The 72,089-nt window shown below is 37.0% G+C and overlaps 4 protein-coding genes, 2 long non-coding RNA genes, 2 other non-coding genes and 1 pseudogene across 10 annotated transcripts in view; 5 read left to right on the plus strand and 4 right to left on the minus strand.

Moving 5' to 3' along the window:
- LOC118492518 overlaps window positions 1-1,665 on the plus strand; it is a 2,327-nt gene extending 662 nt beyond the window's left edge. The window contains exons 2-4 of one of the 2 annotated variants that reach the window (XR_004894157.1): window positions 1-133; window positions 1,046-1,192; window positions 1,466-1,665. The exon at window positions 1-133 is cut by the window's left edge and continues 108 nt beyond it. This is a non-coding gene — a long non-coding RNA (uncharacterized LOC118492518). Of the gene's footprint in view, window positions 1,193-1,465 lie in introns of both variants that reach the window. The other variant, XR_004894156.1, reaches the window with a different exon arrangement.
- A 15,134-nt stretch (window positions 1,666-16,799) lies between these two features.
- Window positions 16,800-17,498, plus strand: LOC110938561. Its single transcript, XR_002591487.1, has 2 exons — window positions 16,800-16,871; window positions 17,354-17,498. It is a non-coding gene; the product is annotated as an uncharacterized LOC110938561 (long non-coding RNA).
- A 4,956-nt stretch (window positions 17,499-22,454) lies between these two features.
- Window positions 22,455-26,684, plus strand: LOC110939988 (actin-depolymerizing factor 1). The gene is made up of 3 exons (XM_022181551.2): window positions 22,455-22,608; window positions 26,001-26,266; window positions 26,349-26,684. Exons 1-3 carry the CDS (start codon window positions 22,606-22,608, stop codon window positions 26,497-26,499), a joined length of 420 nt encoding a protein of 139 aa, XP_022037243.1. The 5' UTR covers window positions 22,455-22,605; the 3' UTR covers window positions 26,500-26,684.
- A 1,890-nt stretch (window positions 26,685-28,574) lies between these two features.
- Window positions 28,575-31,654, plus strand: LOC110938562 (bidirectional sugar transporter NEC1). The gene is made up of 6 exons (XM_022180811.2): window positions 28,575-28,696; window positions 28,780-28,816; window positions 28,914-29,124; window positions 29,865-30,026; window positions 30,922-31,041; window positions 31,305-31,654. Exons 1-6 carry the CDS (start codon window positions 28,645-28,647, stop codon window positions 31,482-31,484), a joined length of 762 nt encoding a protein of 253 aa, XP_022036503.1. The 5' UTR covers window positions 28,575-28,644; the 3' UTR covers window positions 31,485-31,654.
- A 585-nt stretch (window positions 31,655-32,239) lies between these two features.
- Window positions 32,240-32,313, minus strand: TRNAV-AAC. The gene has a single exon. It is a non-coding gene; the product is annotated as a tRNA-Val (tRNA).
- A 266-nt stretch (window positions 32,314-32,579) lies between these two features.
- LOC110942682 lies at window positions 32,580-34,755 on the minus strand (annotated as a pseudogene).
- Window positions 34,756-53,553: 18,798 nt separating this feature from the next.
- LOC118492784 lies at window positions 53,554-53,660 on the plus strand. The gene has a single exon (XR_004894786.1). It is a non-coding gene; the product is annotated as a small nucleolar RNA R71 (small nucleolar RNA).
- A 14,065-nt stretch (window positions 53,661-67,725) lies between these two features.
- Window positions 67,726-71,474, minus strand: LOC118492519 (ACT domain-containing protein ACR9-like). Of its 2 annotated transcripts, none has more exons than XM_035990652.1 (6): window positions 71,045-71,474; window positions 70,146-70,364; window positions 69,942-70,047; window positions 69,160-69,511; window positions 68,788-69,072; window positions 67,726-68,118 (listed from the first exon to the last, which is right to left on the minus strand). In XM_035990652.1, the coding sequence occupies exons 3-6, from the start codon at window positions 70,013-70,015 to the stop codon at window positions 67,972-67,974; spliced, it is 858 nt and encodes a 285-aa protein (XP_035846545.1). In that variant the 5' UTR covers window positions 70,016-70,047; window positions 70,146-70,364; window positions 71,045-71,474; the 3' UTR covers window positions 67,726-67,971. The 2 variants fall into 2 exon arrangements, with proteins under 2 accessions (XP_035846545.1, XP_035846546.1); XM_035990653.1 differs by having other exon boundaries at window positions 69,936-70,047.
- A 78-nt stretch (window positions 71,475-71,552) lies between these two features.
- LOC118492520 (histone H4) overlaps window positions 71,553-72,089 on the minus strand; it is a 697-nt gene continuing 160 nt past the window's right edge. The window contains exon 1 of the mRNA XM_035990654.1: window positions 71,553-72,089. This exon is cut by the window's right edge and continues 160 nt beyond it. Coding sequence (XP_035846547.1) covers window positions 71,681-71,992 — 312 coding nt within the window. The 5' untranslated portion in view covers window positions 71,993-72,089 and the 3' untranslated portion in view covers window positions 71,553-71,680.

Below are 72,089 nucleotides of genomic sequence, written 5' to 3' on the forward strand. Positions count from 1 at the left end.
AGAAAAAAAGATGAATTATTGGCCTTTTTCTCACTTGGATGAGCTTGTTCAGGCTTCTTCAGTACGGTTATTTTGGGCTTCTTGTTGTTTCTGATAGATCTTGTAGTTCATGCCCTTATAGTGATCAAAGAAGGTATATGAAACCTAACTTAATATGCAGGACTCAAATTCTGAACCTTGAGGATGGTGTAACCTTAAAATTTTTAAGTGTCAGTCTGTATTTTGCATCAGTAGGTTAAAATTAGTTTGGAATTGGTCTATTAATTTTTATATTGAACCAGTTAAATTTTTAGGAAGTTGCTGAAAATTTTGGTTGGTTGCCGGCATGGCCAGCCCTGGGGTGGGCGGGGAGGACCACCGGCCAGGGCCCGATGTTTCGAGGGGCACGGTTTTTATGAAAAAACTTGATATGTATATGTAAAATATTTTTTTAATAAGGTACACTCATACAAACACCAACAAAGAACCACTTACAAATATATTCTTATGGTTTAGATTAGTTATTAACCCCTTTCGCATTAGGTTTAGACCTTTAGTGAGTCCAATACCCAATTTCGTTAAGGCCTAAGGGCACATTTTTTCGAGCTCGAACGGGTACACAAATTCTCAGGGCGGCCCTGGTTGCCGGCACTTGATCGTTTCTTTACATCATTTATTGACATAATGACATGGATAAGCTGGCTATTGATTGTTTAAGTATTTATTTATTATTTTAGTGTTCGTAGTATACCATATTTGTTTGTCCAGGTATTGGCTTCAATTTATGTTTTTAATCGTACAAGGTGACTTCAGATGCTAGTAGTTGAATGCTGATACACTTTTGAAGTTCATGTCTTATACAAAATGGAATAATGCCTAGGTGCTTTTTAATACTTAAGCAAGTGTGATGATTTGTTTGACACTAAAATTTCTCTTTTGAGTATTGGTGGAGTTCAAATTGCAAACCTCAGCAGCAGCTGAGCATGTGAAACTATACATTTGCAGAGAATTTCTTGAGGATTAAGTAATCTTATCTGATGCTAACAATTGAAGTTATATATTTTAGTTACTTGAAAGAACCCTCAATTAGTGTGGCGATGATACTGGAACTTCCATGAAAAAGGCTTAGTGAGTTACGCTTGGTTTCTATTGAGATCGCCGGATTTTTTTTCTAAAGGAAATAGAGTTATCATATTCAAAGTCACAATCTCAGGTAACTTGTTTAGTTTTGTACATACGTTATTCAACGTTGCTGAAATTAAGCAAGTACAGAACTAGGGGTGTAAACGAGCCAGGCTGAGCCCAACTAGGCTCGAGCTCGTCATGTTTTTTATAAAGCTCGAGCTCGGCTCGCGAGTAAAAGCCAAAGCTCGAGCTCGGCTTGGTCGAGCTATTTTGAGAACATCCAACGAGCTATTTTGTTTACGTCATTAGTCGTTTTTCATGTCAAAGTGCATGTATTTAAGTTCTTTAATTTTGTTCTCAGGTTGGAGAGGCAAAGTTGTATATGTGGATGCGGATATTGATGGAATACGTGCAGAGTGTTTGAGATATTGGGCATTGTTTGTTTTTAAGTGACTATTTTAGATGTTGAAGTATGTACGTCAAATAATATTTTTTGTTATTCTAAGATATTTGTAATATATTTGACATGACTATGAAATGAATTGTTTTTGTAGACGTGTATTTTGTTATGGAATTGATTTATATATTATTTTGATTCTCTAGGTAAAAATTCGACAAAAAAATATATTTTTTTAAACAATTAAAACCATGACACGTGATGCGTGTCATAAACGTGTGTCATAAAGACGTGTCATTAATGTGTGTCATAAACTCGTGTCATCAAGGTGTGTCATTAAGGTGTGTCATAAAAGGATGACACACAAGTGCATGTCATCTTCAATTAATGACATGGGCTTCCTTGACACTCTTTCGTGTGTCATATCTACCCTTTAATGACACGCAATGCGCGTCATTAAAGATGTTTTTTTTAGTAGTGTAAATAATAACAAGTTATATCTATAAGAACCATATTTATTGTACGGGTTGAATAAATGTGTTTTATATATCAAATATTAAAAAACTATATATCTTTAAAACCATGTGTATTACACGAGTTGAGTAAATAATGTAACGCCCTGCTTCTTCGTACTTTCCAAAATTAGAAGGTCTTACTTGTATTTCTATTTTTGGAAGTCTTGTGTTCTTGTAATCGTTTTTTCGTTGTAATCGTGGTAAAATCCGAGACTTGAATCATAAATAAAGTTCATATTTCTTTAAATTCGTGTTATACATACTTCATACGTGTTCATACGTTTAATTTCGTGAAACATTTGATACATATTCGTAATTCTTGGAAACTATGTGTTAATCTTGCAAATACGTGAAACTTACGAATGATACGTCTTTTGAATGCATATGATACTTGAATACAACGTTCATACGCTTAAACATACTTCATTATACTTGGTTTATGTTCATCATACTTGTTTTACCCTTATCCTATGCTTAAATGTCACATTATACCATTGAATCACCTTAAAACATCTAAAATAAACTTAAGGGACTAAAGATGTCAACAATTAAAACTTGAAAACTCGTCTAGAGGAGAGTCACGGGCCGCGACCCACCCCCCAAATACTTACGCAGGCCGCGAGCTAGTGTAATCCGAGAACAGGTCAGTTTGCTCCCTGTTTGGTCGATTTTTGGTGGGTTTTAATTGGTTTAAGGTGTGTTTCTTGCATTTAAACCTCACCAACCCAACCCTAATCCATCCCCTATATAAACCAAGCATCCTCCAAGCATTTTACACTTTCTAAACACTCTCCATTCTCTCTCAAACACTCAAAATCGTAGCTGAATTCAGGAACTTGTACAGATTCATACATTCTTACAAAAGTGAGCATAACTCACTCATTTCTTAACCTTTTTCACTTGATTCTTTTTCCCACTTGCTTAGAACAACCTTTTCCACAGGTTTTCCATGGAAAACCAAGGTCTGGAATGTCACCAAAAAGGCTCCAAAGTGGACTGAAGTTTCCGTTTTTGATTCATACTTTGTTAAACTTGAGTTATCTCATCTCAAACCTATGTCCCTGTGCTTATAACCACATCTATGGTTAGTTAGGCTTAAAAACAAGGTTGAGACATGTAAAATCAGAGGTGTAAACCTCACAAACTTTCTGTTTTGTTTAAGGGTTTAACCCACAAGTGATGTTTAAGCCTAAAGCTTGATGATTGTGTGATTTAGGATTAGCTTGAGCTATCCTACTTGAGAATCCACACATTGCTTGATGTTTTTCCATAGATTAGTTGTCTTATTTCCTTTCTTGTTATATGTTCATGACCCTCCTTAAATGTTCATAACATCAAGTGTAGTGGTGAACACCTAAAGGTACCTAAATGGAAGACTTGTTCTTTCTACCTCCTACATGACTTCTATGATACAAAAGAGGTTCCTAAATGGAGTATTCATCCTCTTACCTCATGCTTGAACTATTGGACTTATTGATATACATAATCTATATAATACTTACATATACTATCCAAATATTCGAACCTTTGATGATGAATTTGTGTTCATTCGTCAAAGTACTAGATTACATCATCTGAGACCTAATAACTTGTTATGATTCTAATGAGTAGTCTACTCATGAAAACATTCTAACCCTTGAGGTTTCATAGTGTCAAACAAGTATTATGTGTTAAAGATGATTACTTTCTTATGTTTATGTTCATACGTTTTTAAATTTTGAATCTTTACCCTACCATTATACTCCAATACTCATACGCCTATGTTTCTCCGTGTAGAAGGACTCGGTGTTCCATCCTAATCAACCAACAACTCTCGTAGATTTATCAAGTGGAAGCTTGCAAAACCGTGAGTATAATTGACCCATTTACCTTTAAAAACACTTTGGGTTGTTACATGTTATTATACAAACTTCACATTCACGCACTTAAAAACATACTTTATGATCTCAATCCGTTATACATGCTACTTGTTTACTTAGGTTCATGTTAGATTATACATGCTTTATGTCATTAACTTTGCTAAGCCCCCAACTTAACATATATAGCGATATAGGAGTAGCACGCCACCCGTCGGGGTCTTGTTAAGTCTTTATTCTAAAACGGTCTCGTTACGTTGCGGCGAGGGATGCTAAATACTAGTGGACACTTGGGTTTGACATATTATGATGCATGCTAGTTACCTTGTTTACAAATTGCCATGTGGATTTGAGAAAATGCTTTTATACTTATGTTATATTTATTCAAACCTTGTGTACTCGCCTTTGCTTTTGCATTGAACTTTATTTTAAACATGTTACAGGTTTAGGATGACGATGCTATGAAATGAAGTAGCAATGATGCCTAGATACACATTTAGACGTCTTAGGTTTAATATGTTGTGTCAATTTTGTTCATGTTATGTATTTTCATTGAACTTGTTGTTATTTGAATTATTATGTAATATGTAATGCTGACAATTTCAAGTTATTAGATGAAAATGGTTGATTTAAATATTGTCACAAATAGTGTTATGAAGTCTCTTGCAATCTCGTTTTCGTCTCACTCCGATGTTTCCGCCATCGGTTGGGGTGTGACAAATAAAATATTGTTTACCAAATAATAAAAAAGGTACATCTTTAAAACCCCCGTGTATTATATGGGTTGAATAAATATGATTTTATATATCAAATAATAAAAATTATATTTCAAAAAAAATTAACGGATATACTCAGTACGCGATATATATGGTGATTGCGGAGATTATTATTGAAAAGAAGATATAGTGGTCAAACATGTTATTCAATAAGCAAATAAGCAATCATTTGTGTGATAAAATGCACATTATATTTAAAAAATCCTAACAAATCTAATTTTATATATAAAGTAATATTGAAAGTTATATACAATTTGTTTAAAGATTATGCAATAAAATCGATATGATAATTTTTCTTAATGAAAATAAAAATAAATAATATATTAATACAAAGTTTAGTTTTGGTGATAAATAATTTGATTACTTAAAAATATCTTAAACTAACAATTTAAATTTAAGAATAATATTTTATTAATAAAATATAAATATTTTATTCGACATTTAAAATAGGATAAGATTTAATATTAATTTCCTAATTAATATTTTTGTACAAAAGCCACCAAATCAAGAACCCGAATCACTATTTCCAATATATCGTTCTTTTTTATTTAGAATATTTGTTATATCCATTTTAGGGTGATTTAGTCAATTGTTATACCTCGTGTACTCGTGCGGTAATTCTCGTGGATTAACTCTTCGCAACCTGTGAGTAATCTCTTCATTTTTCCCCTTTTCAATTTTACAATTTTTAGGGTGCATCATGTTATACTTTTTTATTTACTTAACATGCTATGATCAAGTGTTATTATGCGAACGTCTTATGTGTATTCTATTATTCTATATGCTATCTGAGGTCAAGTCTATTGCATGCTATTGTGTCTAGTGGATCCACGGCTGACTAGGTTCACCACGGCCATGGGTTGTACCTTAGTATCGCCAACAATATTAGATTCGCTCCTCGGAGCTTGAGCATAATGCACGCTATTATCAGGAGTATATATATTTTGGTTGTTTGTGTTGTTATTTGATTATGTGTTATAGTTTGGTAAATTTGGATATATGGATATGTTGACTATGTTGATGATATGAGACCATAACCTTGAGGTGCACGTTAAAAATATTTTGTTTAAAAATAAATATAAAGCCGTCTTCTATAAAAGGAGGAAATTATTCACCAACATATTTGTTGACCAAAAAAATATATTTTTCTAACGTGGTGCAGGTTTTCAAAGTCGATGAACAAGTGATGAGGACACGTAACATGAGCCTTAGGAAATTAAATTGAAATCTTATGCTATGTTTGTTTTTGAACAATGTATGAGTAATTTTGATTATTAAATGTTATGTGACAATTTAAATGGACATACTTTAAATATCATAATAATGATTAGTTGTCAAGAGCTATGGGCAATCATCATGCCCCGTACCATCCGTTGCGGGTCGGGGTGTGACATTATAGTCGCACTTCAAATATCAAATTTAGACAACTTAGTTTTACCTTTGTAATGTTATAATATAACAAATCTATACTCCATTCAAAGATAATTCAATTCTCGATTTACGATATAATTCATAAAAAATGATGGAATATATAAAAACGTGGGGATCTGTAACATCCGTAAAAAACGGATATCCAAATCCGACCCGTTTTAAATGTTCGGATCCTAATCCTACACGAAAGACGGGAATTTGTACGTTAATTCGGTTAAAATAAATAATTACAAGACTTAGTGATTAAACAAGTTAACAAAGTTAAGTTAATAATTAAAATAATAAAGTTGGATAAATAAAAGTTACTAAACTATATTCTAAATAATAAAAAAAATTAAATCATAAAAAGTTTTTCTTATAAGTAATAAAAATGGGGTCTTTGTTAACTAAAAAGGTTAACCTAGTTAATTGTTTAATGTAAAGAAGCTAACTAAGTTAGTTGAATTTAAAACAAGGTTAGTGAAGTCAATATTAACTAGGTTTGTGGAAATTAACAATTTTAATTAACAAGGTTAGTAAAGGTTTATGCTTGGAATTAATATGTCAACTAGGTTAGAATGTTTTTCAAAGAAAAGCACTAATTGGGTTAGAAAACTCAGTTAGTCTTGTCAAGGTCTGTTAAAAAGTAAAAAGGGGATAAAGCCCCTGGAACCGGCATGTGTGGGACTCGAACTCGGGACGCATAGGTTATCAAGTGAACACCTAACCACTCGGCCGGGCATGCCACATCCAATTATATATGGAAACTTATTAATTTTATACACTAATTGGAATTCAAATCAATTTTCCATTAACCGCCAAAACAAAATTTACAGCAACCTTCCTTATTTCTTTTCAACCATCTGTCAAAGATTGACAGCAGATTTTCGGAAACTTCTATAATTCGATCAATCAAAGATTTCCATTTCCTTCTTTGATTAAACCGTATTCATTCGGTTTCCTTAGGTCCGAATTATTTCCAAACCATCACCACCTTATTGACACCTATAAATACCCGAACCCCCTCACACCTCTTGTTCACATCTTCACTCGCAAACACTCTCTCACTCTCAGAGTCACCATTCTACCTTTCTCTTTCTCTCGCCGGAGATTACAAACCGATAACCCGCAGCCCCTTGTTCGACATTGTTTACCCTCAAACTCTCAACCTCCTTTTCTGTTCAGGCCACTGCCCCTTGCCGGAGCTCCACCAGAGTCGCCGGAGAACACCCACCACTGCCGGAACCGTCACTGAACTCGCCGGAACTTCGCCGGAGAAGACCCGGGTCGGTACTGATTCGTTTCTCCGATTCTGTCTTCCTTTTTTTCTCTTTTTTAAGTATCCTATTTAATATTATTACTATCATATAATGTTATTATTATTAGATAAAACAGATTATATATGTAATACAATTATGAGCATTTTTACAAAATATAAATTCAGCAATATTATCAGAATTATTATGTTAATCAGAATTATTAATATTATCAGAATTATTTTTTTTATAATAAATCAGAATCTTTATTAATATTTTCTTTAACTCAGAATTTTATTGTTGATATATAATAATTAATCAGTATCTTTTATTTATGACAGAAAAACTATTAAAATCAGAATTTTTATATATATTCCGAAGTTTATCAGATTTATTATTATTAACCTATTTTATCATTATCAGAAACAATTATTAATATTTTATTCTTATTAATATTCTGAAATAATATTATTGTTATTATTATTTTCAGAATTAATATCATTAATCAGAATTTTTATGATAATATTAATATTATTATTATCATTACTAAAACATTATCATTATCATTATTAGAAATATTAGTATTACTATTATTATCATATCAATCATTGTTATTATACTATCTTCAATATAATAAAATTTGTTATTACTATTATTAAGAAATTCAGTTATTACTATTGTTACCATTCTTATATTTTTGACTTTATTATTTTGTTGTCATTATCATTGTTATCACAAGTAACATTATTCTAAACGGTATTATTAATTCCCACTAGATTACCATTTTCATATTAATCATTTTACCAACATTAATTAACGAATTCCCAAACACAATAGGGTAATCTCTTGCAACTCTTGGATCAAATTCACTCTCGTATTCTTTACCAAGAAACGCAACGCACTCTAAGGTGAGTATACATGACCCATTTTCGTTTTACACTTTTGGGTGCAATATGTATTCTATATCAAACAACACAATCACATCAAACATTTATGCACACTCTATCCATACTCTATGTGATACATTTTAATCATGTTAGACATGTTATGCTACTGTAAACACTCATGACTATGTGTTCATTAACTTCGTACAAGCCTCCCCTAACAATGGTAGCGCTATAGGTTGAGAAACGCCCCTCCCGTTATATTAACGGGTATTGTTAGGTTAAACTATGTTAAAACCACCCATACTCTTTTGGGTTGGACACGTTAATTGCGTTAAACTTTGGTTTGGACACGTAGAGTAACATCGTTTCGAGTATACTGTCAATATGATATTGTATTTCACATTTGGATATGAGCAACATTTTAAACACGTATTATGCTATGTATGAAAACTTGTATACTCGCCAACATGCTTTTGTTGACTTTATTTTAATACATATTGCAGGTTGATTTATCAAGATACAAGAAAGCAAGCTAGGATGGCCTAGAAAATCATTTTAGAAATAAACTATTGTTTGAATTTATTTTTGAATGTTGAAACTTTGTGTTATCCTTTAGAATCTAATAAAATGATTTAAATTATATTGTCACATTTAGTGTTATGTTGTTTTGAGCAATTTGTTCGTCTCGTCCCGATGTTTCCGCCATCGGTTGGGGTGTGACAGATTGGTATCAGAGCCATAACTATAGGGAATTAGGTAGAATTGCTTTACTTTTCCCTAGTCTATAGTAGGAATACTCTGATACCAGATTGGTATCAGAGCCATAACTATAGGGAATTAGGTAGGATTGCCTTACTTTTGCCTAGCCTATAGTAGGAGTACTCTGATACCAGATTGGTATCAGAGCCATAACTATAGGGAATTAGGAATGTCTTGCCTAGTCTATAGTTTAAGAGCTTATTCACTATGTGTTGCTTAAAACAACTTCCTTTCTATATTCTTTGCTTCCCTCTACTTTCTTGGACTCTTAATATACATGCCTTTCCTAAGGCTAACACAATACACACTTGGAGGTTTTGAAGACATTCTTATAACACAATCGAAATGATTCATCAAGATAGGGGTGATTCCCACACTTGGTGATGATTTTCACTCAGCTATACTTTGATTTTTGCACGAAATCTACCCTCAAGTTAGGAGTGATATCCAAACCTTGATGGGAGTTTTCCATTTCATATTCTAGTGGACCCTTATCTTAGGATAAGTACCAACCATGTTAGGGTACGATGTTATCAAGTTAGAGATGATACTCGCATCTTGTTTAACTAGTCCCACTCCTCGATTTTCGCTCTCGCCAAAGTTTCGATTTCCCAATCTTTTAAGGACGTGTAGTAACTGGAAGGACAAATATCGTTAGTCGCTCCTCGATGAGAGTATTTGTCCATTAGGCCAAAGCACGTTTCCTTAATTCGAAAAGGACTTCGATTCACTTTGGAATTGTCGTATGTTACGTTCCGTGACAATCCATGTTTTACGTTAAATCTTTTGTAACATTTCGTATTTTCAAACTTTCCATTTTTGGAAAGTCTACTTGTACTTTCTACCTTTGTAAGTTGTACCTTTGTTGTACTTGATTCAAATTCCAAAATTGTACTCGAGACTTGAAATCATAATGAAATTGCATGATTTTATCCATATTTTGTGTTTGAATACTATGAATCATTGAAACTATGAAACTATGTTAAACACGTTGAAACTATGTTAAACACGTTGAAACTATGTTAAACACGTTGAAACTATGTTAAACACGTTGAAACTATGTTAAACACGTTGAAACTATGTTAAACACGTAAAAAAACAGAGGAATTCCATCTTAATTTCGACTCTTTAATTCATCGTTGCCAAGAGATTACCCTAAACCGTACAAAAATTGGGAATTTATACGCTAATTCGGTAAAAATATTGAAATTTGGGTTAAAAATGGTTATTTTATTATTTTATTATTATAAAATAACAATTTAAATTAAATAAATAGTTATTTTCTAAATTTTTATTGATTTTTAAGCATTTCCGTTAGCGAATCTAACCCCGTTGGTGAAAACCGGTTAAATAAGACTAACCAGGTTAACTTTACTAAAGGGCAGCACTAACTGAGTCAGAAAACTCAGTTAGTGGCTAACCCAGTTAGTTAAAACTAACTGTATCAAAAAAGGGGATTTAAATCCCAAGGTATGCGTGACCCAGGACTCGAACTCGCGTTCCCTCATACACTAACACACATGCGTGACCAACTGATCTACAGCACAACTTGTGAAATGGTTGGACCTGAATACTATATAAACACGCATTAATTGCGTGATTTAATTCAAATCAAAGAAACCGCCATGTCTGTTCATCATCTACAACCTTTCAGTTTATTTCCGGCTTGTGACCTTCCATTATCTCGTAACCGGCCACCCACACTACTATAAAATCACGTCCAACCTCACCCATTTTCCGTTCCTTTGCTCCCGTTTCTCGAACCCAAGCCGTGAATAAACCGAACCCGTTTCGTCTCGTCGCCGGAACGTCTTCATTCGCCGGAGAAGCTTGCACCGGACACAGCCGCTGACCACCTGCCACCACCTTCTCCGGTCACACCTGTTTCGTCCGATCCGGTAACGTTTACCGATCCGTTATCTTTCCGATTACTATTATTATTATTTTGATTATTACTGTTGTTATTATTATTATTATTATAAATAATATAATTCAGAATTTTATATTATATTAATATATAAATCAGGTTTATATTTGTTAATATCTGATTCCTAATAATAAAATAAAATCAGAAATATTTAACTATTTATTTATGAAATATTACATAAATCAGATTTATTTATTTTAAATCAGGATATTTTGTTTTTTTTAAATCAGAATTCTCATTTGATTTATTTATAAAAATCAGATATAATGTTTTAAAATCAGATTTATATTTTAATCAGAAAATATGATTTTCAGAAATTATTTATTTATTTATTCCAGAATTTATAAATCAGAATTATTATTTAATAATATTCAGAATTTATATTTTTAAATCAGAATTATTTTTCTGAAATAATATTAAATCAGAATTATTTATAAGATTATTTACATTCAGAATATTATTTTAAGCAGAATTTTTATTTCTGTTTTAATTTAAAATCAGAAATTTATAAAACAGATTTATTTGTTTAAAATAATCAGATTTATAATTATTATCTACTTATTAAAAACAGAATTATTTATAAAAAAAATCAGGTATATTATTAATTCAGAATTAATTATTTTCTGAATTATATAATTAAATATCAGAATTTTTATTTAATTTATTTTCAGATTTATTTATTTAATTTTATAAACTAGAAATTTTATAAATAGGTTGTTTATAAAATGTTGGATAATTATTTAGATTGTTAAATAATTATGCACCTATTTAAATTTCCTTTTGTTGTATTTTATTTATTTAAATACCTTGGGAATTTATATTGTTCATGCCTATTATTTTATTCATGTATCTAATTCTACAAATTCCCAAATAATTAAACCAATCCTCAATTTAATAGGGTAATCTTCTTGTGCGCGTTCTCTTGGAAATTCTTGATTTATTCTTATTCCAAAATACGCAACGCAACCAAAGGTGAGTATACTTGACCCATTTTCCATTTTACACTTTTGGGTGTAGTATGCATTTCCTATATCAAAAACACAATGATAAACACTTTCATTGCACAATCTATCCATACTATTGTGAAACTACTTGATCATTGATTATCTATGTTGTGCTGATGTTAACATCTATGGCTACATGTTCATTAACTTTGCAAGCCTCCCCTATCAATGGCAGCGCTGTAGGTTGTAACGCCCCTCCCGTATATACGGGTATTGTTAGGTTTAATCTATTAACTCTATTACCACCCTTTCGAGGGTTAGGCTATGTTAATTGCGTAACTATGGTTTGGACATGTGGATTTCATCGTTACGAGTATGACAGTTAATTGAATATCAGTTGTTCACATGGATTAGATTTGATAAACTATTAACTCTATTATGCTATATCAAACCTGTATACTCGCCAGCAATTATTTGTTGATTGTATTTTAAATGCATACTGCAGGTTGAGGATCCAAGAAAAACAAGAAAAGACTAGGATGGCTTAGAAACCCATCAACTATTTAAACTTCCAAATCTATGTTATGTATTTGAACTTTTCTATGTATTGTATGAAACTTATGATTATCAATGAAATAAACTTTAATTATTGTCACAATTAGTGTTATGATGTCTTTGAACAGTTTGTACGTCTCATCTCGATGTTTCCGCCATCGGTTGGGGTGTGACATCTTTTTTATGTCATCTCAATTTCTATGTGTTTTACATTGAGCGTTTCATTCATTTCAAGCTTGGAGACACGTTACACACTATCGTCGCAATCTAAAACAATTAATGATACTCTCTCATGAACAAACTAAAGTTATTACGCTTTCAACTTACATGTGAAAATTCATGATTATACTATGTGAAAACTATTTGAACCTTTGGTGTGCTATGTGAAACTATATGCCATGTGATGCATTAATGAGAACAATTTTCCTTAAACAAAACGTTACGATCTAGTCTCTATCTATTCTATCCTTCGAATCTTTAAAAGTCTTCTCTTTGATTCGAGGATGAAATCTCCTAAAGTAGGGGAGATTGTAACATCCGTCAAAAACGGATATCCAAATCCGGCCCGTTTTAAATGTTCGGATCCTAATCCTACACGAAAGACGGGAATTTGTACGTTAATTCGGTTAAAATAAATAATTACAAGACTTAGTGATTAAACAAGTTAACAAAGTTAAGTTAATAATTAAAATAATAAAGTTGGATAAATAAAAGTTACTAAACTATATTCTAAATAATAAAAAAAAATTAAATCATAAAAAGTTTTTCTTATAAGTAATAAAAATGGGGTCTTTGTTAACTAAAAAGGTTAACCTAGTTAATTGTTTAATGTAAAGAAGCTAACTAAGTTAGTTGAATTTAAAACAAGGTTAGTGAAGTCAATATTAACTAGGTTTGTGGAAATTAACAATTTTAATTAACAAGGTTAGTAAAGGTTTATGCTTGGAATTAATATGTCAACTAGGTTAGAATGTTTTTCAAAGAAAAGCACTAACTGGGTTAGAAAACTCAGTTAGTCTTGTCAAGGTCTGTTAAAAAGTAAAAAGGGGATAAAGCCCCTGGAACCGGCATGTGTGGGACTCGAACTCGGGACGCATAGGTTATCAAGTGAACACCTAACCACTCGACCGGGCATGCCACATCCAATTATATATGGAAACTTATTAATTTTATACACTAATTGGAATTCAAATCAATTTTCCATTAACCGCCAAAACAAAATTGACAGCAACCTTCCTTATTTCTTTTCAACCATTTGTCAAAGATTGACAGCAGAGTTTCGGAAACTTCTATAATTCGATCAATCAAAGATTTCCATTTCCTTCTTTGATTAAACCGTATTCATTCGGTTTCCTTAGGTCCGAATTATTTCCAAACCATCACCACCTTATTGACACCTATAAATACCCGAACCCCCTCACACCTCTTGTTCACATCTTCACTCGCAAACACTCTCTCACTCTCAGAGTCACCATTCTACCTTTCTCTTTCTCTCGCCGGAGATTACAAACCGATAACCCGCAGCCCCTTGTTCGACATTGTTTACCCTCAAACTCTCAACCTCCTTTTCTGTTCAGGCCACTGCCCCTTGCCGGAGCTCCACCAGAGTCGCCGGAGAACACCCACCACTGCCGGAACCGTCACTGAACTCGCCGGAACTTCGCCGGAGAAGACCCGGGTCGGTACTGATTCGTTTCTCCGATTCTGTCTTCCTTTTTTTTCTCTTTTTTTAAGTATCCTATTTAATATTATGACTATCATATAATGTTATTATTATTAGATAAAACAGATTATATATGTAATACAATTATGAGCATTTTTACAAAATATAAATTCAGCAATATTATCAGAATTATTATGTTAATCAGAATTATTAATATTATCAGAATTATTGTTTTTTATAATAAATCAGAATCTTTATTAATATTTTCTTTAAATCAGAATTTTATTGTTGATATATAATAATTAATCAGTATCTTTTATTTATGACAGAAAAACTATTAAAATCAGAATTTTTATATATATTCCGAAGTTTATCAGATTTATTATTATTAACCTATTTTATCATTATCAGAAACAATTATTAATATTTTATTCTTATTAATATTCTGAAATAATATTATTGTTATTATTATTTTCAGAATTAATATCATTAATCAGAATTTTTATGATAATATTAATATTATTATTATCATTACTAAAAACATTATCATTATCATTATTAGAAATATTAGTATTACTATTATTATCATATCAATCATTGTTATGTAACACCCCAAAAATGTTTAGTATTATAATAAGTGCAAATAAACAAAGAATTCAACTTAGTTAGTGAAAATGACAAAATGATAGTTATGTTAATGGGAAAAACCTAACTTAAACACTCTTTCAAAGTGGAGGGTTCAAAGTGTAAGTAGTGAAATAAAAGGGTTTAACTATTATGTAAAAAAAAAAAAAAAAAAAAAAACACCCATTACTGGGTTCTGGTCGATCGAACAAGAGAGCAGGAAAGGGGTGAAACCCTAACTTCAAGAAATCAAGAATTGAACTTGAATCAAAGGAGAAATCTAATGCATGAAGCCCTAAATGCGTGTAGCTAACCTCAATTTCTAAGGTGGTAAGTTAAATTTTCTGAAATCATGATTTGTAGAATGAGGGGTTCAACCCAATCTCGAAATTTTATGCCTAAATGTGAGAAATCTGAGTTAGGGTTACCTTCTAGGATAAGAATCATGTTGATTTTTAGGTTATTTGAAAGATTTTGGTAAAAACCCACTTGTAGTAGTAATGTTATGAAGATGATGATGCTAAATGTGTTGAATTGAGTATGGTTATGATATATGAAGTTAGATGTTGTAGATTATTATTATAAGGATTTGATTTAGGATGAAGGTTATGTGAAAATTTGTTGAATTTCATGATTTTGATATGAACTAATAAGATTATGCATAATATACTTGTACACTATGCCTTGTAGATGGTACGCACGCAATGTGTTCGATGAAATGCCTAAGTGAGTTTAGTTATGGTTTTTACATGAATACTTGTTAAGTCGATGTAACTTCTTTATGATAATGGCGTATGTGATTAGTAGACACCATAATGAACTATAAGGAATGTGAAAGTAATGTTTTTGAAAGCTAAAGTATGGGATTATGACATATAGGCACGAAGAAGGAAGAAGGCGCAAGTCACTCGAAGGCATAAGTATCTCAAGATCGCTGTAAGTTCTTTTGAACTTTATTTACTCTACTAGTAGATTTACGATGATATTGAATGATATTATTTGATAATACAATTCGTGCAATTTCTTTACGGATAAAGATTGGTTAGATGTAAGAGTTTATCTCGAAAAAGGTTTTAGAAGTTATGTTGTAATGGATGCGAAATAGCAAATCCCTTGGGATTTCGTTATGCTATCAAAGGGTATGATAAGCTATGCAAGTCGACAAGTTCTAGTTGAACAAGTCGAGTAAGAATAAGCTACTACCCGTTTTGAACGGGTGGTCATGAATGCTATGACAAATGCTTGAAGTTTAATCCGTTATACGGATGGAAAGGAAAGATTTATGTTGAAAGCAATTAACCCGATGTTACCGGGTCGTATGCGATAACCTTGAACCTCATTATGAGGGTATATGCCATTACCCATTTAATTGGGTAAATCGAATGCGTAAGAATAATGAAATCATATGAACGAATGAAGCTAATATGTTGTTACATTGAGTTAAATGAGAATTACGACTAATTGTTGAAGTCTTGTCATTGAATGTTGGTAAGTCCTCAACTTAGGCGACTCGGCGAAATGGAGCGAGCACAGGATCAAAATATGTCTTACCAAGCGCTTCCGCTAGCTTATGCTAATGTTTTGGGTCAAAATACTTTTTGTACAATTTTTTGGTAAAACGCCTTTAAGTACTTGATGTTTTAGTTTTAGTAGTATCATGTAGAATGATATTGTTTTGAATGTGGTTAAAACAGGGGCATACTCGTTTTACGGACGGGTCATGCCCAATTTTTGTAAAAATTTTAATTATGTATTCAAGTTGGTATTTTTGATGTCTATTAGATTACTCTAGTAAGTAATTTACCTTTTTGGGTTGTGAAAGATTCGTATATTTTAAAAGTTTATGGTTTCTAGCGTCTTTGGATGTCAATTCTTCTAGACGCAGAACCGGGTGTTTCAAGTTATTATACTATCTTCAATATAATAAAATTTGTTATTACTATTATTAAGAAATTCAGTTATTAATATTGTTACCATTCTTATATTTTTGACTTTATTATTTTGTTGTCATTATCATTGTTATCACAAGTAACATTATTCTAAACGGTATTATTAATTCCCACTAGATTACCATTTTCATATTAATCATTTTACCAACATTAATTAACGAATTCCCAAACACAATAGGGTAATCTCTTGCAACTCTTGGATCAAATTCACTCTCGTATTCTTTACCAAGAAACGCAACGCACTCTAAGGTGAGTATACATGACCCATTTTCGTTTTACACTTTTGGGTGCAATATGTATTCTATATCAAACAACACAATCACATCAAACATTTATGCACACTCTATCCATACTCTATGTGATACATTTTAATCATGTTAGACATGTTATGCTACTGTAAACACTCATGACTATGTGTTCATTAACTTCGTACAAGCCTCCCCTAACAATGGTAGCGCTATAGGTTGAGAAACGCCCATCCCGTTATATTAACGGGTATTGTTAGGTTAAACTATGTTAAAACCACCCATACTCTTTTGGGTTGGACACGTTAATTGCGTTAAACTTTGGTTTGGACACGTAGAGTAACATCGTTTCGAGTATACTGTCAATATGATATTGTATTTCACATTTGGATATGAGCAACATTTTAAACACGTATTATGCTATGTATGAAAACTTGTATACTCGCCAACATGCTTTTGTTGACTTTATTTTAATACATATTGCAGGTTGATTTATCAAGATACAAGAAAGCAAGCTAGGATGGCCTAGAAACTCATTTTAGAAATAAACTATTGTTTGAATTTATTTTTGGATGTTGAAACTTTGTGTTATCCTTTAGAATCTAATAAAATGATTTAAATTATATTGTCACATTTAGTGTTATGTTGTTTTGAGCAATTTGTTCGTCTCATCCCGATGTTTCCGCCATCGGTTGGGGTGTGACAGGATCGATCTCCAGTTTTTTGTACCGTAAACTCTCTTGAATGCAAATTTCAGACGAGTATTTTATGAATGAAATAAACCAAAAAGCATGAAGTTGCATAAAACTAACTAAAATTATTGTATCTTATAATTTGAATGTATCATAAAAACGGGATTCAACCTTATGTAATACACGTGTTTTAACATAATAATAAATAAATTCAAAAAACAAAGTAAAATATTATAATAAGTAAATAATACATCAAAGTTCATTTTAAAAGAGAAATTTTGACAACTGTATGTGTTAACATATGACATTATTCCATCTATAAATTAGCAACTTTTCTGTGCATCCAGTTATACCCCAAGCTTGGGGAGTTTTTTTTTTTAAAAAAAACTTTGATATTTCACTTTTAACCTAGAAGTTTTATCTTTTACATTTTAATCCATTTGAAATTTTTACTTTTAATTCAAAGTTTTTCATCTTTTGTAATTTAAAACAAAACTTTATTATTTACAACGTTGGTCCCCCATACTTTTTATCTTTCGCAAGTTTTTCATTTTACATTTCGTTCTTATTTTGCGAGTTAACATGTCGTAGCGTGCATGTGAGGTTCAACGTTTTTTGCTCTCTTTTTTCATATTTGACAGACCGGTCGCAACGCGTCTATTTTTCCTTTTGAAAAGTTCACCGCAACAGGCGGGTCCTAGATCGACTAAGTTATATTTTCTACGTTTTACGTTTTTGGTTAATTTCTTCGCATTAACACACTGTAACGGGTGTGCGTGGTTCAACGATTTTAGTCTGCTTTTCGTTTAGTGTAATTTTTACCATTTTATCTATTTTATTTTTACAAGCTTGAGAGTCAATGTGATTGTGGTATTGGTGCTACTTGGCACGGTTTTACGAATGTTTTTAACCAATTAAATTTTTTACTAATATTTTGTTTCGGTTTACCCCTATACTTCCTTTACTTAAAAACTATTTTTACGTGCATATTTTATGTACGGGTATGTATAAATATGATTTGTTCTACATCCTGACATAAACTTTTTTTATAGATGAGTCAGATCAATTATAATACGTTTTCGTTTAAAGAAACCATTTTTACGTGCATATTTTTATGTACGTTTTCGTATAAATTCAAGTTGTTCTACGTTTCGACGTAAACTTTTTTGGGAAATGATTCATGTCAGATATAATATGTTTTCGTGTTTATTTTATGTATGTTTCGTAAAGTTTGTTTCGAACCGAGTGAAGTCAAATTATGGTTTCTTTTTCTCCCCTTTTTTTTTCGAAAGCTCTAACCATTTCGATTACATGTGCATATTTTCCTTCATACCGTTACGTTTTCTATTTGTGAGTTGGGTCACATATAATACGTTATGATTGTTCGATATGAATTTGATTTACTTTACGTTTGATTCAATCACAATGCTTATACAGGTTACATTGAGTTCAACTGGATACATCGAAATGTGTGTTTTCATAACGTTTGGACTAATCCATTCAATGTTTACGATGTACCCGCACCGCAACGCGGACGGGTCTTAACCCTAGTTATATTTTATTTTAACAATATATCTTTTTATTATAAATTATATAAAATTACATTTATACAACCTGTGTAATACACGAGATTCTAACCTAGTATAATATAATTAAAATCTTTTCATTAATATTCAAAAAAACACCACATAACATTTAGAAATACTACATAATACTAAGAAAAAAACACTACATAATGTTAAGAAAAGGTAAGGAAACATATTGTGATTATTTGTGTTGTTTATATAGAGTTATTTTTTTTTTAATTTTCGTTGTGGGCCAACAGTAAAAAATGGTCAGTGGTGAGCTGAATGATGATCTTCGGGTGATCCAATTTTGTGAGGGGGGGGGGGGGGGGTGTTGTTCCTCTTTTTCTTGCGGTACATGGAATTTTATAAGATGGAATTGATATGTACATGTATATATGTATGTAGGTTATTAGCTATACGATGGTTGTGTCCACTTTTATTCGCACATTCTACTCAATTTCCATCCAACGCCAACTAAGATGTCTGTACACATATGTATTATGCATACATGGAGGTTTTCAGGCAAAATACAAGTTTTTTTTTTCGTCTTGATGTTAAAACATGAATAACAAAATAAATTATTCATGTGTATGTTATGTGTAAGTTATATTACCTACCCATAACATAGACATAACATAGACATGTGTAGACAAACATACATAATTAGAAAAAGACATGAACATATTAGTTTAATAGTTTTTATGTACACAATATAAATATGTAAAAAACTTACAATTTAAAAAAAATGTTAATCATTAATAAAAAGTTAAACGATTCAAGTATGCAGATCGCGTAAACAATGCATGTAAGACCATGCGTAGTGGGACGTTTTTTTTTTAAATTGCCCAATCACGCCCAATAACGCCCCTTCCCCACTACACCTGGGCGTTATTGGGCGTTATCTTGCAAAAAATGCTCCTTGGCGTGGTTTGAAAAACGCCGAATGGGGAAAAGGTTGGCCAATCACATTAAAGATTCCATTTGCTTGGCCAATAAGATTTTTAGGTGTTTTTTTTTATTTTATTTTACTACAAAACATATTGCCCAATAATACCCCATCCCCAATACACCCATTTTAGAAAACACCCAATAATGCTCCATTACTGACTGTGCTGCCACATAACGCAAAACGCTCAAAAGTAAATATTACCCACTACCTATGGTCTAAGAATACATTAACATGGATAAATTGATTATACAAGGCTTAAAGACACTACTCAAAATTCACTAATCACTATACACTATACACATAAGTTTGCTAAAAATACATGCACATTAAAAACTTAAATATGTTATTTTATTAATTTTATATCATACTTATGAATAGTGACTCATTTTTTTTTCTTGTATGATTCTTGTCTTGTAATGGTTTTTTCTTTCCTTTCAATTTTTGTCTTTCATTCTTTTTGTGTTGTAGTGAGTTTGTCTTTGTTTTACGCTAGTTTGCGGTATAAGTTTGCTTTTGTCTATGTTTTATAGATCACGTGACCGTATAAATTTGTATTTTTGTTTTATGATTTTTTCGGGTTTTGATCTTCGTTTGCTTACTACTTAGCACGGTTTTATGACCTCGTCGTTCGCAACGTAGGGGTCAACATAGGTGTATGAACTGTATATGTTTTTTCTCAACGTGCCAGTATAAAATTCTTTGAACACGAAGTTGTTTCACAATAAAACATTTGTTTTGTATTGTAGGCTATATCAAATGCACGTATCATGTCGATACCGTAACGAACCGAACGAATACCAACCAAACAAGAATGATACCGGTACATATATTCGTTTTTATAGTTTTGAGTTAATTGCCAAAATCGTCCCTGAGGTTTGGACAGGTTTGCCATTTTCGTCCAAAATGACACTTTTGTACCAAATTGCCCCCAACGTTTGTAACTTTTTGCCATTTTCATCCAAACCACTAACTTAGTTTATTTTTCTGTTAAGTTAAGGATATTTGGATGAAACTGGCAAATATAAAACCATAAGGACGATTTTGGCAATTTACTCAAACTCTTTTAAATTTCTTTTATTTACTTAATTTAGTTACATATATAATAAAAAAGAATATACATGCAATTTTTATATGACAAAATAATAGCTTTGTCACATAACTTTTATAAATTTTCATCCAACCACTAACTAAGTTAATTTTTCTATTAAGGCGAAGGATGTTTATAAACTAAGATAGAAATTAATTTCTAATTTTTTATATAGATCAGTTTTATAAAAATAAAATCTACTTGAACCTCTAAATTTTATAAAATTAAAATAATGGTGACCTTATTGAAAAGTCAAATAAAAGAATCTTATCATATGTACCAAGTTTGTAATTCATCTTCTACTCTTTTAAATTCGTTCATACGGAAAAACAGAAGCCAGTCCCCCCCTCTATCAAACAACGTATCGTTACCAAACCTTAAAATTACCCACCAAATTGTAATTATAATGCTATGAACCAAAAGTTTCTTAATCAAGCCATTCAGAATAAGTATTAGTTATTTAATTAAATAAATATTTTATTTCTACCAACATATTTCCTAGGTGCTCAACACATTTAAAAAATATGTAATGTTTTACAATTTTTTTCTATCTCTACAACTGATAAATACTAAAAGTTGTAATCGATTGTTATGTGTTGCACAACAATGACGTTTTCTCTTTATAAAACTGATTTATATAAAGAAGCTGTAAATTAATTTCTGTCTTAATTTATAAAATTTAAAACATCATTCACCATAACAGAAAAAAATAAACTGAGTTAGTGATTTGGATGAAAATTTATAAAAATTATGTAACAAAACTATTAACTTTTTTTTTTCTTCTAAAACTCCACATATATTCTTTTTTATTATATATCTAACAAAAATAACTAAATAAAAGAAATTAAAAAGGGTTCGAGTAAATTGCCAAAATCGGCCATGTGGTTTTATATTCGTCAGTTTCATCCAAATATCCTCAACTTAACAGAAAAAATAAACTAAGTTAGTGGTTTTGATGAAAATGGCAAAAAGTTACAAACGTTGGGGGCAATTTGGTACAAAAGTGTCATTTTGGACGAAAATGACAAACCTGCCCAAACCTCAAGGATGATTTTGGCAATTAACTCTATAGTTTTTAATCAATATAAAGCATGTGTCAATTATTATACCCAGTGTTAGTACCATGTTGGTACTGTAATGATGAAACGAACTCATATTAATCGAAATCCCACAACTAGTTAGGCCTAATCTCTGAAACTAAATACAAGCTAAAAGATATATTAATTAAAATTAAAAATAAAATATCATAGATATTTTCAAGACAAATGCCCAAATATAAATATCTGTTTAATACTGCGTGACTGCGTCCACTATTCATTCCTGATTTGCTTCAAACTTTCTCTTTCTGCAAATCATTCTTCCACATTTATATCCCTAAATTCTCTCTCTCTCTCTCTCTCTCTCTGGTTGCACTCTTCATCTCCTCCGATCAATCGTCCGCAATGGTTAGTTCTTTCTTCTAAGCACATTAATAATCTCCACCTTTGCATATTTTGTACATTCTTCTTTGCTTCTTTGTGTTCGTGTAGCAATTTGGTGTTTGATCGTTGATCTATTTACTTTCGATGAGTTTGTGTTGCCGTTTGAGCTTCTGGATCTGATTTCTGCCTAATATTTGTTTCGAATTATTTTAGGAATTATTAGGTAACATACAATTTGAGTAGGTAAGAAAGTTGATATGAGATTTGGTTAGTTCAGGCAGATGGTCTGGTCTGGACATTATTTTTTATTTGTTCAGAAATTTGAAAATAAATATGTATCATTCAATTGAATCTGACATACATATATGTTTATTTGTTTGGTATGATTGCTACAGGAGGTATTTAATTGTTGGTTTCTTCAAAAGTGTTCAATTGTGATGCTTTAATTAATAATATCTTACACTCAATGTCTATGTATTACTATTTATTATGTGATTGTGTTATTAAGATATATACTATAGGGTAAAGTTATTCTACAATGGCTCCTAAAATCCTAAAAATAAGAAGTGTACAAAGGCACAATGGATCGCAAAATATAACACAATGTCGAGCAAAATATAACACAACGTCGAAGAAAAAAGACACAATGAGTTATAAATAAAAACACAATGACGCAAATATAGAAAAGACACGATGATGATGTAAACAAAAAGTCTAAAATCTATAAGCTAAAGAGTAAATTGCCATTTTAGTCCCTGAGGTTTGACCAAAATTGCCACTTTAGTCCAAATAGTTTTTTTCTTGTCATTTTAGTCCAAATAGTTTTGTTTTCTGCTATTTTAGTCCATGACTTTTGTCATTTTTTTGCCATTTTCATTGACCACCACCACCTCCCACCACCAACCCCATCACAACCTTTTATCATCGCCACCACCTGCCTGCACCGTCACCACCCACCCCACCACCATCACCACACACCATTTCCACCACCACAGGCCACTTTTCCGCCACCCACGTCATCAACCAACACCACGGCCATCATCGTAAAACCAACAACCACCGCCATCATCTTCACTGTAAATCAGCACAACACCATCCCCATACCACCGCACCTGCAAAAAAAAATGTGATTTGACCAAAATTCACCTAAGTTAACTAAATTTTCTAAATGGAGTTAGTGGATTGGATGAAAATGGCAAAAAATGACAAAAGTCAGGGACTAAAATGGCAGAAAACAAAACTATTTGGACTAAAATGGCAAGAAAAAAACTATTTGGACTAAAGTGGCAATTTTGATCAAACCTCAGGGACTAAAATGGCAATTTACTTTAAGCTAAACATCTAAAACCTAAAATCTTACATCGTAGAGTTAGATGAGACGGTTTAAATGCCGCTTGAATGAGGTCAATCGGAGTCTGTTTGATACCCTTCTTACAACTTCTTATTTTTAGGAGACTTTGTATCTGATTCTAACCCTATATCATGTGTTTTTTTGGTTGCCCCATGAGTTTTTGTTTGACAACCCCTATAAAATTGTTGCGCGATTAAATTAAACGATGATAGATACTAAAAACCATTTTTTAGGGATGACCCTTTTTCTTCCTTACCATCATCCAAATTAGCATCTTTATCAAAGGTTTTTAAATATGTTTTTAATTTAATGAATTCAAAGGATTATGTTCTTGTTTTTAAAGAAAAAACCACATTTTAAAGAGGATTTCTATAAAGTTTATGGAATTAGCAATCATTTGTATTGGTTTTACTTCTTATGTATTTAATGGCATTGTATCTTATTAGTTTATAACCCGACCCCGCCTGAAAATTTTCACATCGAGTTGATAGATATCCGAGCACAAAAAAGAACACTACTCCGGTGAAAAAAATTTCTGGTTCGCCCGTGATTACAGTGGCTTTTTTTTTTTTTTTTGTTTACTACTAAACATGGACTTATTGATAAGACCTAACATTGTTAAAGGTTCTCATGAAGCTTGCTGAAATTTTAAGGATGATCATTTTGAGTTAAATGCCATTTTAGTCCCTGTGGTTTGGGTCATTTTGTCAGTTTAGTCCAAAGGTTTCATTTTTCGCCTATGGATCCAAAAAGGTTTCACCGTTGCCATTTTAGTCCACTGGGTTACCTTCATCCATTTTTTCAGTTAATGAGAAAGGGTAATTCGGTCATTTTATACGTAATTCTGTTAACTAGAAGGACAATTCGGCCATATAAAATGACCGAATTGCCCTTCTCGTTAACAGAAATAATGGATGAAGTTAACACAATGGACTAAAATGGCAACGGTGTAACCTTTTTGGACCCACAGGCAAAAAATGAAACCTTTGGACTAAACTGACAAAATAGCCCAATGTGCTCAGGTATTAAGGGGTGACCTATTTACAAAGGAAACTGGATACTTGTGCAATGTCTTAACATATAATATGTAGAAAAACATAAAGTAATTATCAATAAATACATTTTTTCGAGTACTTGTATGATCAGTTAGAGATGACCATTCCAAGAAGTATAATATTAACCATGGAACTACATTCTGTGGCTAATAGTTGATGAGTGCTGCTGTTGTATGTGCTATTTATTGTCTTTTGATAACTAGCCGGGTTATATCTTCATATTATTTTATAGAGTAAATTGCCATTTTAGTCCCTGAGGTTTGGTCCAAATTGTCATTTTAGTCCAAATAGTTTTTTTTTTCTCCTCTGGGTCCCTGACTTCTCCATTTTCTTGCCATTTTGATCATATTGCCTAACTCAGTCTAAAAATCTGGTTATAACCATGGGTATTTTTGGCATAACTGTTGTGTAGTGATAACCAGGGGTAGTTTACAACATAATCTATAAACCTCATAATAATTTAATGCCAAAAATACCCCTGATTATAACCTGGTTTTTAGACTAACTTAGGCAATGTGATCAAAATTGCAAGAAAAAGGAAAAGTCAGGGACCTAGAGGAGAAAAAAAAAACAATTAGGACTAAAATGGCAATTTGGACAATAACTCAGGGACTAAAATGGCAATTTACTCTATTTATTAAGTTGACCTTTGTTGGGTGCATGCTGTCATTGTGAAAATCCCAACTGCCATTGTTGTGAAAATCCCAACTAGGTGCCGATTAATCCCTGATTAATCTCGATCAACCACCGCCCGACTAGCGATTACTACAACACTGCGATCCTGCAATATATTTTAGGTTTCTTTGTTTGGACCCTACATACCATTGATGTGTATTATCTCCTAACGAGACCATCAGGATGCTATATATCATACTCATAGAAATTTCATTCGTAATAACTAACTCTACTCTATCTTGTAAAAAAGGCCTATATGTTTTGGATTTTTTTATTAGCAAATTTTGGAAGTTTGATGTGGTTTGACTGTTAAAATTTTACATGATAATATGTAGGCTAACGCGGCATCTGGTATGGCCGTGCATGATGAATGCAAGCTAAGATTTATGGAGTTGAAGGCTAAAAGAACCTTCCGTTACATTGTGTTCAAGATCGAGGAAAAACAAAAGCAGGTGATTGTAGAAAAAGTTGGTGAGCCGGCTCAAAGCCACCAAGATTTGGCTGCTTGCCTTCCTGAGTCTGAGTGTCGATATGCTGTCTTCGACTATGACTTCGTCACCCAAGAGAATTGCCAAAAAAGCAGGATCTTTTTCATCGCATGGTAATCATAATAAGACGCTAACGATAATTAATTCTAAAAAAACAAATTGTAATTCATCTTTTATTTTATGAATTTTGCAAAGGTCTCCTGATACTGCACGGGTGAGAAGCAAAATGATTTACGCAAGCTCCAAAGATAGATTCAAGAGGGAATTGGACGGAATTCAGGTGGAGCTTCAAGCAACCGATCCCACAGAGATGGATCTTGATGTTTTTAAAAGTCGCGTCAACTAATTAAACAGTACGTGTAACGCCTATGGTCATTGCATTAGAGATGTTAATAGTTTCAAGTTTGTTTTTTGGGTGGATGATGGTTGGTTGTTAAAAGTCTTGATGACTCTTGGTGTTCTTTGTTTAACAAATATTTTGTGTTGAAAACTTGAATATGGATGATAATAACTTTTGATATTAAGTATTAACCCTATGTGCCCATAGCATTACAGTCTAGTGGTATCTTGGGGTTAGGATAAGACTTTGACACCATGAGGTCCTGGGTTCGATTCCCACAAGGGACTTTTGCTATATTTACTTGGTTTCCTCCCGAATTGGTGTATAAGCGTTATTGCCTAGTGGAGATGGATATGATCGGGTGGTTCCGCTGGTGGCACGATGATACTCCAGTGGTCCGTCAGTGATCCAAATTTGTCGTTCAAAAATAAAAGTATTAACACCCTATGCATTATGGATTGTTGCTTGCTTCAATCTAGGTTTGCCAGTGACGAAAAATGACAACCTACAACTATTCGAGTTGAAATCAAGACACAAACAACCTTAGGATCAGATACCGTGTAATCAAGAGCAACCCTCGATCGCATAAGTAAATTGGATATAGCCCAAAACACTTCCCTTTTCCAACGATTCGAAAACGTTTTTCGTTTTGTAAAAGTTCCAGAGTTCAGATTTAAAGCACTCAAACTCTGATAAGTGATAAAATTCTTTGTAGCTATAGAAAACAAGAAATGGTTTCATAATAGTTTCGGTTAAAAACAAAACGGTCAAAACACATTTTTTATGACTCGATGCACATTCAAGAACAACCCTGACCTCTAAGAACAGCGGGCCGTTCGCTAAACGCTTCAATGGGTTTGGCAGGTTCAACTAAAAAACCACCACAACCATGGGTTCACAAAACAACTCTAGATTGAGTGAATGTGACCGTTGGAGGGGAAAGACAAAGTGGAAGTACATTGGGAAGCGTGGGGGTTAGGGGGTTTTCTCATAAGGGTTTCCTCCTCTTAGGTTCGATCTCTAGAAAGTGCATTATGTACATAATGGGATTATCACTTGGGAAGGATTCGAACATAGGGCAGGGTTTAAGAGCTTGTTCTCTCCCTGAGAGTTAGCGGGTGTCTTTGGAGCCAGCTGCACTAGCCGTTCAAAAAAAAAAAAAAAAAAACTAATGTGATCTCATGAGGGTTCAAGTAATGGATATGAGGTGTCACAATAGGATTGGTTTATAATCAGGCTTCACAAGGGATGGGCTTTGAACGCCCTTCCCCCTAATTCTTTTTACAGGCCTCCATCTTTCATCTAACATAACTTACACTTGCAACATTTAAGTTAGCAATTGAATTTAGGATTAATGTAACATATTTTAACAAACACAAAAGAAACCCCTTAATGAGTTTTAGTTGCTCTTAAAAAAATCTTTTAATATGCAATTAAACCCGGTTAAAGAAACGCCACAACAGTGACGTGGTATACATCACATCGATAAAGCTTAGTTAGCGAGCATGCCTGAAGGTTTGTTACGAATAATTAGACAAACACCAGCGTTTAACTTGTTTCCAGCAACGCCCATATATATATGTTCCCTAAATACACCAATGATCGATGTATGTCCTGTCATTTTACTTCATCGATATAAATGTCAGTCACACAACGAACCGATATGAGACAAAATACTTAAAGACAAACCGGTATATTTTGATGGTTAGACAAAGATAAAGACACAAGTAGGAGAACTAAAGAGAGACATATGACAACTGAAAGCAAAGTGTTTTTATGTTGCAAAGAATATGCAATGGAAACAAACCTTAAAGTTGTGACCTACTAAACACGTATATGCCCTATTTATACAAAAAGTAAATTAATGGATAGTTAACAAAGACATTTACTTATACATCTTTCTTTAGTTTATTTCCATGTAAACTTCCCTAAACATGTCTTCACTCACATTACAATGACAAAAACCCCCCCGCCTGCCTAACACCATAATAATCTAAGTTATAGATCGATCATGAGCGGTTTTTGCCTGCCAAACCACGAGTATATATAGCATGTTCGTGTCAAATGTTCAACTCACTCGCTCTCAACTTCTCAAGCTTAAATAAAGAAACGTTTTTAGGAGTCCATCTAAGACAGTAGTACTTTGACAACATGTTGGCCTTCTTGAATGCTCGCTTCTTGGCTTTCGTCTTTGGTCTCTTAGGTATTTTTATATCAATTTTTTCGTCTTCAGTTGCTATACATTTTATTCTAAGGCTTAACATCATATATATCGTGCTTATGCAGGTAATATTATATCGTTCCTTGTGTTCCTAGCCCCTATGTAAGTCTCACAAACTAAAAAATCTTGTTTCAACTAGTACTTAAATCGTGTTTGTTTATTTATTTTGGGTAATGGTTTCCTTGTTTTGCGTTATTAGGCCAACGTTCTACAAGATTTACCGAAAGAAATCGTCGGAGGGATATCAGGCAGTGCCTTACATGGTGGCTCTCTTTAGCGCGGCATTGTTGTTGTACTACGCGGTTCTGAAGACAAATGCATACATGATCGTCAGCATCAATTGCATTGGATGTTTTATTGAAATAGCTTACCTTTCAGTATACATATTTTATGCACCCAAAAATGCCAAGGTATAAAATCTTAACCTCTTTTTTTTTTTTTTTTTTTGGGGGGGGAGGGGGGTGGCAAATTAACTAGGGGTGTGAATTTCTGACACGACCCGAAAACACGAAACGAACCTAACACGAAATTCACGGGTTTGGGTTTAGTCTAAACGGGTTCGGGTCAGTTTCAAGTTGAACCCGCGAACCCGTTTAGCTAAACGGGTCAGGTTCAGGTCAACCTGGTCGGGTTGGCGGGTTGACCCGTTTAACCCATTTATATTAAAATTATATTTTTAAAATATGTTTTATCTCATAAATTTAATTAGGTGTGTAATTTTATGTCATAATTATAACTTAAAAAGGGAAATTGACATAAGATTTTATGTTTTTAATGTAATCTTACTATATAAATTTGTGTTTTTTTTTTGTAGCAGATATTAATTTTAATATATTAATTTATTGAAAAAAAATAAAAAATAAAAAATTTCGGGTTGAATGGGCCGGTTTCGGGTCAGCCTGAGAATATTCGGATCGCGTTCGGGTTCAGATGTATGACACAATTTCCGGGTTCGGGTTCGTTTAAGATTTTCGGATACGGGTCAGGTTGAACCCACCAACCCGCGAACACGACCCGTTTAGCACCCCTAAAATGAACCAGTATGGCCTAGGATTAAAAATACCCACCCCATTGTTAAATAAGAAAAGAAAAACTCGTTTTAGTGTCGCAAATACGTTTTATCGCCTGTTACTAAATATGTTGGTTGCAGATATCTACACTAACGTGTATATCTATATTCAACGTGTGTGGACTTGGTACGGTGATGTTAATCTCGTTGATCTTGGTGAAAGGCCCAAAAAGAGTTGAACTTGTAGGATGGATTTGTGCTGTCATCAATCTTGCTGTGTTTGCCGCTCCTCTTAGCATCATGGTAAGCATTATAGCGACTACCCGAAACCGTCACAAAAGAACTATATTTGATAGGGTTGTAAACGAACCGAACGTTCAGCAAACAGTTCGTGAACAGTTCGGTGGGAAGTTCGTTTATGTTTGTTTGTTTAGTTAATGAACAGACACGAGCAAATTAACTAAATAAACGAACACGAATAAAGGTCTCGTTTGTTCGACCGAGTTCATGAATGTTCAAGAATATGTTTGTGTACACTCGTTCGTGTTCGTTTGTTTATGTTAACTTTTTAAAAGTTTTTAATGTTTTTTTTTTAATATTTAGCTTTCCCTCTTGAGTTTTACTTTCCTCTCTAAACATTCGTTAATAATTATATTAAAAAAATAGTAAAATGTAATTCCTTATCTAAACATATGAAGAAGTTGGACACTAAACCCCCTAAACATTAGTTAATAGTTATATTGAAAAAAATTGTAAAATGTAATCCCTTGTCTAAACATACGAAGAAGTCGGACACTAAAGACATTTTATATGGGATATGTCTAAGTAACTTTAGATAATTATCTTAAGTTACCTAATCTTGATTTATCGTATAATGCTTGTACTGGACTTCTTGATCTATCATTTAACAGTTGTATTTGACTAATTGTATCGGATGTTTAAGGTTAATGGTGTTTTTTTATTTCAAGTTTAATGTTCGTTTGTGTATATTTGTGTTCGTTTGTATTTGTGATCAGTGTTCACGAACTGTTCGAGAACAACTTAAATTTCTTAATAAACGAACACGAACGTAAACTTCAGTTCGACATGTGTTCGCGAACAGTTCACAAACATCTGCATTTCCTTAACGAATGAACACAAACATAGCCTCATTTGTGTTCATTCGGTTCGTTTACCTCAATATTATTTATTTATGCAGAGGAGAGTGATTCGAACAAAGAGCGTGGAGTACATGCCATTCATGCTCTCCTTCTCTCTCACTTTATGTGCCACTGCATGGTTCTTCTATGGCTTCTTTGTTAACGATTTTTACATAGCGGTAAGTAAAGGGCATTTTTCGCGACAAACTTTCCCGTCACTCAGTGGCAGATCTAGGATTTTATTCTAAATAATGGGTTTCTTTTGGTAAATTCTTTTTAATTCTCACTAAAAAAAAATTCTAAATTCTATAAGGTTCTCACTAATTTTTCCATTTTTTCCAAACGCACCGAGAACCCACAAATGTGGGTTGGATCCACCGCTGCTGTCACTAGCCATTTTTGACATAATGATGTAATTAGTACATATTGGTTTGGGTGACAGGTACCAAATGTAGCTGGATTCTTATTTGGGATAGTTCAAATGATATTGTATTGCGTATACAAGGATTCCAATAAGAAAAATGATAAGGATGAGCAAGAGAAACCAAATAATAAAAGCACAGATAAAGAAGGTTTTGAGGTGGAAGTGGTCGCTGACAGCCAATGTAACCGTCGCAATTAGTAATTTGGTTGGTTCAAGAAAGAGAGAATAAGAATATATGTTATGAAAGTGCTTTAAAGATTTTCTGTTTATTTGGTTGATTATTATTATAAGATTAAAAGAATGAAGTACCCTTGTGGTTGCATGTTTACTACACGATCAATAAACTGTTGTTACTTTTGTGCTTCAAATTATGGATCGTATTCATGATAATAGTTTTACACTTTATGTCTACAAGTTTTATGTTTTATGATCCCTATTTACAATCCATGAGACATAACATATGACAGGGTCAATTAGAAAAGTGCCGAAAAATCTTCCTGATAATAGATCCGTACAGTGGCGAAGCTTGAATTTTTCGGTCGGGGGGCGAAAACGTATATACCCACAAATTTCTATACGAAAACTACATATAACACTACTGAGCGAAAAATTCGGGGGGCGGGCACCCCCTCCCCGCCCCTCTTATCCTTAGCCCTTGGATCCGTATTCATGATATTAGTTTTACACTTTTTTTAGTTAATTCCTACTAATACCCTTAAAGAAATTGACGATCTCTGCAGTAGATTAGAAAGTGCCGAAAAATCATGTGCCCATAAAACCCAACAACTTCGAATAGAAATCGATTTGCTAACTATAATGTGATTAATAATAATCATGTAACTCGATTTTTTTTTAAATATGAAAACGTATGTTGCGTATTTTTCATCATGTTTTTACTTTAGGGACTAGAATTGAAATTTACAAAAATCGTCTAATCCTGTGAAAAACAAGCTTGGCTTCGCCCGGGTTCGAACCGGAGACCTTCAGTGTGTTAGACTGACGTGATAACCAACTACACCACGAAACCAATTGATGCTTGATCGGTTCACTAAATCAACTTAAAATATTACAAATATACAACACATTTTTCAAAACCATAAATATATATAATAAGTCTCTCAATCATCCCCTCTAGAAAGATGATTAAATTGAAGCTTTTACTAAACGACCAATTCTGACCCGAACCTATTTTAGTGCGAACCCTTTTTGACCCAAAACAAAATGACTAGTTTTTAAGACTACCCATAAGAAAGATGTATGCATATCGACAGCACAACAAACGCGTAACTTCACAAAACCGATAACTAAATTAAACTTCTTTACATAATTCGCAAACAAAACACCACAAATCTATTCGTATATAGTTTGAAACCACCCACATTTAAGACTCATGGGGGTCTCTTAACTTGTGGCCAGAAAAAAACTAGCCTTGTGACTGGGTGCAATATTTTGCTAGTATACATGACCACACAAAGTTCCAACAAGATGAAGGCCAGTACCAGGGATACAACAACCGAAAAAACAGGCTAATAATATGTCGTGGATATCTCCCCACCTAAAAATTATATATGAATACAAAATAAATAATTGAACGTAACGTTAAAATAATATGTCGTCAAATTTCTATACATCTAAACTTACTGACCGGGAAAAGAAAATCGAGGGCATCCCAGGCTGCATGACGAACAGCTCGTGTCGGATACATGGGCCTGCCAGGAGACGTGAAGCTGTACAGGCGAGTTTTAAGTCTGGTACGTTAAAATCGTCCTTATTAATATGCTGGATAATATAGGAGTCAAAATGTTTACTATCACCTGATCGGTAAGTTCAATAACAAAAATATCCGCAGGACCCCCGGCCAAGAATGCGTTTGGAAAATCTGGAAAGTTCTGAAAGAAGCTCTCCAGCTTTTCAACTGTAAGAAGCCTCGAGATCAAAACCGAGCCCTTTCGATGCATATCAATATCATAAAGAGATGTTTTTAACTACTTCTAGTGTTTTACGATACCTAGATTGTAAAGGAATATGAATCTTGAAAGGAGAAGAAAGAGATCGCGTTGGGCCTGAAAGACGGAAGGACTAATAACTGTTTTTATTGTTATATATTGATTATATGGTCATTTCTGTATGTACAGGAGTAGTACTCAACCTGCAAAGGGATTTTCTTTAACTTCTCGGGCACTAACGCGACACCATCAAGAAGATACTAGAACCAAATATAAGTAGAAATCGATTTAGAGGTCGGTATGCATAATATACGCCCTCACGGAACGAGAAAAGGTATATTTACTCACCCGGAAAAGACTCTGGAAGTGGGTTGTGTTTGTTTGGATGTCAATCCTACCAATAAACATACAAAATATCAGGATACTCCCAGGAGTCCCAGCAAATCGCGATCAATGAAGGAGTTGGTTAAGAAAGAGTTAAGTGCCATTTACGTCCCTGTGGTTTGTCCACTTTTGCTATTTCAGACCAAATTTTAAAACTGTACCATTTTCCTCCCTGACATTCTCGAAACATACCATTTCAGTCCAAAAATCTAACCCCGGTTAAAAAAATTCAGTTAGCTCAGGGATAAAATGGTTCATTTTGCATAGTGGTTCGGAGGTTTTACATACCCTCCACCGTGCATCAACCTCCGAACCACTCCAACCCACTTTGTAAAATGACCATTTTACCCCTGAGTTAATTGAGTTTTTTTAACTGGGGTTAGTTTTTTGGTCTGAAATGACATGTTTCGAGAACGTCAGGGAGGAAAATTGTACAGCTTTGAAATTTGGTCTGAAATGGCAAAAGTGGACAAACCACAGGGATGTAAATGGCACTTAACTCTAAAACAAATGTGTTAAGAAGGCCATACCAGAAGACATTTGTAGCACCTTGAACAAGAGCCGAGGAGTAACGAAGGAGGAGATCAGAACTATCGAGTTGGACTTCAAACAACTACAAGATAAATGGAATAACACATGTAACTTTGATGAAAGAATGTTGTTTTGGGTGTTGCTATGTAATAAGGACGAGCATATACCCATTTGTGAAATAATAATGCGAATATATGCGACGCAAATGGCTGGCTCCATAGTTGAACGATGAAATCAAGAATTGGTTTTCCGCGTCATCGGGTTCAGAGGCAAAATGATCAGCAAGCACATCGTAAAAGCATAACGGAGTGTTGGTTTGCACATCTGTTGTGTCTTCCCCACTGAAGAGCCAAAAACCGTGGTTAGGCCGAAACCAGTAAATGAGAGTTTGGATCTTGTGAGAGGTGGAAAGGTTTCTGCAAAACAGAAAACCGTTAGGCTCGCCGCAGAGATGGGAGGGCCCCTCTGCGACCACCCTCCGGCGTGAGGATAAGTATTTATTTGGAGAGAGAAAATAGAGAGAGAAAGTAAGGACGGATAGTCAGAAAACTGTACTTGGTTTTGTACTTTGGCAGGGTATTTATAGTAGTCAACTGAGATGACGTCATTCGGCCAGACGCACTCGAACTGGGGTTCGTCTTCGGAGGTTCTTGATGTGGTACGGACACATCTTAAGTGTCCATCCTAGTGGAGCCCGGTTCGTCCTGACGACAGTGTCCGGCTTCGGATATGCGTCTTCAAGTCCCCTAGTTTGTTAAGTCTTGGTAAAGACTTTGCAAACTGAAGTTTCAAGCTTTTGTCTTATGCGGATGACGTGTCATTACTGGAATGGCTTATAATGAATGACGTGGTGTGTTTTGGGGGGAGGTGACGTGGCGTGGGTGATTCCTGTGATTTGTCCGTCGGTCACCTACGTGTGAAGTTTGCGAATCCCTGCGTTGGAATTCGTGGGAGTGTACTTGATGCGACGGTATGATTTGACACCACCTTAACCGACTCAAGCACTTATATAAACTTGGTCTTTCTCATTTTTTACCTCTTGTTTTACTGGTTCTCTCTCCTTGCGAATCCTCTTTATCTTCTTCTTCTTCTTCTAAGAAAGGTGCGTACCTTCTCTGTTTTCCTTTTTAAAACATGGCTCCAGGCAAGGATAACCTTGCGGATAGCGTGAGTGTTCTTACACCTCGTCAGTTTGACAAGTTTGTTAGAGAGTACAGGATTCCCTCGGATCTTCATCCGGTCCTTCCTTCCAGAACGGAGGTCATATATCCGTTCCGTCAAGGGAAATTTCCCTTTTACACCCGTGTCTGTAATTTTGCTAACTATAGGGTTCCTTTCTCTCGCTTTTTGATTAAGGTTTTGCAATTTTTTAGGGTTCATATTAGTCAGGTTAACCCATTCGGTCTTAGCCGTATAAATCATTTTGAACTTTCTTGCCGAGCCCTTGATCAGAAACCAGACTTAAACGTTTTCCGGTACTTTTACAAGTTTATCACGGCCGGAGACTGGTACACGTTCGCTCACCGGGAGAACGTTCCTTCTCCGTCCTCCAACGAACGGTCCAGCTTAAAAAACTGGAAGGATAACTTCTTCTGGTTAGACGATCGTTGCCTTCCGGAGGATATGAGGTGGCGTTTTAAGGATCAGTCGATGTCCTTTGATTTGGACGAAGGCTTTACTTTTAACGAAAGCTTAGGTCGTGCCCTAGTTGAGCATCAGTCCCCTATTCGTCCTCTTCCCGAGCATTTTCTTTGGTTAGGTCGAGTTAGTTTTTCATGGGTCCGAGGGGATAAGGATTGGCCGATTATTCGCCGAAAGCGTGATCGTAAGTTTCGGCTCTTTATATCCCCTTCGGCACCTTTATTTGTTTTGCTAACCCTCTTTGTTTTTGTGAATGCAAGTGTTACAATGTCACTTCTTGATGCTCTGAAGGTTCCTAGCATGGACGTCTTTGATTTTGATTTTGAGGAACAAGCTGAAGGGGAGGTTCCTTTAATGGAACAGGTGGCCGTTTCGGCTCATCCTATCCGTACTCCTGCTGATCCAAATATGGCTGTGTCATCTGCTGCTGAGGCGACTTCCTCTGCTCCAAAGGATTCTTCCGAACAAGCCGCTACTAAAACGGTTTCCCTTATTCCGGTATCTTCTAAGGAGGCTGGTGGTTCGTCCGGATCTCAGGCTGGGCGGAAGTCTATTCTTGACGATGTGGATGATGATCCAGAGGTCCGCAATCTGGATGAGGCCCTTCTATATCGGCCTTCATCTTTGAAGAGCAAAAGTGTTGGGGTGGAAGCGGACTTGATGATCCGATCCCGTAAGAGGAAGAAGGAGTCAGTTCAGATACGTTCCATCGATTCTCTCCCACTGCCAAAATTGAAGAAAACGAAAGGGGGTTCTCATTCTGAAGGCAATGTGATGGAAGAGCTTGACGAACATCTTTCTGGGGGTAAGTGTTCGAGGGAGGAGGCAGCTTTAGCTCGTAGTAAACCGACTCCAGTCTACTCAGGTGGCTTTATTCCTGATAGTGAAGTGGAAAGCATGGAGATGGAGAATCCGGAGGGTATGGATAAGGGAAAAGCCCATAGTGAACCGAAGGTGGTGACTTTTTCAGGTACGCATTTGGGCTCATCTTTGGGTCCGGACTGTTTTATGGATGATGAGGAAGATCAAGTGTCTTCGCTTCCCTCATCTTGGTTCGGACCTGAGTTGATGTCCTTTTTTCGATATGCAGATCTGTTCTCGGATGATATGGAGATTGACCCATCAACTGCTGAGGAAAAATTTATTCCCGAATGGGACATCCGGAACAAAGATACGGTGATGGACACTTTGACTGCTAGGACGATGCTCTTTAATATAAATACTCCGATGGACCATGCTCGAAGTCGAAAGATGAAGAATCCGGATCTGGGGGCCGCGGTTTTGACTAACCAAGCTCAATCTAACATTTTTGTGACGGAGCTTTACCGTAGGTGGGTTGAAGCGGAAACTGTGCGGGAGAATTTGGAGAAGGAGGTTCATTCATTGAAGCGTAAAATTCTCAAGAGCCCGGAGGTGGAAAAGAAGGTAGCCCAGCTGACCCAGGATCTTCAAACTCAGCAGGAAAAGGTCAATTCTTTGATTGCTCAGAATCAATCGTCGCAAGCGGCTGCTGCGGCCGCCGCTGAAGACAGGGATAAAATTTCTTCAGAATTCAAAGTGTTTTCTGAATCAATGAAACAAAAGGACGAAGAGCATAAGATGGTTTTGGCGAAGATGGAGGAATCTCTCAACAACGCTCGTCTTGCTTACGAAAGCACGATGGCTGGTACGTCCGACTTTTTGCTTTATTAAACCCTTATTTCTCCTGTTCATCTAACATTTTCCCCAGAGCGTGATGCACTTAAAACAGGGGAGGCTGATTTGAAGGACCGTATTGAGGAGATGGAGGCGGAGAATGCGTCTCTGAGAACAAAAGTGGACGATCTCCGCGAAACGAAAGCTTGGATGCTTTCGGAGGGAGCCCAACTTTTGGCTAAGAATATTCATAAGGGTAAAGAGATGACTGCCGCTGTGGCTGGAGTCAACAATGCGATGAGTGCGGTGGGCGTTAACTCGGGTCTGCATGCTGGCTATGTTCATGCCTTGCAGAAAAAGACTCCTTACAAAGAGGTTCCGTTGCTGAACCGTAATGCTTCGGAGGAACTGAAGGCGGCGATCGCCTGCTTTGATACTCTTAAGTTTCCGGTGGTAGAGGATCTCCCAAGGCTTAGCGACGCCCCCTTTCCGAGATTAAGAAATCCCTTCGGTTCGCCAATGATGATTCTGCGGATGAATGAGGTGGATATACCCGGCTCCTTGGGGTATGCACCTTGGAATTTTTAGCTAGTCCGATTTTTAGCTAGTCCAGATAACATCCTTTCTTATGAAAAGTAGATTCGGTCGGTATCTTGACAGGTGCCTTGTTATGACTTGTAATGATGCTTTTACTTTTGATAATTATCCTTTTTGTGAATGATATTGATTTTCGCTCCGGTTGTTTATCTCCGGTTTATATTTGATGTAACTATTTTGCACATGCGTCCATGTTTTTGATGTGTACATTTTCAATTTTTTTAGAACGTTCTTTTGTTAGATGTGGATCCGTTTTGTATTTTGTTAAGGATAATTTGAAGGAAATACGAACGATGCCAGTTCGTCTTTTCCTTTTAGGGTTGGATCCCTGGGTTCGGCCGATGATTATTTATAAGTTGCAACTTTTATTAGAGAAATCTAATATTCTATTTATTAGGTTCGGAGTTTAAATTTCTCCGATGAGTGCAAAGTAAAAACATTTTCAATCAATCCGCAGGTACAACCCTCTGCGGTTCTTGTAATATAACTTGTGCGGGTAAAAACATCCGCTTTACAGGAAAATTGAAAAGGTGACGGAGCTCATAGCTTCCGTTTTACAATTATTTGTTTCAAAACAAACTTCTAAAGATAACATTTCTTCAGATGCACTCCGTTCCAAGTACGTGGAACGGAGGTTCCATCCATCTTGCTCAAAGTATACGCGCCGTCCTTTCCAGCCGGTTTGACCTGGTAGGGTCCTTCCCATCTGGGAGCTAACTTCCCCGTTCCTTTGGTTAAGCTCGCTTCATTACTCCACATCACATATTCTCCGACCTTGAACCGAGTTTCTTTAATTTTGGAGTTGTAGTGTTTTTCCAACTCTTTTTTATACTTGGCCTCCCGGATTGCCGCGAGTTCTCTCCTTTCTTCGATTAAATCGAGATTTAGGCGGAGTTCTCGTTCATTCTCTTGTTGGCTCAATTGTATGCGAGGCGTGGGGATCCCTACTTCTGCGGGTATGACAGCTTCGGTGCCGTATGTCAAGCTGAAGGGAGTTTCTTTGTTGCTCGTCTTAGGCATGGTTCGGTGTGCCCATAGGACATGCGGGAGCTCGTCTGCCCATGAGACGCCTTCCTTCCCCAACCGCTTTTTAATGCCTTCCACGATACTTCGGTTGGCTCTTTCTACTTGTCCGTTGGCCTGGGGATGGGCCACCGAAGCGAAACTCTGTTCGATGCGCATTCTTTGACACCATGTTTTGAACGGTTTCTCCGCAAATTGCTTTCCGTTGTCGCTTACTATACAGAGAGGCATTCCGAACCTGCACACTATGTTTTCCCATGCGAACCTCAGCACTTGGTCTCCTGTGATCGTCCGGAGGGGTTTGGCTTCGACCCATTTGGTGAAGTAGTCGATAGCAACCAATAGGAACCTTACTCCTCCGGTGGAGACAGGGAAAGGACCTACAATGTCAATTCCCCATTTCTGAAACGGCCAGGCCGACGTTACGGGAACGAGATTGTTTTTGGCGCGATGGCTTATGGGAGCATGACGCTGGCAGTCTTTACATGATTGGAGCTCATTAATCGCGCTTTGATGCATTCCTGGCCAGAAATAACCGGCATTCATGATTTTTGCTATAACCATTCTCGGTCCTGCATGGATGCCGCATATTCCCCAATGGATTTCCCTTATGACGTAACTTGCTTCCTCCGGTGTTAAACATTTTAGGAGCGGACCTAGAAAGGTCTTCCTGTAGAGCTGACCATCGTGCATCTGATACTGCAGCGCTTTCACTTTTAGCTTCCGAGCCTGAGCTTTGTCTTCTGGAAGCGTCCCATTTTTCAAGTAATCCACGATCGGAGTCATCCAAGAATTTTCGAGCGTGGAGACTGACATGACTGACTTCGTCTGTTGGATGGCCGGAATCTGCAGGGTTTCGACCAGAACTTCTTTTGATAAATGACAGAATGCTACGGACGCAAGCTTGCTTAAGGCATCGACCTTTTTGTTTTTGCTCCTCGGTATGTGTACTATTTTGCAAGAATCAAAAGAGGAGATTAGACTGTTGACCTGCTGAAGATACCGAACCATATTATCCTCTCGTGCTTCGTACTCGCCGCTGACTTGATTGGCTACCAATAATGAATCAACATGCGCTAATACGGAGGTTGCACCTGCTTTGGCTGCGGTTTGCAGGCCTGCAAGGAGAGCCTCATACTCTGCTTCATTGTTTGAAGTTTTGAATTCGAAGCGTAAAGCGTAAGTATACTCTATTCCTTCCGGATCTATTAGGATTAATCCTGCTCCCGACCCTTCTTTACTAGAGGCCCCGTCCGTGTACAGGTTCCATACTTTTGGTAAGATGGGTTTTTCCTTGGTGCTTTCTCCTGTTGGGACCTCTGTGAGGAAATCTGCCACTGCCTGGCCTTTTACTGGCCCTCTGCTACGATAGGTGATATCAAAAGCGCTGAGCTCTATTGCCCATTTGGTGAGACGTCCGGAGACCTCTGGCTTCCTGAGAATCTGCTGGATCTGAAGATCAGTCTGTACTTCTATATTGAAAGCTTGGAAGTATCTTCGGAGGCGTCTGGAAGCATGTACCAAAGCGAGTGCCAATTTTTCAATCATCGGGTACCGAGTTTCATAGTCTTTCAGGATGCGGCTTACATAATAGACCGGGATTTGTGCCTGATTCCGATGCACTACGAGTACTGCACTTATCGCAAAATGGGAAGCAGAGAGATACACCGTGACAGTTTCTCCGGTAGTTGGTGCGGTTAAAGTGGGCAAGGATCCGAGGCATACCTTCAGCTCCTGAAATGCCGAATCGGCTTCTGGCGTCCACTCTATTTGGCCTTTTGCCGTTCGTTTTTTCAATACATTCATGAAAGGAATAGAGCGATCTGCCGCTTTTGAAACAAAACGATGAAGGGCGACGATCTTTCCATTTAAAGACTGGATTTCTTTGATAGTTTTAGGAGGCTGCATGGAGACTACCGTTTTGATTTTATCAGGATGTGCCTGGATTCCAGACTGGGTAATCCATACACCGAGGAACTTTCCTTCTTCTAAGCCGAAAGAGCATTTTTTGGGATTGAGTTTAAGGTTGATACTCCGAAGCCTGGTAAAGGTTTCGAGTATGTCATCTATCATGTCGTCTTCGGCCCGGCTTTTTATGACCAGGTCATCAACGTAGATCTCCAAGTTTCTTCCGATCTGATCTTTAAACGCTTTATCCATTAATCTCTGGTATGTGGCTCCGGCGTTTTTTAAACCGAATGGCATTTTAGTATAACAAAAGAGACCCTCATTTGTTACAAACGCGGTCTTGTCTTCGTCCTCCGAAGCCATTTGAATTTGATGATAACCCTTATACGCATCTAGGAAGCACTTAAGACGGAAACTGGAGAAGGAGTCTATCTTTAAGTCAATCTCCGGCAAAGGATAGCAGTCCTTTGGGCACGCATTGTTCAGATCGGAAAAATCGACACACATTCTCCAGGTTTTGTCTTTCTTCGTTACCATTACTGGATTGGAGACCCAAGTTTGGTACCGCACCTCTCTTATAATACCGGCGCTCAGCAACTTTCGTACGTCTTCGGAGATGGCCTTGTTACGAGCCGGGGCCATGTTTCTTTTTCTCTGAGCTACTGGTTTTATTGAGTGCGACACTTTTAACTTGTGCTCGGCTAAACACCGAGGAACTCCAACCATGTCAGAGGTTTGCCAGGCGAATACGTCGAGTGAATTGGACAATAGTTTCCATAACTTCTTCTTGGTTTGCTTGGGAAGTTGAGCCCCAATTGCAATTTTCTGGTCAGGAAACTGTGGGTGTATAGCCCATTCTTCCGTGAGAATATTCGGAGGCTCGATATCACCATTGCTCTGTCGTATTTCGGCTACACCGATTGTAGATTCGGAGTACAGCGTTGCCACCCCTGCTTCGGTGGGGAATTTTAACGCTCCGTGTATGGTAGAACTGATAATTCCGAAGGCGCACATACCGGGTCTTCCTAGTATGACATTGTGGACGGACCTTGCTTCGACCACTAGATACGTCAGATTGACAGTTCGAACCAAACTTCCTTCTCCCATCGTTGTTGGCAAAGTGATTTGGCCTAAAGGCTGCACCACCTCTCCGGAAAAACTTACCAAAGGCATTGATACTTGGAGTAATTTCGCCTTGGTATGTGGGGCTAACTGTTGAAAACATTGTTTGTACATGATCTCGGTGGCGCTTCCGCTGTCGACGTATACTCTTCGAACCTTGTGTCCTGCTATGATTGCGGACACTATGACTGGTCCATCCTTGATCTCTTCCAGACTGACAGGCGGGAAACCAATGGGTTGCTGCATCCAAGCGGCCAAGTGCTGATTGGACCGCTTGATGCCTTGGTTGTCCACCCTTCGGATCATGCAAATTGCTGGTTGATTGTTCGGATTATCTCCCGAATTCCCCGAAGACTTTCCTTCCTTTACTTCTTTGACTAGATGCGATAGTTTTCCGGACCGCACTACCTTTTCTATTTCTTGTTTTAACGACCAGCAATCATCTGTATTGTGACCCCGAGCATGATGGTAGTCACAATATTTCTTGGAATTTTTGTCTCCTGGGTTTCGAAGTTTCGGTGGAGCGGGGAAATTTGCCCCTTCCGCACTGAGAATTTCGCTGGGAGTTTTGGAGAGATCTGATAAATTGTAAAATCTTGACCCAGAGCTTTTTCCGCGTGGAGGTCTGTCATTTCTGCTGTAGGGGTGCGGCCGTCCCCTGCCCCCCGGTTGGGTTTTATCAAACACCGACCCACCATTTTTCTTCCATGAAGACATCTTGTGATCTGACTCCGGAGCAGGATTTCATGCGTTCTTGCCTCGAGCAAAAGCTCTGGCTCGTTCCATGAGTACCTCCATCGTCTTTGGGAGATTTTCGTGCAATTTTTCAACTAGCTGATTATTCCGAACGCCGTGACAGAATCCGGAGATACGTAGCTGATCAACTACTCCACTGATCTGCATACTTTCCCGATTAAACCGGTCAATGAAACTGTCCAGAGATTCTCCATCCCTTCTCCGGATGTTGTGAACTTCGGTGATTTCTTTGGAGTAGTGCCTTTGCTGGCTGAAATTTTGGAGAAATAGTCTGCGGAACTCTTCAAAATCGTTGATCTCTCCTTCATTCAACGCATCAAACCACACCCGGGCAGCTCCGGTTAGTGTTTGTGCGAACATGAAACACCATGCTGGCATCGGCCACTGTTCAACTCGTGCAGCTCCGTCAAAATCAAACATATGATCATCCGGATCAGTTGTGCCATCGTATTTTTTTACTGTAGTTGGCATTTTGAGCTTCAGAGGGAGTTTAGCATGAGTGATACGAGCGCTAAACTTTGACTTGGCTGTCATGGAAACCGGATGGTATGGTTTGGTAAGTTCCGGATCATTAGTTATATCTATGTGCGCTTCATTTCGTATTGCCATTGCTGGCGTAGGTCCGGATGAACCCTGCACGTATCCGGTATATGTTTCCGAAGTAACGACTGTGGAGAAAGTAGGAGGGGTAACCATTGTAGGACCCATAGTTCTTATTGGCGCTTCTTCATGAAAGAGCCTGGTTCGTAAACCGAGGATCTGCTCATCTCTAGCCTGCTGCGCTTTTAATCGTCGTAGAAGACTTGCATTTTTGGAGAGAAACTCTACATCAAACTCTGACGTTTGTGAAGTGGGAAGTAAAATGAATGGCAAAGTTGTTCCCGGCCCCGAACTTAGAGTAGCTGAGGTTATGGAAACAATACTTGCTGGTGTTGTAGTTTGGGTACTATCGGTCGTAGATCCCAGATTCAAAGAACCTGAGGCCGCCATTTGTCAGTTCTTTGCTCAAGAAGTTCACTAAAGTGAAGGACTGAGAGCTTTAAGATCGGATGGCGCCAATTGAAGAGCCAAAAACCGTGGTTAGGCCGAAACCAGTAAACGAGAGTTTGGATCTTGTGAGAGGTGGAAAGGTTCCTGCAAAACAGAAAACCGTTAGGCTCGCCGCAGAGATGGGAGGGCCCCTCTGCGACCACCCTCCGGCGTGAGGATAAGTATTTATTTGGAGAGAGAAAATAGAGAGAGAAAGTAAGGACGGATAGTCAGAAAACTGTACTTGGTTTTGTACTTTGGCAGGGTATTTATAGTAGTCAACTGAGATGACGTCATTCGGCCAGACGCACTCGAACTGGGGTTCGTCTTCGGAGGTTCTTGATGTGGTACGGACACATCTTAAGTGTCCATCCTAGTGGAGCCCGGTTCGTCCTGACGACAGTGTCCGGCTTCGGATATGCGTCTTCACCCACCAAGGATTATCTCTGTTTTAATTTCATTATTGGGTTAAGTTAGTACAAAACCAAGTAACTGAACCAACTGAGAAACCAAGAGTTCGGTTATGGTTACATGTGTATAAATAACCAAACAGCCACTAAAACCAACCTTTATATTTTATACAGTTAAATGTCATTTTAGTCTCAGTGGTTTGGGCCATTTTGTCAGTTTAGTCCAAAAGTTTCTTTTTTCGCCTGTGGGTCCAAAAAGGTTTCATTGTTGCCATTTTAGTCCACTAGGTTAACTTCATCCATTATTTCTGTCAACGAGAAGGGCAATTTGATCATTTTATATGGTCGAATTGTCATTCTAGTTAACAGAATTACAAATAAAATGACCAAATTGCCCTTCTCATTAACAGAAAAAATGGATGAAGTTAACCCAGTGAACTAAAATGGCAACGGTGAAATCTTTTTGGACACACAGACGAAAAATGAAACCTTTGGACTAAACTGCTAAAATGACATTTAACTCTATTTTATATTTCTCATAAATAATATATTATATACTGGAAAACTTTTATTACAACTTTTTTAAACATGCACATCCCGTACAAATTAACACTTTGTTAGCTTCTTTTAGTTTGCCCAGAGCATTTATAACTGAATAAGCTTGAATTGGCTCAAGCACATAACCATACCTTTCCTGATAACCGAAATAATCAAACTGTTCGCAACCGAAATCAACCGGTTATGTAATTCTAAAAACCAAAATACCGGCTATAGGTTTGGTTTAGTTCACAATAAGAACCGACCTATGTTCACCCCTAATTGCAGTAAAATAAGGAGATCGAAGTGACAATTCAAGAACACCTTAATGAATTAAAATCAGTTTTTTCCTCCTTGTTGTACTGATAACTTGCAACCAATGTACATATTAGTCTCTTAATAACCACAAAATTATCTACCACATGCAAGATTTCTTAAGAAAACAAATAACTTCATTATTTTTAGATAACAGACCAACACGTATGAAAACCATTCTGCAATCCGTTGGGAAAAAAATAAAAATAGTAAATAAGGAGAGTAACAAGAAGATGTGATGTATACTTCAAAATTTGTCTTAAGAAATCATAAATGTCTTATATTATATCATTTTAAAGACAAATGTAACTATGTTTCTAGATATTAAATGACAAACTACAAAAAGAAAATAGTAAAATAATCCATTCCATTATGGTGGAATACTATATGACAGATTGATTAATAGGCAAACAATGGATGATCTTTTAGGATGGAAGATGTTGGGGAATTTCGGTTTGCCGGATGATCAGAGAGGCGTGTAATCACTCTCAGATCAAATTATTTCGGTGGTTCACCCGAATAATTTAATCGGATACAACTCTGATTGCGAGAAATTGAACCAGTGTATGTTGTTTTTGTGTGAAATTGACGAACCAGAGAGATGTGACCAAAAACTGAAAAACGAATTTGGGGTTTCTTGCAGATAACTGCCTCTGGCAGTTATTTTCGAATTTTAGTAAATTGCATTAAAACTGCCTTGAAATTTTGTCTGAAAATTTATCATAAATTTTATTTTATAAGGCATTTTCTATAAAGCAATTTAACTAAAATAAAATTTTTCCAAGCCCCTTGGACCCCGCCAGGGGCTGCCGCCCCTTGGACCCTGCTCCCAGGGGCGCTGCCAGGGGCTCTGCCCCTTGGACCCAGCCAGGGGCTGCCGCCCCTTGGACCCTGCTCCCAGGGGCGCTGCCCCCGGACCCCCGTAGAGTACGGGCTCCGCCCGTACACCTAGAGTAATAATAACTCAAACAAGCGTGCACTCCCGCACCTCCTAACTTGCTTGATGTGTATTATTATTCGCTTTGATCACCAAGTCAATCCCGATTACACTAAAATATCTAACAGAAGACACAGTAGTGTTTCAACAACAACAGTGTAAATCTGATATGATTATGGTTATTTCAGTAACACCACAAAACCAAAGCCTCAAAGAGCTCTTGTAACAAATCACGTCTCAGAGTTGGTGAAGCAACTGCCTGAAAAACAAAACCTCAAAAACAAAAACAAAATCAAACGATCGATTCATAATAAGGCCAGGGGTGTGGTATACCGCCCCTGGCCACCTCAGCCTCGTTAGCGTCCCTTAGCGCCCCCTACCCATCCCTGCTCGCCAAAGTGCGTCAACCCAGTAATGAGCGCTAATGGCAACTGCAGGTGGGACCCATTGTTTTCGGCCAATCAATTTTTTTCTCACATTACATGCAAGTTAAAAGAATGGGCTTTAAAGCCCGTATGTGACATGGCGTTGATGTGGCTCTAACATGGCACTATAAAGCCGATAGGGGCTTTAAACCACACCCCAGCCTAAGAGATCAACGATGGTAAACCACCTTGTGAAGTTTTTTTTGGATGGCTTGAGTGAGAGCAGAGGTTCGTTGATTATAGGGTAATGGCGTCATTCTCTCTTAATCGGAATCTACAGAGCATTTGATTATATTTTAAAAGTAACACCGAACAGAGGTTGGATTGCTATGCATGTGTCGAGTATAAACAAATGGGGTCGGGTCGGGTCTGGTCTGGGGTGATGACAAGATGTTGGAAATGATTGGGTGGTGGTGGCCGGTGGGATGCGGCGTGGCGCCAGACCAACACACATTACACGCACATGTGATAGGGAGACAACACAACTGCAATCATTGACGTATTCCTTGGATTTTTGTTTCAACGGATATATTTATTACCACTGACATTATTATGAAAATTTAATATGGTTCACAATGGTTGTTATGATGTTATATTAATTAAGGGTATTTATTACATACTCTCTGGTCCCTGTTGATTTGAGTCATTCAAAAACTACAAGCTCCTATGCAAAGATCATAAGTTCGTATGTCAATGTCACGTAAAAGTGTCTATATACATATACTAGATATATATACACTAGATAGAATGACTGGAAAAGAGTGTATAATTTGTTGACAATAAGCGATATAGTGAGTTTTCATGCTTATTTTTATGTACGTATTAGTATAAATTCAAGTTGGTTTATGTTTCGACGTATTTTTTTTTTTTCAAAAATAAGCCATGGCAAATTTAATATGTTTCGTGCTTATTTTTATGGACGTATTCAGTTGGTTTACGTTGACGTAAATTTTGTTTAGAAACGAGTCAGGTGAAATGTAATACGTTATCATGAGACGGTATAAATTCGAGTTACTTTACGTTTCATTAGTCATGTAAACATAATACGTTTTGGTGCTTATTTTATTGACGTTTTCAGTTGGTCTACGTTTTGACGTTTATCTACGTGTCGGTATAATTTGGTTTACGTTTTGAGGTAATTTTTTTCGAAAATGAGTCACGTCAAACATAATACGTTTTTGTACTTTTTTAATGATGTTTTCAGTTGGTCTACATTTTCATCGATAAACAATTGCAAAAAAAAAAAAATTGTACACTCAAATCAGGTTAAAAAAAACCAACCCCGTAACATGGAGAATCAATTCTAGTTTTTCAAAGGGTCCTAATATTAATACATGGCAAAAACTTATTTACACATGGTGTATATACGGCCCGTATATAATAAAATAAAACTAACAAAGTCTGTGCATTCAGACTTTGTCAGTTTTTTTCATTCCATACGGGCCGTATAACTGTATACGGCCCGTATACACCATGTGTAAAGAATTTGCGTCGTATACAATAGATACGAATAATGTATACGGGCCGTACAACTGTATACGGCCCGTATGAAAAGAAAATTAGATTTTACCCAAAGTATTTAATGGATTTAAGGTGTCAATCACACGAGACATTTTACAGTCGTTAGGTGGTCAAATCTTTCTAAAAGTAGAAAAAAATAAAACTTTAACAAGTAACAAAGACTGAAAAACAAAAATACGTGTCGTATGACTGTAATAAAAAGGAAGGGTGAGGCATTTGATGAGAGTTGTAAGGAGAAGCGTTTTAATCACTTGTTTTCAACGGGGATGTAATGCAATTATTCTGCTAGTGGTCGGGCTTCCAATGCTTACACAGGGTGATAAACAACGCTGATATGAACCCAAACCAACTGCTTTGTCTTGAGTCGTCGGGAAAACTTTTCCTCAGGGGAGGGTGAGTAGTATGAGTCTGAGTCCATTATGGTTCGTGAATGTTTCGAATCATCATAGAAGACTGATGCGTATAGTGTGTATATGTTTAAAGTATATATTTTAAGCCCTTTTTACACTTTAGCCAAGTTTTAAATTTATAAAACACGATATTTACTAACACTAAACACACATATGGGCAAGTGCACCCATCGTGGACGTAGTATAGTGTTGGTAAGATACCGAGGTCGTCCCAGGACACAAGAGCTTTTAGTACCGCTTTATCCTCAACGTCTAATCAAATCAAAATGTTAGAAAAGATTTTTAAAACTAAGAAAATAAAACTAACTAAATGCTGAAAAATAAAAATAAAAATAAAAACAGATAGACAAGATGAATCACTTGGTTCCGACTCGTGTGTTAGTATAACCTTTGATTATTTTCGCACTTTTTGCACTTGTTTAAGAGATTATCTTAGTTATTGTAGTAGGCCCCTCTTTTGAAGGCGACGTTACCCTCAACCTAGTAGTTTGAGTCAGCAAGGATACAATCCTAAAGGGTCGGATTATTGAAAGATAATTAATTAAGTTATTAATGCAAATTATGGTAGGCCCCTCTTTTGGAGGTGACGTTACCCTCGACTAAGTAGTCTGAGTCAGCAGGGATACAGTCCTAAATAGCCGGGTTATATTATTAATAGTAGTTAACTTATGAGGGGATCAAAGAGTTTGGACCCCCGCCATCTAATACCTTTGGGTATTGAAGGAGGTCCTACTAAATTTGACCCAGGTCCCTTGCAGGACCTCTAAACGCTGAACAAGGGCAAGACCCTTACCAAACCGTTCCCTTAACCCCCGATCAGGTAGTCAACATACCTCCATATAGATCGTGGAGATATGAATGGTGAAAATCTTTTATTTTATATAGACAGTTAAATAATGTCAAGACACCACGGACAAACGATAAGGAAGAATCACCTTCAACATAAGCAACTAGTTATTAAAGTCATTAATACAAAACCAATTAAGAAGTGCAAAAGATTAAAAATAAAAAGTATTATACTAAACATTTGTCTTCACTAAGTGATGTAAGAGACTTAGGCAAACATGGCCTTGATTGTCAAGAACTCTTACGATCAATCTTGGATACCGAGACGACTCACACACTCTATGATGGACAATGGATGATGGTGGTGGATGATGGTGTTGTGATGGTGGTGGGTGGTGGATGAAGTGTGAGAGAGGTGGTGTGCCAAGGGATGAGTTGCAATGGCTCCAAGCACTCCTATTTATAGGCTGAACAGAAGCCTGGGCACGGCCCCGTGTCCGCTGGGCACGGCCCCGTGACCGTCTAACACTATCTCTCTTCATTAATTGTAATTCGCAATTACAATTAATGCGCCTGCAGTACTTTGGGCACGCCCCCGTGTTCACTGGGCACGGCCCTGTGGTGAGGAATAGAAGTTTCTATAGGTTTGTCTTTTCTGCTGCTTCTTGGGCACGGCGTGCTCGCTGAGCACGGGGCGTGTTCAGTCTTCTGCCTTCTCTGTTTTGCTTGGGAGGATGCTGTCGAGGGGTCAGGCAGTCCACTTTTGTTCCCTTTCTTGTATTTATGTTAGATTTAGCTGTCTTTTTGCTTCTTTTGTTAATTTGATCTCATTTAATCCTGAAAATTTAAAAGGAACACAAAACACACTTTTTCCAACATTAGTACTTAAAAAGGGTTAGTTTTATGCCTCATTTGATGTAATTTATATGTTGCATTTTACACACATCAAATATCCTCACACTTGAATTTTTGCTTGTCCTCAAGCAAAACTCTTTAATATGTGGCTTACACTCCCAAATGGAATGGGTAGAAGAGAAGGTTTTGGGCTTGTCATAGAGTGTCGGGATTTTCCAAGATTGTGTAGGTTTTATTTTTACTTATTTACAATCCTATTCGTCATGATTTATTAAAAACTTTTCATAAGGTAAATTATTTATTAAGGCTTAACATACATTTCTTAAAATTCCATTTATATACAAGTTCACATACCTCACGGGGGAAATCACTCACACTCGGCCGAAGGTGTATTTTTAGTGAATCACTCGAGAGCGGCATGGAACTTATTCCTACCATAAGCTTGCCAAGCAATCAATCCTCCTCCTTTTTAACTTTATACCTTTGTAAATATCAAGAGGACTTTTTGGGTGAAGGGTTAGGCTTGGGCTAAAGGTAGGTGGTTGGGTTAGTGGTTAGTAGAAAAGGGCAAAAAGCGTAAAAAGCGTCGGTTTTCCTAAAACATTTTGTTTTTGTGACTTTCTATTTTCAATGAAGTATTTATTGAAACAATCTTTTGTTCGAGGAGCTTTGTTTGTTTATTTCAAACTTCATTGTAACATTTTTTTTGTCACACGAAAACCGAGCTTGTTACTAAAATAAAAGGGTAAAAATAAAAAAGGGTTTTTTGGTGGGTAAAAAGGGTTTTGGGTTAAGAAATGAAAAGGTTTAGGCTCAAAGGGGTTAACTAGGGGGAGTTTTTGGGTAGGTGAAAAGAAAAATAAAAATAATGGTGTTGAAAGGAAAAGGGTTAATCCTAATGCCTCCATCATTTACTTACTTGGGTTTAAGTTGGTAAGGACCGGGAATGAATTGTCATGGCAAGTTCTAGAGTCGTAAGAACCAAGCGGCTATTCACACAAGAAACGAAAAATGAGCATTTAACGTAAAGATGTATATTTGTATGCTCAATAAAGGCTCAAAACTCACTTTTGTGGGAATGGGTTTTTATGTGATCAAGTATATATAATCAAATTTTAACTAAGCTTGTCATGCTGTTTCATAATTTTCTTATGTTGGTTATTTTTATCACGACGCTATCGGTTGTAAACTTATAAAAAGATAACCTTGTTAGTCTTAGAATTCCCAACTTAAACTTAGACAAGTATAAAAAAAATGAAAACTTTTTGAAAAAAAATTTGGGGTGATTAGCGGTTCCAATAGAGTTTTGTGTAAGGCTTGTTATTAGGACTTGCAAAATTCAAGGTTTTAGCATCCCCCCTACACTTAAATTACACATTGTCCTCAATGTGTCCCAAAAATAAATTTTTAGGTTGATTTAATGTGCAAAATGGTGTTAAAAGCAAAATTTTAGGTTACTGGCAGTCTGGACACGGCCCCGTGGTGACCAGGCACGGCCCCGTGTTCAGGTGCCAGTAACAATAATTAAAGAAAAGAAACAGAAGCCTGGACACGGGGGCGTGTTCGGTGAACACGGCCGGTGTCCAGTTACCTGAACTAGGCATTTGTCTGCAGGATGTTCAGCACGGGCCCGTGTTGGCTGGGTACGGCCCGTGCTGAGCTTACTGTAATGGAGAAATTGTTGTCGGATGGCCTTGTTTTTGTGCATGGGGCTTTGTTTCTCGTTTCCCTTGTCATCCTTGACCACCATGAGTGTGTTGTATTCCTGCAAATTAAAACTAAAAGATTAAACTTAAACTAAGGATAGTTCCGCGGATTGCCTCCGTGGTGCGCCACGTTTATAAGGGTCCTTGGCTAGACCCAAGGCAAGGTTATATGTTTTCTGAGCGGGATGTTTTGCATCCCATGTTGCACCGTCGGAGAGCATCATCCAAACTCGAATCAATAACCTTCATGTAGTTGACCGGGTCATCGTCCTCTATTCTCTTCCCAACCCCGAACTTTACTTCATTATCCCCATATTATAAAGTGAGTGTTCCATCATTCATGTCCACCATTGCCTGTGCGGTGGCGAGAAATGGTCTCCCTAGTATGAGGGGGACTTCGGTGTCTTCTTCCATATCAAGTATGACAAAGTCGGCCGGGTAGACGAATTTGTCGACCTTTACTAGGAAATTTTCAATGACACCTTGCGGGAATTTGACGGATCGATCAGCAAGTTGTATACTCATTTTTGTAGGACTCGTTTTTCCTAGGCCGAGTCTTTTGAACATTGATGCGGGCATGAGGTTAATGCTAGCCCCTAGGTCGGCTAATGCATTACGAATGGGGGAGTCCCCGATCGAGCAAGGAATTGTGAAGCTTCCGGGGTCAATTTTCTTTTGGGGGAGTTTGTTGAGTACGAGGGCGGAGCATTCTTCGCCTAAGTTAACTAATTGCAATGTTTCAATTTTCCTTTTATGAGTGAGGAAGTCCCTCATGAACTTAGAGTATTTAGGCATTTGGGTTAGGACATCAATGAAAGGAATGTTGACATGCAATTGTTTTAGCAAATTTTCGAATTTTGAGAATTGCTCATTGGTCTTTTGACAGATTAACCTACCGGGTTATGGAACCGGAGGAGCCTTGGTGGGCTCTGGAGGTGGAGGAGTGACCTTCTCTTGCTGTGGCGGAGATGTGACCTCCTCAATAGGTGCTGGCCCTTCTGCGGGACCCACGGTACGGTTCCGTAGAGTGATGAGATGAACTTGTGCCTTTGGGTTTGTCTCGGTATTACTTGGTAGCGCTCCTTGCGGTCTCTAGGAGAAATTTTGGGCTAGTTGATTTATTTGTTTTTCAATGTTTTGAATACTAGCTTGTTGATTTCTAAAATTTGATTCTAATTGTAGAAATCTATCCGAGTTTTTTTTTTCAGTGTCGGAGATGAGGCGAGATATAGTATCTTCAAGCCTTTCTCGTCCACCTTGTTGTTGAGGGAAATTTTGTGACTCATTTCTTGGTTGTTGAAAGTTTGTTCGTTGGTTTACGCTTTGTTGGTTACTACCATTGTCGGGTTCTCTCCAACCAAGGTTAGGGTGATTTCGCCATCCTTGGTTGTAGGAGCCCATTGGAGGACCCGACAGCCTAGGTCTATTATCAATGTAGTTTACCGATTCTTGTTGATCGTCTGTTTCTTTCATACAACTCCAATTTTCATGTGGCCCACCACACCCTTCACAAGCCATAACCGAGACCGTTTTTGTCATTTCCAATTTTTTTATTTTTGAAGAAAGGGCCTCGATTTGGGCTTGTAAAGAGGTGCTTTCATCAACCTTTTGGGCGCCCGGGGCAATAGATTTATTTCCTCGGGGAGTGTGCCACTGGAAATTGGTTTGAGCAATTTCCTCAATTTGATTATATATTTCATGCGGGCAAAAGTCCCCCGGAGCTAGAGTCAAGTGTTTGCCTTGTGTGTGGCAACAACCCATTATAGAAAGTGGATACTTGTTGCCATATCGCAAGGCCGTGATGTGGACACTTTCGCAATAGCTCCTTGAACCTTTCCCAAGTTTCATATAAGAATTCCCCGTCCTCTTGTGAATATGTATTAATTTCAGTCATTAATTTAGCCGTTTTAGCGGGAGGGAAATACTTATATAGAAATTTTTGGGCTAGTTCATCCCAGGTGTTTACCGATCCAGCTGGGAGGGCGTTAAGCCAAGCTTTTGCTCGGTCTTTTAGTGAAAAAGGAAACATCCGGAGGCGGATGGCGTCATTTGATGCTCCATTGATCCGAAAGGTATCACATATTTCTAAGAAATTAGTAATATGTAGATGGGGATCCTCGTCCGCAAGCCCATGGAAGGTTGCGGAGTTTTGAAGCATCTGTATCAAATGCGGCCGAAGTTCGAAGTTATTGGCTTCAACATTCGGTGCATTGATAGCAGCGCCGAGATTACCTACGGTGGGTCGTAGATAATCCATGAGGGTACGTTGGTCCGCCATTGCGAGTGGGTTCCCCGAAACCTTCTCTTGGTTTTTAGCTTTTAGCCTTTTTCTGAGAAAGCGTTCGGGTTCTTCTAGAGGTTCTTTTATGTCTTTATTAGAACTGGAGCTCATACACTACGTAGAGGTGGCGTCTGGTTCCAAGTCCTGCAACAAAAACAGAAAATAATGTTGGTCAGAAGGTTCACCACGGCCCCGTGCTCAGTGAACACGGCCCGTGGTCGGAGTTATAGTGATTGTTTTCCGGATCCCTGTTACTGGAGAGTTGGACACGGCCCCGTGTTGCACCGACACGGCCCCGTGGTCAGCCTTCTGTAACTCGGAAAACTAAAAATTTCTAGTAATACTGCTGGGCACGGGCCGTGCCTGGTCTGCAGAAGCTGAAAAATTAAGAAAATCCTAAAAAAATAAAAAGAAAATAAAAAAAATGATTAGGCCGTTGATTCCTAACTTTCTTAAAATCCTTGTGTCCCCGGCAACGGCGCCAAAAACTTGATGCGTGATAGTATGTATATGATTAAAGTATATATTTTAAGCCCTTTTTACACTTTAGCCAAGTTTTAAATTTGTAAAACACGATATTTACTAACACTAAACACACATATGGGCAAGTGCACCCATCGTGGACGTAGTATAGTGTTGGTAAGATACGGAGGTCGTCCAAGGACACAAGAGCTTTTAGTACCGGTTTATCCTCAACATCTAATCAAATCAAAATGTTAGAAAAGATTTTTAAAACTAAGAAAATAAAACTAACTAAATGCTGAAAAATAAAAATAAAAATAAAAACAGATAGACAAGATGAATCACTTGGTTCCGACTCGTGTGTTAGTATAACCTTTGATTATTTTCGCACTTTTGCACTTGTTTAAGAGATTATCTTAGTTATTGTAGTAGGCCCCTCTTTTGAAGGCGACGTTACCCTCAACCCAGTAGTTTGAGTCAGCAAGGATACAATCCTAAAGGGTCGGATTATTGAAAGATAATTAATTAAGTTATTAATGCAAATTATGGTAGGCCCCTCTTTTGGAGGTGACGTTACCCTCGACTAAGTAGTCTGAGTCAGCAGGGATACAGTCCTAAATAGCCGGGTTATAGTATTAATAGTAGTTAACTTATGAGGGGATCAAAGAGTTTGGACCCCCGCCATCCAATACTTTTGGGTATTGAAGGAGGTCCTACTAAATTTGACCCAGGTCCCTTGCAGGACCTCTAAACGCTGAACAAGGGCAAGACCCTTACCAAACCGTTCCCTTAACCCCCGATCAGGTAGCCAACATACCTCCATATAGACCGTGGAGATATGAATGGTGAAAATCTTTTATTTTATATAGACAGTAAAATAATGCCAAGACACCACGGACAAACGATAAGGAAGAATCACCTTCAACATAAGCAACTAGTTATTAAAGTCATTAATACAAAACCAATTAAGAAGTGCAAAAGATTAAAAATAAAAAGTATTATACTAAACACTTGTCTTCACCAAGTGATGTAAGAGACTTAGGCAAACATGGCCTTGATTGTCAAGAACTCTTACGATCAATCTTGGATTCCGAGACGACTCACACACTCTATGATGGACAATGGATGATGGTGTTATGATGGTGGTGGGTGGTGGATGAAGTGTGAGAGAGGTGGTGTGCCAAGGGATGAGTTGCAATGGCTCCAAGCACTCCTATTTATAGGCTGAACAGAAGCCTGGGCACGGCCCCGTGTCTGCTGGGCACGGCCCCGTGCCCGTCTGACACTATCTCTCTTCATTAATTGTAATTTGCAATTACAATTAATGCACCTGCAGTACTTTGGGCACCGCCCCGTGTTCACTGGGCACGGCCCCGTGGTGAGCAATAGAAGTTTCTATAGGTTTGTCTTTTCTGCTGCTTCTTGGGCACGGCCCCGTGCTCGCTGAGCACGGGGCGTGTTCAGTCTTCTGCCTTCTCTGTTTTGCTTGGGAGGATGTTGTCGAAGGGTCGGGCAGTCCACTTTTGTTCCCTTTCTTGTATTTATGTTAGATTTAGCTGTCTTTTTGTTTCTTTTGTTAATTTGAGCTCATTTAATCCTGAAAATTCAAAAGGAAGACAAAAACACACTTTTTCCAACATTAGTACTTAAAAAGGGTTAGTTTTATGCCTCATTTGATGTAATTTATATGTTGCATTTTACACACATCAAAGACATGTCGGGTTCTGCTAGAAGAGTATAAGGATTTTGTTGGTTTGTTTCCAAGTAGGGTTTAGAAGGTTTGAAGTATTCTTGGTTCAATACCAACTCTTCTGAAAGACAAGAATACAACGTTCATGTATCACAAGGAATGACCGATCTAAGGCAGAGAACCTGATTTAGATACACAAATTCATCACCGGTTTCTATAGCACAAGCACATACACAGTTTGTGTAGAGATCTTTACGTACAAATTTGCATTATCCTTACGGTTACAAATGAAGTATTAAAAGATGTTAGTTTCTTGACAATATGGTTTCTCGACAAATGAAGTATTATCTGTCCTTGCTGCCTCTTCGGTTGGTAAAAGACATAGGATGGTTTCTAATACGGGCTCTTTGTCAGTTGTGGTTGATTTATAGCAGGAGGTTATGAAACAAATATATGTTTATGCGAATTCACAACATCCTTGCTTTATTCTCTTTAATCTATTAGAACGATCCTTGTTTTGTCACGTACATGCGTTTAATTCCCAACATCATCTGTTCATCATTGTTCTTGAAGATGAAGATGAAGATGAAGAAACGAGGGTTTATTCTCATTAATCTATTAGAACGATCCTTGACTTGAATTTGTGGATTTCGGTTGGGTCAGAAAAACTTAACAAGAGAATCAACTGAAAAAATACAATTGATTACTCGTTTGAATAACCGGTCCGTTAAAGTTGAGCTTCCTGATGCAACTTTCACAGTGGTACCAATGTCCTACTACTACAATCCTTCCAACGCCTGATTCCGATACAACCCTCGATGTTGATGAGTGAAAGAGTTAACATTCTGATTCAGATTCAGGAAGCAGATGTTTATGAGTGAAAAATTTAACATTCTGATTCAGATTCAGGAAGCAGATGTTTATTAGTGTTTGAGAAACTAACAAGGTAAACCATTTTTTACCATGCGTATACGGGTCGTATACCGTTTATACGGCCGTATACGACTGGTAAAAAATATTTTTACCGATCGTATACTATATATACGATTATTGTATACGAGTCGTATATTGTTATACGGCCCGTATACTATGGGTAAAAAATGGTAAAAATTGGTTTATTCTCTTTAATCTATTAGAACGATCCTTGTCTTGAGAACCTGATTCTGATTTAAACAATGGAATTTGTGTATCAACAGAAACAACTGAAAATAACTCGCCATTCTCTTGCATCTGTATATGTTGATTGTGGATTTAAGTTGCAAGAATTGTGTCCGTCGCATGGACTCAGACTCATACTACTAGCAGAATCCGACACGTCTTCTGTGGTGATTCGAAACATTCACGAACCACAACGGACTCAGACTCATACTACTAGCAGAAGAACCCGACACGTCTTCTGTGATGATTCGAAACATTCCGAATAACTAGCAGAAGAACCCGACACGTCTTCTGTGATGATTCGAAACATTCCGAATCACTAACAGAAGAACCCGACACGTCTTCTGTGATGATTCGAAACATTCCGAATCACTGCGGTTTTTTCTCTTCCGGTTACCAGGCCTATCATCTCCGTCTACGTTTAGTTTCAGCTACTGGAGTGAAATATTTGTTGGAATTTGTAGATCAACAGAAATAACTGAATACAACCGGTCAAATCACACACTATATAAAGTGTAAAGTTATCGTGTGTTGTAGCTTGTAATAGATTAAACAGAAATAACTCGCCATTCTCTTGCACCTGTATACGTTGATTGTGGATTTAACTTGCAAAAATTGGGTCCGTCACATGATAGAAGATACATATCGTTCGTTAAAGTTGAGCTTCCTGATGCAATTTGTTGGAATTTGTGGATTTCGGTTGGATCAGATCTCGGAAGTACTGAACAACAGAAATAACAGCTTCGGTTTCATCAACCAGTTTTTTTTTTTTACAAATCATTTGTTTCCTGAATCTGAATCTGAAAGTTAACTAGACCCCTCAAGTTGTCATTCATAACAACTAAGCGTCTGGAGAAGAGTATGTTGATATAGGAGAGTTGATGCAATTTTACAAGCATTTTATCGTGTGTTGTAATTTTAATGAAGAAATGAAGATTGAATATGTTGTCACAGTTGTCAAGACTGTTTGTCGGGTTTCTACAGCACAAGTTCATCACCGGTTTCTACAGCACAAGTTCATCACCGGTTTCTACAGCACAAAATTCGTACCGGTGATTGTTTATCCATACTATTCTTCATAGCCATATTCCCACTCACAAGTTGTTGATACTGAGCTTCCTGATACATATCGTTCGTAAGAAACTTTTCGTACACCGAACCTTCAGTTGTGTACTCTTCAATCTTCTTGAGTATTTTTCTAACTTTATGCTTGCATCCACCACAGTGAATATTAACTTTGAGTGAAAGAGTTTGGAAACCAGACGGTAAAAACGAAGTAACTGTTGGAATTTGTGGATTTCGGTTGGTTCAGAAACTTAACAAGAGAAGCAACTAAAAAAATACAATTGATTTCTCTTCATGTTACGGAGAATGTTCTAGAAATTTAAGGAAAAGGAAAAGATTTGTTGAAATCAAATTCAACAGAGATAACTTAATACAACCGGTCAAATCACACACTATATAAAGATTACAGAGGTTTTTACCATATGTATACGGGCCGTATACGGTTTATACGGCCGTATACTCTCGGTAAAAAAAATTTTTACTGATCGTATACAATGTATACGAACGATGTATACGGGTCGTATATTGTTATACGGCCCGTATACTATGGGTAAAAAATGGTAAAAATTGGTTTATTCTCTTTAATCTATTAGAACGATCCTTGTTTTGAGAACCTGGTTCTGATTTAAACAATGGAATTTGTGGATCAACAGAAATAACTGAAAATAACTCGCCATTCTCTTGCACCTATGTCCGTCATCATTGTGTGAGATTAGCCAAACGAGGATGAAAGATACTCAAACCATCTGATCCCGTTGTTGCAAGATTGAATATGCACTAGGGTTTTTTCTCTTCCGGTTACCAGGCCTATCATTTCCGTCTACGTTTGGTTTCCACAACGAAGAACCGTCAGCCATTATCTGCCCTTTTTCCTTTGGTTTCTGGTTGATTTTGAGGGTGAGGGTTTTGCATTGATTCCTACGCTCCAATCATCTGCTTCCTGAATCTGAATCTGAAAGTTAACTAGACCCCTCAAGTTGTCATTGGTAACAACTAAGCGTTTGGAGAAGAGTATGTTGATATAGGAGAGTTGAACCCGACACGTCTTCTGTGATGATTCGAAACATTCCGAATAACTAGCAGAACCCGATCCACTTACATTCGAATAACGCTGAGAATCCACAACGCTTATGGCCAGATTCTTTCCTTCAATCTTGGCAAAATCAATGTCTGCTTGTTTTATTATCACGAAAGTACTGAACAACCGAGATAGGCACAATAACAACAACAGCTTTCCATGATTTGGAGACTGGTCGGAATCGAATCAGTGATTTTACTGGAAGCCGTTTGATTATTTCTTGTTTTATTATCACGAAAGTACGGAACAACCGAGATAGGCACAATAACAACAACAACTTTCCATGATTTGGAGACTAATCGGAATCGAATCAGTGATTTTACTGGAAGCCGTTTGATTATTTCCTCTTGGATCTCGAAAGGCACGTTGTCTGACATCTTGATTTTGATTACCAACTCACCATATCAATTTCTATGTAGTTAACAACGCTAATTAGAAAAAAACGTGTTCCATATACACAACGGACTCTTTGCTTCGTCCACTAGAACTATTTGTGTATGCATTCTTTTGGTAGTTAACAACGCTAATTAGAAAAAAAATCTGTAAAATTAATCATATCGATTGCTATAATAGGATGGATGTGACACACACAGATAGATAAGATGTCACAGTTGTCAAGACTGTTTGTCGGGTTTCCAATGCTCACACAGAGTGATAAACAATGCTGATACGAACACATGTGTTTCGAAATAGGCTTTGTTCTTGGTTTAATGAAGTTACACGTAACATCTACTTATATTCAGATTTAAACAATGCCCGCCTCAACTGAGATAACGGACATCCATCAAGCTCAAAAAGAAAACTTGTGTTTCCCATAGTCACAAAAGATTGCGGTTTGTATTTCGCATAGCCACCGTTTCCGTAGTAAAAAACGGTTGCGGTTTGTATTTCGCATAGCCACCGTTTCCGTAGTAAAAAACGGTTGGGTTTGCACATTCAATCTTCAATACTTCATTAAAGTACCACTAGTAGAAGAACCCGTCACGTCTTCATGTTACGGAGAATGTTCTAGAAGTTGAAGGAAAAGGAAAAGATTTGTTGAAATCGAATTTGACAACTATGACAGCTTATTAAAAGTAGCAATCACCTCCAATCATTTCCTGGTCAAATCACACACTATAAAGTTTAAAGTTATCGTGTGTTGTAGTTTGGAAAGATGACCGAATAGAGATCTGAATTACAAACTGTGGAGAACTTGTTTGTGTCGGGTTCTTCTGCTAGTTACTTGATCAACGGACTGATCGGTAACGTTACTCTACTTGTGCTCCGATGTAAGCGGCGTGTTCCGATCAACGTTGTTTAAAGGTGATGAAGAGTTTAGAAACCCTAGAATGATGGTGTTTTTACGGGAAAACGTGATAATTTAAAAACATCCATCTATACGGCCCGTATACAGTTATACGGCCCGTATAGATTTGGTAAACATTAAAAACCTCAGAAATAAATCCATTGAGCCGTATAGTTTTTATAAATCGTATACACTTGTATACGGCTCGTATAACTATATACGGGCCGTATATAGTAAAATCAAAAAAAAAACATTCTCTGCGCATTTTCCTATTCAAAAACATTCTATACGGGCCGTATATATTGTATACGGCCCGTATACACTAGGGATGTGAAAATAAGATATAGGGGGTGTGGAAACAAGGCACCCCTTTTCAAATAAACATCTGAGGAATAAAATAAATAATAGATAAACTATCATTTTTGTCCCTATGATTTAATCATTTTCTAAGTGCGCATGTGAAGCAATCAAGCAAATAGTAGTGACTAAAGGTATAAATCCTCATACCCAAGGAAAAACAAACAAACCTAGTTACTATAATCTCACTCGTATCGAAACCATTTGATAGAATCTGAAAAGAATGGAATAACGGTAAACCATAGAAAAAGATAAAAGTTGAATTTAAAACATACATTTGTAAATACAAATAAGTTGCAGTTGGAGTGCTAAAGATGGCAAAAGATGGAAGAACCAAGGACAATATTGTTTCACAAGCTTTAATTCCATTGTTCAGGTCAGATTAGTCACAAGTCAAATGACAAAACACAAGTGCTGCTATAATCAACTAATCCATTAACACATAGTTAGCCATATCGCAAACAAACTCGTAGCCAGCAACTAACAGCAGTCACCATCCCATGAGCGCTCTTCGGACTTTGTCAACAATCTGATTTTTAACCACCATGCTTCCCATTTTATATTTGTTATTCTCCTCCAAAAGAAACCGGTACACTTCCCATTCACCATTTTATGTCGAATGTCTTCCAATCTCCGCCTACGTGCAACACATTCACATTCATATTCATTTTCATTTTCATTTTCATATTCATATTCATATATTCATGCACGAGCCGGAGGTCTCACTGGAAGCAGCTTCTATATTCCTACGGGGTAGAGGTAAGACTGTTTACATCTTACCCTCCTCAGACCCTACCTTAGCTTTGCTATTGGTGGGATTTACTGAGTATGAGGATGATGATGATTATTCATATATTCATGCACACTATTCATCATCTTCATCTTTCATGTACTAATAATAATAAGAGTTAATTGCCATTTTAGTCCCTGTGGTTTGGGTCATTTTGCCAGTTTAGTCCAAAGGTTTCATTTTTAACATCTGGATCCAAAAAGGTTTCATCGTTGCCATTTTGGTCCAACTGACTTAACTCCATCCATATCTGTTAAAACTGCCAAGGGCATTTTTGTTAGATATGATTGGAGCGTAGGAATCAATGCAAAACCCTCACCCTCAAAATCAACCAGAAACCAAAGGAAAAAGGGCAGATAATGGCTGATGGTTCTTCGTTGAGGAAACCAAACGTAGACGGAAATGATAGGCCTGGTAACCGGAAGAGAAAAAACCCTAGTGCATATTCAATCTTGCAACAACGGGATCAGATGGTTTGAGTATCTTTCATCCTCGTTTGGCTAATCTCACACAATGATGACGGACATAGGTGCAAGAGAATGGCGAGTTATTTTCAGTTATTTCTGTTGATCCACAAATTCCATTGTTTAAATCAGAATCAGGTTCTCAAAACAAGGATCGTTCTAATAGATTAAAGTTAACTAGACCCCTCAAGTTGTCATTGGTAACAACTAAGCGTCTGGAGAAGAGTATGTTGATATAGGAGAGTTGAACCCGACACGTCTTCTGTGATGATTCGAAACATTCCGAATAACTAGCAGAACCCGATCCACTTACATTCGAATAACGCTGAGAATCCACAACGCTTATGGCCAGATTCTTTCCTTCAATCTTGGCAAAATCAATGTCTGCTTGTTTTATTATCACGAAAGTACTGAACAACCGAGATAGGCACAATAACAACAACAGCTTTCCATGATTTGGAGACTGGTCGGAATCGAACCAGTGATTTTACTGGAAGCCGTTTGATTGTTTCTTGTTTTATTATCACGAAAGTACGGAACAACCGAGATAGGCACAATAACAACAACAACTTTCCATGATTTGGAGACTAATCGGAATCGAATCAGTGATTTTACTGGAAGCCGTTTGATTATTTCCTCTTGGATCTCGAAAGGCACGTTGTCTGACATCTTGATTTTGATTACCAACTCACCATATCAATTTCTAGGTAGTTAACAACGCTAATTAGAAAAAAACGTGTTCCATATACACAACGGTCTCTTTGCTTCGTCCACTAGAACTATTTGTGTATGCATTCTTTTGGTAGTTAACAACGCTAATTAGAAAAAAATCTGTAAATTAATCATATCGATTGCTATAATAGGATGGATGTGACACACACAGATAGATAAGATGTCACAGTTGTCAAGACTGTTTGTCGGGTTTACAATGCTCACACAGAGTGATAAACAATGCTGATACGAACACATGTGTTTCGAAATAGGCTTTGTTCTTGGTTTAATGAAGTTACACGTAACATCTACTTATATTCAGATTTAAACAATGCCCGCCTCAACTGAGATAACGGACATCCATCAAGCTCAAAAAGAAAACTTGTGTTTCCCATAGTCACAAAAGATTGCGGTTTGTATTTCACATAGCCACCGTTTCCGTAGTAAAAAACGGTTGGGTTTGCACATTCAATCTTCAATACTTCATTAAAGTACCACTAGTAGAAGAACCCGTCACGTCTTCATGTTACGGAGAATGTTCTAGTAGTTGAAGGAAAAGGAAAAGATTTGTTGAAATCGAATTTGACAACTATGACAGCTTATTAAAAGTAGCAATCACCTCCAATCATTTCCTGGTCAAATCACACACTATAAAGTTTAAAGTTATCGTGTGTTGTAGTTTGGAAAGATGACCGAATAGAGATCTGAATTACAAACTGTGGAGAACTTGTTTGTGTCGGGTTCTTCTGCTAGTTACTTGATCAACGGACTGATCGGTAACGTTACTCTACTTGTGCTCCGATGTAAGCGGCGTGTTCCGATCAACGTTGTTTAAAGGTGATGAAGAGTTTAGAAACCCTAGAATGATGGTGTTTTTACGGGAAAACGTGATAATTGAAAAACATCCATCTATACGGCCCGTATACAGTTATACGGCCCGTATAGATTTGGTAAACATCAAAAACCTCAGAAATAAATCCATTGAGCCGTATAGTTTTTATAAATCGTATACACTTGTATACGGCTCGTATAACTATATACGGGCCGTATATAGTAAAATCAAAAAAAAAACATTCTCTGCGCATTTTCCTATTCAAAAACATCCTATACGGGCCGTATATATTGTATACGTCCCGTATACACTAGGGATGTGAAAATAAGATATAGGGGGTGTGGAAACAAGGCATCCCTTTTCAAATAAACATCTGAGGAACAAAATAAATAATAGATAAACTATCATTTTTGTCCCTATGATTTAATCATTTTCTAAGTGCGCATGTGAAGCAATCAAGCAAATAGTAATGACTAAAGGTATAAATCCTCATACCCAAGGAAAAACAAACAAACCTAGTTACTATAATCTCACTCGTATCGAAACCATTTGATAGAATCTGAAAAGAATGGAATAACGGTAAACCATAGAAAAAGATAAAAGTTGAATTTAAAACATACATTTGTAAATACAAATAAGTTGCAGTTGGAGTGCTAAAGATGGCAAAAGATGGAAGAACCAAGGACAATATTGTTTCACAAGCTTTAATTCCATTGTTCAGGTCAGATTAGTCACAAGTCAAATGACAAAACACAAGTGCTGCTATAATCAACTAATCCATTAACACATAGTTAGCCATATCGCAAACAAACTCGTAGCCAGCAACTAACAGCAGTCACCATCCCATGAGCGCTCTTCGGACTTTGTCAACAATCTGATTTTTAACCACCATGCTTCCCATTTTATATTTGCTATTCTCCTCCAAAAGAAACCGGTACACTTCCCATTCACCATTTTCTGTCGAATGTCTTCCAATCTCCGCCTACACGCAACACATTCACATTCATATTCATTTTCATTTTCATTTTCATTTTCATATTCATATTCATATATTCATGCACGAGCCGGAGGTCTCACTGGAAGCAGCTTCTATATTCCTACGGGGTAGAGGTAAGACTGTTTACATCTTACCCTCCTCAGACCCTACCTTAGCTTTGCTATTGGTGGGATTTACTGAGTATGATGATGATGATGATTCATATATTCATGCACACTATTCATCATCTTCATCTTTCATGTACTAATAATAATAATAATAAGAGTTAATTGCCATTTTAGTCCCTGTGGTTTGGGTCATTTTGCCAGTTTAGTCTAAAGGTTTCATTTTTAACATCTGGATCCAAAAAGGTTTCATCGTTGCCATTTTGGTCCAACTGACTTAACTCCATCCATATCTGTTAAAGCTGCCAAGGGCATTTTTGTTAGATATGATTGGAGCGTAGGAATCAATGCAAAACCCTCACCCTCAAAATCAACCAGAAACCAAAGGAAAAAGGGCAGATAATGGCTGATGGTTCTTCGTTGAGGAAACCAAACGTAGACGGAAATGATAGGCCTGGTAACCGGAAGAGAAAAAACCCTAGTGCATATTCAATCTTGCAACAACGGGATCAGATGGTTTGAGTATCTTTCATCCTCGTTTGGCTAATCTCACACAATGATGACGGACATAGGTGCAAGAGAATGGCGAGTTATTTTCAGTTATTTCTGTTGATCCACAAATTCCATTGTTTAAATCAGAATCAGGTTCTCAAAACAAGGATCGTTCTAATAGATTAAAGTTAACTAGACCCCTCAAGTTGTCATTGGTAACAACTAAGCGTCTGGAGAAGAGTATGTTGATATAGGAGAGTTGAACCCGACACGTCTTCTGTGATGATTCGAAACATTCCGAATAACTAGCAGAACCCGATCCACTTACATTCGAATAACGCTGAGAATCCACAACGCTTATGGCCAGATTCTTTCCTTCAATCTTGGCAAAATCAATGTCTGCTTGTTTTATTATCACGAAAGTACTGAACAACCGAGATAGGCACAATAACAACAACAGCTTTCCATGATTTGGAGACTGGTCGGAATCGAATCAGTGATTTTACTGGAAGCCGTTTGATTATTTCTTGTTTTATTATCACGAAAGTACGGAACAACCGAGATAGGCACAATAACAACAACAACTTTCCATGATTTGGAGACTAATCGGAATCGAATCAGTGATTTTACTGGAAGCCGTTTGATTATTTCCTCTTGGATCTCGAAAGGCACGTTGTCTGACATCTTGATTTTGATTACCAACTCACCGTATCAATTTCTAGGTAGTTAACAACGCTAATTAGTAAAAAACGTGTTCCATATACACAATGGTCTCTTTGCTTCGTCCACTAGAACTATTTGTGTATGCATTCTTTTGGTAGTTAACAACGCTAATTAGAAAAAAATCTGTAAAATTAATCATATCGATTGCTATAATAGGATGGATGTGACACACACAGATAGATAAGATGTCACAGTTGTCAAGACTGTTTGTCGGGTTTCCAATGCTCACACAGAGTGATAAACAATGCTGATACGAACACATGTGTTTCGAAATAGGCTTTGTTCTTGGCTTAATGAAGTTACACGTAACATCTACTTATATTCAGATTTAAACAATGTCCGCCTCAACTGAGATAACGGACATCCATCAAGCTCAAAAAGAAAACTTGTGTTTCCCATAGTCACAAAAGATTGCGGTTTGTATTTCGCATAGCCACCGTTTCCATAGTAAAAACCGGTTGCGGTTTGTATTTCGCATAGCCACCGTTTCCGTAGTAAAAAACGGTTGGGTTTGCACATTCAATCTTCAATACTTCATTAAAGTACCACTAGTAGAAGAACCCGTCACGTCTTCATGTTACGGAGAATGTTCTAGAAGTTGAAGGAAAAGGAAAAGATTTGTTGAAATCGAATTTGACAACTATGACAGCTTATTAAAAGTAGCAATCACCTCCAATCATTTCCTGGTCAAATCACACACTATAAAGTTTAAAGTTATCGTGTGTTGTAGTTTGGAAAGATGACCGAATAGAGATCTGAATTACAAACTGTGGAGAACTTGTTTGTGTCGGGTTTTTCTGCTAGTTACTTGATCAACGGACTGATCGGTAACGTTACTCTACTTGTGCTCCGATTTAAGCGGCGTGTTCCGATCAACGTTGCTTAAAGGTGATGAAGAGTTTAGAAACCCTAGAATGATGGTGTTTTTACGGGAAAACGTGATAATTGAAAAACATCTATCTATACGGCCCGTATACAGTTATACGGCCCGTATAGATTTGGTAAACATCAAAAACCTCAGAAATAAATCCATTGAGCCGTATAGTTTTTATAAATCGTATACACTTGTATACGGCTCGTATAACTATATACGGGCCGTATATAGTAAAATCAAAAAAAAAAACATTCTCTGCGCATTTTCCTATTCAAAAACATCCTATACGGGCCGTATATATTGTATACGTCCCGTATACACTAGGGATGTGAAAATAAGATATAGGGGGTGTGGAAACAAGGCATCCCTTTTCAAATAAACATCTGAGGAACAAAATAAATAATAGATAAACTATCATTTTTGTCCCTATGATTTAATCATTTTCTAAGTGCGCATGTGAAGCAATCAAGCAAATAGTAATGACTAAAGGTATAAATCCTCATACCCAAGGAAAAACAAACAAACCTAGTTACTATAATCTCACTCGTATCGAAACCATTTGATAGAATCTGAAAAGAATGGAATAACGGTAAACCATAGAAAAAGATAAAAGTTGAATTTAAAACATACATTTGTAAATACAAATAAGTTGCAGTTGGAGTGCTAAAGATGGCAAAAGATGGAAGACCCAAGGACAATATTGTTTCACAAGCTTTAATTCCATTGTTCAGGTCAGATTAGTCACAAGTCAAATGACAAAACACAAGTGCTGCTATAATCAACTAATCCATTAACACATAGTTAGCCATATCGCAAACAAACTCGTAGCCAGCAACTAACAGCAGTCACCATCCCATGAGCGCTCTTCGGACTTTGTCAACAATCTGATTTTTAACCACCATGCTTCCCATTTTATATTTGCTATTCTCCTCCAAAAGAAACCGGTACACTTCCCATTCACCATTTTCTGTCGAATGTCTTCCAATCTCCGCCTACACGCAACACATTCACATTCATATTCATTTTCATTTTCATTTTCATATTCATATTCATATATTCATGCACGAGCCGGAGGTCTCACTGGAAGCAGCTTCTATATTCCTACGGGGTAGAGGTAAGACTGTTTACATCTTGCCCTCCTCAGACCCTACCTTAGCTTTGGTATTGGTGGGATTTACTGAGTATGATGATGATGATGATGATTCATATATTCATGCACACTATTCATCATCTTCATCTTTCATGTACTAATAATAATAATAATAAGAGTTAATTGCCATTTTAGTCCATGTGGTTTGGGTCATTTTGCCAGTTTAGTCCAAAGGTTTCATTTTTAACATCTGGATCCAAAAAGGTTTCATCGTTGCCATTTTGGTCCAACTGACTTAACTCCATCCATATCTGTTAAAGCTGCCAAGGGCATTTTTGTTAGATATGGATGGAGTTAAGTCAGTTTGACCAAAATGAAATGACAAAAATGCCCTTGGCAGCTTTAACAGATATGGATGGAGTTAAGTCAGTTGGACCAAAATGGCAACGATGAAACCTTTTTGGATCCAGATGTTAAAAATGAAACTTTTGGACTAAACTGGCAAAATGGCCCAAACCACAGGGACTAAAATGGCAATTTACTCTAATAATAATAATTAAACGTTTCTTACCGAGAAGACGCATATCCCAAGAACCTTGAGTGCAAGTGTCGTATCATAGAAAACCATCGGTCGTCCCCTTCCAGATAACTCAACAGGGTTAGCAACCACAAGTTCTGTATCCGGTCCACGATTCGTTATAATAACACGCAACGGGTGAAGCATTTCCAGCTTCAATCGAGAGATCAGTTCTTCTTGCTTCTCCACACTCACAATCTTCAAACCGTCCTTTTGACGAATAAACAGATCTAAGTCACGATGCGCTTTGTTAACCGGTGAGAATCTCCCATAAGCTATCTGCTCAAAAGGTGCAACAACATTTAACGCCCGACGCAACTGTAAATTAACAGATATTGTCATATCGAATATAGAAGTGTGTGAGACCTGTATATCAAAGTCTTTTAATATGCGCATGATGTCATAAAGGAAACCTTTGTGATCGACGCAGTTAATTTGGAGGAGTGAATGCGCCGGGCTTAGTGAATTATCAATCATGACGGTCGCATGCTTTAATCTTTTGACATCTGGACTAAGAGCTTGTGAAAGCTCTTCTTTTTCTGATAACTCCGATCGAAATATTTCTGCAACAGCCGTCTGAGAAAGAGAAGAGATACGCGGGACACTATCGTTCTTGTAACCTGCCGAGCGGATATCGACACTTGTACACGATTCACCTAACACCGCATGTAATTTCTCGCATGCGTCATCTCTCCTCTTTTTTGTATGTAGTAACTCCCTGAAATCATATATTTTTGAGTTAATTACTGTTTTCGTCCCTGTGGTTTGTCAAAAATCACTATTTCAGTCCATTAGTTTAAAAATTGCGATTTCAGTCCCTGTGGTTTCACTTTTGTAACCATTGCAGTCCACCTCGTAATCATTTCAGTCCCTGTACTTACAAAATAAATGGATTGAAATGGTTACGAAGGTGAAACCACAGGGACTGAAATTGTTACGAAAGTGAAATCACAGGGACTGAAATTGTTACGAAAGTGAAATCACAGGGACTGAAATCGCAATTTTTAAACTAATGGACTGAAATAGTAATTTTTGACAAACCACAGGGACGAAAACAGTAATTAAATCTATATTTTTACATGAATTACCAAAAAAAAAAAAAAGTGAAGTAGAGTCCAAAGAAAGAGTACTAAGAAACAAACCCTCACAAGTTATCGGTAATAAAGAAAAGGTCCAGGACACGACCATCGGGGGTGGTTGTTACTTTCACTCTCTGGATCATAAGCTCGAGCTCACAAAGAACTCGAGTCACGTCTAAATTTAAAAGGAAAACAAAAGATATATAATGTAAATGTTAGATTGTGACACAATCATAATATGATGGAAAACTTGAAACGGAAAAATGCAAGTACCGTTCAATAATCCCTTGCGATCGGTGCTGCAAAATGTGAGAAGATACACTGGAGAAGCCTCGGGTTTGGGTGGTGTCTCGTTTAAATAAGCTGATACGGAAAATGCGGGACATACGGCTAAGAGGCGTTCTTTGATGTTGGACCATCTTACGATAGGTGAAGTTGAGTAAGGAAACACCCATAATACTATGTAACACCATATTCCGTCTGTTGTAAAATCTACTCAAATGAAATTAAGCAAATTAATATTGAAAGTCACTGTATGTTTGAATCACATACAGATGTTATGAACAAATACTATCACAATCTGACTATAAATCATAATTCACACACACACATAAGTAACCCCATAGCTGTCTGTATCCTTGCAACCTCTGTTGTCAAGGCTCGCCTAGGCGCGCGCCTAGGTCCATTTTTCAGGCCCAGCCCAGCCTTCTCGCTTCGCTTCAAAAGCCCCACTTTCAGGCCCTCATGCGCATTTTCAAACCAAATTCCAATGAAATTCAGGTCAAAAATCGTTTGACCATGTTTGAAACAATTATAAGAACCCTAAACAAGCCTGGAAACAACCTAAAAAACAACTTAAACTAGCCCTGAAGAAGCCTAAAACATGTCTAAAATCCCTAAAAACAGTATTTTTATACTAAAAGACAAACCTAAAAAAACCCTCGCTTTTTAAGCGCCTTGCATTGCGGCCCAAGGCTCGCCTTGAGCTATGCTGGCAACACAGATTCTCACTAATCACTATGATTACTGCATAATCATAACACAAGCTACTATGTTCCGAACAATTATACATCGGATGAACGATTCGACCAACACATAAGTATGAGCTTATAAAAACTTGAAATAAACCAAACCATACCAACTAAATTGAACAAAATTAAATAGATACTAACCTCCTTTGACAATATAGAGCCCAAAATCAAGAATAATCCAACAAATATCACAACCAAGCCCAGCTTTATCAGGACAGTTCACTGTAATCACAAAAGGGTCCCCCTGCTTCTTCCCTTTCTGTATTACCACCGGATCCTCACTCGGCCCACCGATTTCCGGCACCGAACCAGCCGCCTGAAACGACCAGCATCCCGAATCACCCCCACCATGTCTCAAATACTTCGCCAGCTTATCTAACTCTCACACACACCAATATATGATGATCCCCTTGATCTGAACCCTCAATATCACAGGTTATCAGATCAAAGCAACATATACGACAATGAGAATGAGTAACATCAATTAAGGTTAAAAACAACAGGTTTTATTTGGTAGTGTTTGACCCACGTGGCAAGAAAAAGACAGACACCCAATGATTTATCGCCATTACTTATATTAAAGTAAAATAATTCATACAAAATTCATAAACAATTCCAGATCAATAATTGCACAAACAGACAATAACAATTAAAGATTTAAAATAAGAAACTTCTTCATCATTAAACCATACACCAAGATGGTGAATTGAAAACAGATAACATAACATAGATTACAACGAAACAGATAATCTTCTAAAAACCCTAACCCTAAATGATCTAACCACCGAATCCGTACAAGGTACGGCCCTGTCGTTTAAGAGCATAAACGACATCCATAGCAGTGACAGTTTTACGGCGAGCGTGTTCGGTGTAGGTAACAGCGTCTCTGATGACATTTTCCAAAAAGATCTTCAACACGCCACGTGTCTCTTCATAGATCAAGCCGCTGATACGCTTGACTCCACCTCTGCGAGCCAATCTGCGAATGGCGGGTTTGGTGATTCCCTGAATGTTGTCACGAAGAACCTTTCTGTGTCGCTTTGCTCCGCCCTTTCCGAGCCCCTTGCCTCCCTTTCCACGGCCAGACATGATTGATTTGAGATTGTGGGTTTGATTGATTGGTGATGAATTGGGTGGTGGGTGTTTGTGATGGTGGAAATGGGTGGGGTTTTATATAGGTGGGGTT

Source organism: Helianthus annuus, chromosome 5 (assembly GCF_002127325.2).
Source record: "Helianthus annuus cultivar XRQ/B chromosome 5, HanXRQr2.0-SUNRISE, whole genome shotgun sequence".
Taxonomy (NCBI): Eukaryota; Viridiplantae; Streptophyta; class Magnoliopsida; order Asterales; family Asteraceae; genus Helianthus; species Helianthus annuus.

What these genes read in the sequence shown, in the direction of transcription:
- LOC110938562 (XM_022180811.2), top strand. Translation starts at nt 28,645, where the DNA reads ATGTTGGCCTTCTTGAATGCTCGCTTCTTGGCTTTCGTCTTTGGTCTC. An exon ending in CTTGTGTTCCTAGCCCCTAT is followed by an intron (nt 28,817 to 28,913) that starts GTAAGTCTCACA and finishes TTGCGTTATTAG; the next exon opens with GCCAACGTTCTACAAGATTT. An exon ending in ATGCACCCAAAAATGCCAAG is followed by an intron (nt 29,125 to 29,864) that starts GTATAAAATCTT and finishes TGTTGGTTGCAG; the next exon opens with ATATCTACACTAACGTGTAT.
- LOC118492519 (XM_035990652.1), bottom strand. Translation starts at nt 70,015, where the DNA reads ATGATCCAGAGAGTGAAAGTAACAACCACCCCCGATGGTCGTGTCCTG. An exon ending in TTCTTTATTACCGATAACTT is followed by an intron (nt 69,512 to 69,941) that starts GTGAGGGTTTGT and finishes ATATGATTTCAG; the next exon opens with GGAGTTACTACATACAAAAA. An exon ending in TAAAAGACTTTGATATACAG is followed by an intron (nt 69,073 to 69,159) that starts GTCTCACACACT and finishes CCTTTTGAGCAG; the next exon opens with ATAGCTTATGGGAGATTCTC.
- LOC110939988 (XM_022181551.2), top strand. An exon ending in AGGATCTTTTTCATCGCATG is followed by an intron (nt 26,267 to 26,348) that starts GTAATCATAATA and finishes AATTTTGCAAAG; the next exon opens with GTCTCCTGATACTGCACGGG.